Genomic DNA, 72,089 nt, shown 5'->3' with positions numbered 1-72,089 from the left:
TTCCTGCCCGAGAGTGACAACACTCGCTGTATTGTAACCATGGTGGAGGATCTCTACTGTGTCTTTTTAGGATTCCTCGCAGGATCCCTTCTAGGTCTTCCATGATTCCTTAAAGCATCCTTCTTGGGTTATCCATGATTCCTCACAGGATCCCTTGTGGGTTTTCCAGGATTCTTTACAGGATCCCTGCTGGGTCTTTTAGGATTCCTCAAAGGATCCTTTCAGGGTCTTTTCCGGGATTCCCCACAGGATCCCTTCTGGGTCTTCCATGATTCCTCAAAGGATCCTTTCTGGGTCTTTCAGTATCCCTTTTGGGCCTTCCAGGATTTTTCAGAGGATCCCTGCTAGGTTTTACATAGTTACATAGTTAGTCAGGTTGAAAAAAAGACACAAGTCCATCCAGTTTCCAGGATTCCTCACAGGAAACCTGTCTGGGTCTTCCCGGCTTCTTTGCGGGATCCCTTCTGGGTACTTCAGGATTCCTCACAGGATTCCTTCTGGGCAGGGCTGGACTTACCATTGGGCTTGACTGGGCTCAAGCCCATGGGCCTCGCCCAATAGGGGGCCCCGCGGGCCCCACAGAGATGCATAGCTGAGTGTACTCGGCTCGGCTCCACTCACAATCACGCCCAGTCCCGCCCTATGATGAACATAACACAGGGATTGGGTGTGACTGTGAGCCAAGCCGAGTACACTCGGCTACTCTCAGCTCTGCTCAGGACTGCGAGATGGACCCTGGAGCCGCCGAGAGGCCCCCAAAACGCCATTTTTAATCTTCAAGACTGCAATGACAAGGCTGCAAATGACACTGGGGCAAGGCTGAAAATTCCCTCCTAAATTTGGGGTGCGTGTTATACGCGATAAATACGGTAATGTATAGAAGGTAGGGCCCGAAAGCGACTCAAGCCCAGGGGCCCCCACCACCCTAAGTCCTGCCCTGCTTCTAGGCCTTCCAGGATTTTTCAGAGGATCCTTGCTAGGTTTTCCATGATTCCTCACAGGAAACCTGTCCGGGTCTTCCCGGTTTCTTTACAGGATCCCTTCTGGGTTCTTCAGGATTCTTTACAGAATCCTTGCTGGGTCTTTCAGGATTTCTCACAGGATCCCTTCTGGGCCTTCCAGGTTTCCTTACAGGATCCCATCCGGGTCTTCCCAGCTTCTTTACAGGAAGGATCCTTTCTGGGTCTTTCAGGATTCTTTACAGGATCCCTGCTGGGTCTTCAAGGATTCCTCACAGGATCCCTTCTGGGCCTTCCAGGATTCTTTATAGGATTCTTGCTGGGGTTTCCAGGATTTCTCACAGGATCCCTTCTGGGTCATCCAGGATTCTTTACTTGAACTCTTCCAGGTTTCTTTACAGCATCCCAACCAAGATTAACAGGCTTCCTTGGACCTCCACCACCTCCAGGACTTCCATATTTCCCAGTAACAACACTGGGCTTGTCTTGTGTCCAGAAGGGTATTTAAGCACCAGCCTTTAAATTGGCTGGGGCTGTGTCTTATTGCCAGCTACTGGTGAGCTATAATACTTTCCTGCCAGTTGCCTGTTGCTGACTGGGATTGACCTGACTACCCTGTCGCTTGCTGTCTTCCTTGACCCCTGCCTGGACCTGACTACTCTCTGGTCTGCTGCACCATAGCCTTTCTATTCCAGCCACCCTCCTCTTTGTGGGGTGAGCCTGATGGCTGTGACCTGGTACCAGCTGCAGCAAAGAAAACGATGACTATCTTCACCATCCACCAGCTCTGGTGAAGACCAACTGCTTTGGGTGAGCCCATGTCACCTGCTGGAGGCACCATAACACGTAGAGTAGCAGCACTGCCAGAACTACAGCACTACCCCTTCTCATATCACCCATAGTATTTTGTAAATCTGTGAACAATGATAACCATCGGCAGAGGCAAAGGGTACAGATTTCTACCAGGATCAACATGTATTTTTCTTAACTTATAGAACAGATTTAACAATACTTCTGAATAAACTGCTATGACAAGGCATGGGGAGCCTCAAAAGCAGCCTCAGAAATATCACCCCTTTGCTTTGACTTAAGGGCCATATCTACCTATTGATCTCATTGTGTGGGTAGCTGCAGCCTGGTGAGGTGGCAGAAAGCACTCAGAGTCCAAGTGAGGGGGCTTCCAGGTTTCCTTACACTTTTCCTACTCATTTGGAACCTCTCACTGTCGCTAAGCACTCTCCCTGACACATGGGAGAGCTGTCCCTATGCGGAATGCGCGCCAAGCCTGAGAGCCAGAGTCTTAAGTAGACTCTACCTGACCCAAGATGGCCAAAGTCACATGGCAACAGCATCCAATCAGATATCTTCCCCCTGTAACTCAGGAAACCTTTAACTTGGATCCTCTGGACTCTACCGCTGTGATTTAGCGCCACCTGCAGTGGAGAAAATAGACTGCACCTGCCTACAATGGCAATAGTCATGCTGATTGTCATGAACTCTGCAGCCTTACAGCAAACCAAGATGGCCTAACCCATGTTAATCGGTTGACGTATGGCACTTCCCTCATGCACTTTAGACCCCTTTCACACCAGGGTGTTTTTCAGGCGCTATAGCATTAGAAATAGCGCCTGCAATCGGTCCAAAAAAAGCTGCACCATTGTCTGTAGTGTGAAAGCCCGAGGGCTTTCACACTACATCGGTGCGCTGGCAGGACATCAGGGAAAAGTCCTGCCAGCAGCTTCTTTGGAGCGGTGAAGAAGCGGTGTGTTTACCGCTTCTCCCCCGCTGCTCCCCATTGAAATCAATGGGGCAACGCTGTAATACCACCGGAAAACGCCGCTATTGCGGCGTATTGCCTGCGGGTTTTAACCCTTTCTCGGCCGCTAGCGGGGGTAAAAGCGACGCCGCTATGGATGGTGTGGTGTGAAAGGGGTTTTAGCATCACCAATTATAGCTACTAAATTATTGGTTTTGGGCAGCTGAAGTGTGCAGCAGACAGATATGCAATTCTTTAACCTGCAAAGTCACTAAGGAAGGCAAATGTTTCCCGTCACAGGGATAGGAAGTGCACACAATCTCTCTAAGGGGTACACAGACATCAAAAAAAGCAGTTCCTTATCACAAAGTGCAACGCTCGCTATTGTGGCAATTTTCAGTCAATTTCAACCACCTTGGATTCACTTGGGAAATGCAAATAATAGTGCAGAAGCTATCCACCACCCTTGAGTTGTATCATCTACCAGAATTCAGTTGATTCAGTTGTGAAATCAAAACAGGGCAATACATTGGCAGCTTAAAAAAAAAAAAATTGAATTGAAATTAAATAGAAAACAGACAAAAAGGCAAGGGCAATTTTATCAAAAGCAGTCAGATTTTACCACCGCGTTAAATTAAAGCAGTTTTAATCCCATCAATGTTAACAGACTTGCTATCCTGAAGAAGCCACTGATCTAACTAGTTAAATGATCTCAGCCAAAGGGGTTTAGAAATGATGTCCAGTCCACTTGCCCCCCTCTGGCTGGGATCAGCTGACCACATGCCAGTATTTTACATGCTGTGCCAAGACGAAACCAGAAGCGCTTGTACAGCTCTGGGCAGAAGCTTGTGAGTACGGGCCCTTGGCCAGACTGTTTAGATTATGTCTATGTGTTTCTGGCATAGGTTCATTTAAACAAAAGCGGTACCATTAATCCAGCGTTTACAATTACAAATACACTGCTCAAGAAAAATTAAAGTAACACTTTTTAATCGGAGTATAGCATCAAGTCGATTAAACTCTTTGGATATTGATCTGGTCAGTTTAGTAGCAGAAGGGGTTGTTAATTTCATTAACACCAAAGCAGCTGAAACTGATTAACAACAGGTGCACTAGATGGGCAACAACGAGACAACCTCCAAAACAGCAATGGTTTTACAGGTGGAGGCCACTGACATTTTTTTCCCCCTACTCATCTTCTTCTGACTGTTTTTCACTAGTTTTTCATTTGGCTAGGGTCGGTGTCAATACTTGTAGCATGAGGTGATACCTGGACCCTACAGAGGTTGCACAGGCGGTCCAACACCTCCAGGATGTGCCATTGCCAGTAGGTTTCCAGAGCATGGAGGAGATTCCAGGAGACAGGCAGTTACTCTAGGAGAGCTGGACAGGGCCATAGAAGGTCCTCAAGCCATGAGCAGGACTGGTATCTGTTCCTTTTACGCAAGGAGGAACAGGAGGAGCACTGTCAGAGCCCTACAAAATGACCCCCAGCAGGCCGCTGGTGTGAATGTCTGACCAAACAATCAGAAACAGACTTCATGAGGGTGGCCTGAGTGGGCACCGTGGAGCTCGATTGGCATTTTCAATTGAATGCTAGAATTGGCAGGTCCACCACTGGCGCCCTGTGCTTTTCACAGATGAGAGCAGGTTCACCCTGTGCACATGTGACAGACATGAAAGGGTTTGGAGAAGCCGTGGAGAACATTATGCTGCCTGTAACATCATTCAGCATGACCGGTTTGGTGGTAGGTCAATGATGGTTATCCATGGAGGGACGCACAGCCCTATGCAGGCTAGACAAAGACACCCTGACTGCTATTAGGTATCGGGATGAAATCCTTGGACCCATTTTCGGACCTTACGCTGGTGCAGTGGGTCCTGGGTTTCTCCTGGTGCATGACAGTGCCCGGCCTCATGTGGTGAGAGTATGCAGCCAGTACATGGAGAAAGCAAGGAATTTATATCATTGAATGGCCCCTGCACGCTCGCCTGACCTAAATCCAATAGAACACCTCTGGGACATCATGTTTCGGTCCATCCGACGTCGCTGGGTTGCACCTTTGTCTGTTCAGGAGCTCAGTGATGCCTTGGTCCAGATCTGGGAGGAAATACCCCAGGACACCATCCGTTGTCTCATTAGGAGCATGCCCCCACATTGCCAGGCATGCATACAAGCATGTGGGGGCCATACAAACTACTGAGTACCATTTTGTGTTGCTGCAATGAAATTTCAGCAAAATGCACTAGCCTGCTGCATCATTTTTTCACTTTGATTTTTGGGGTGTCTTTGAATTTAGCCCTCTGTATGTGGATAATTTTCATTTCCATCAAACGATGTGCCATCCTTTCGTTCCTAACACATTACCCAGATCAGTATAGATATCCAGCATGAGATTTTTCACCATTGAGATCTGATGTGTTTTCGAATTGTTCCTTTAATTTTTTTGTATATTCTGGAGAAATTTTCCATGTGACACTACTGCAAACAAAATGAGTAATAACTGTCACTCATCCTGAAACATCATTATCTTTTTGAAAGTCTGTTAAAATGATAGGTACGCTCCGAATTTATTTAAGCTTTCTCCGAGAATGCAGCATACCTGCTGAGCAGCAGATAATGTTCATGTTGCCATTCATCTTGTGCAACTGGTTTCCTGTTTGCAAAATTCAAGTGCCAGTTTTGCCGTTTTCAGAATGGTCCTGAATCTGTGAAGATATAGACAAAATGCACCCCCACTGTAACACTAGGTTCACACCAGAGACATGCAGTCAGGGGACACAAGTGAGGCTCTGCCTCACCTGCCATGAACATGAACAAAATAAATTTGCTTTGAGGGTCGTAGCTCGGTGACTTGAGGTCACAGCCTAAGTCCTACCCTGCCACTGGTAAAAGATTGGGGCTCCTACTACCTATGGTCCTGGAGATACGGACAGAGTGGCCAGTTTAAATACAAGCTGGCACACTCTGTTTGCAGCAGACTGAGAGGTTGAGCTCACAGTGCCTCTCCTCACTTCTTGTCAGAGCTACTAAGCTCAATGGACAGCTTGGAGCCTTGGACCAATGGTAAAGTATCATTAGCCCCACCTGTCCAATAAAAATGCTGCAGTGTCATAGAAGGGGCATGTGTCTAAAAGACAAATGCACCCTGCCGGCCCGGCCCTCTTAAAGGGGTTGTAAAGGTTTGTGTTTTTTTAACTTAATGCACCTTATGCATTAAGGTGAAAAAACTCCTGTCAGTGACTGGCCTCCCAGCCCCCCGTTTTACTTACCTGAACCCTCGAACTTGACCCACAGGGACACACTCTCTCTCTGCCCCTGGGTTCTCGGCTCTTGATTGGATAGATTGATAGCAGTGCAGCCATTGGCTCCCGCTGCGGCCTCTATGGACACCGAATGCTGGACTCAGCATTATAATGACTGTCTATGGTTTTTAAAGTTATGTCAATTATTTTTCTTCTATGTTTGAATAAAATTTACTTTTTAATAAACTTCTTGTGATCGTGCCTATAAAGTCCATTTTTTTTTTCTATTCAAAAGTGATGGTTATCCATGGAGGGACGCACAGCCCTATATAGGCTAGACAATGGCACCCTGACTGCCATTAGGTATCGGGATAAAATCCTTGGACCCATTGTCGGGTCCAAGGTAACCCCCCCCGGGAGAGCGCTTCTCCTAGGGGGTTATCTGATGCGGGAAGGAGCCACGAGAGCCGCCAAGGGCCCTAGAAGAGGATGTTCAGGGCCACTCTGTGCAAAACGAGCTGCACAGTGGAGGTAAGTATGATATGTTTGTTATTTTTTTTTAAACAAACCTTTAGTGTCACTTTAACTACAAGGAAAAAACACGGGTTTCTGGGTATAAGATTTATTCAAAATCCCATGTTTTTCTCTTTTCTTTAAGAGGGAGAATGAGAATCTGCTGCTGTTGAAAAGGTACTGTTATAATCAAGCTAAATTATATATTATTATGCTATATGTTATAAGAGAATAACTTATTATTTATCTATTTACTGTGAAATTATTGGTTGGAAGTTATAACTTCAAACTTCAGTAATTTGTCCGTTAAGCCACCTGTTTGAGTACAGTTTTTGAAAATATAGTAATGTACCTTAAAAATATATAATAATTATTTGTATATTACTTACTTATGGTAATTACCGTATTTATCGGCGTATAACACGCGCCCCAAGTTTAGGAGGGAATTTAAAAGTAAAAAACTTTTAGGAGGGAAGTTTAAGGAAAAAAACTTACATTTAAATGCCCATCAATGCAGCCTTATCAGTGTCATTTGCAGCCTTGTATTGCAGCCTTGTCAGTCATTTGCAGCCTTGCATTGCATTGCAGCCTTCCAGCAGCAGCCTTCCATTGCAGTCTTGCATTGCAGCCTTGCAGGCTTGTCTCCTTGCCATTTTAAACATGGCGCCACCGAGATACAGGGCGGATGTCCTGTGTATCTCGACGGCGCTCGTTCTCGGCCGTTCTCGATGGCTTTCTGGTATTTTCGGCCACACTCGGCTGTTCTTGGCTATTTTCGGCCCTTCTCGCCTATTTTTGGCCGCACTCGGCCGCTGTCGGCAGCTTTCAGCTTTCCGAAAGCTGCCGAGAATGGCCGAATGTGGCCGAATGTGGCCGAAAATAGCCGAGAACGGCCGAAAATAGCCGAGAACGGCCAAATATAACCGAGAACGGACGAAAATACCTGAAAGCCGCCGAGAGCGGCAGAAAAGGTTAGGAAGGGCGGGGGATCGGCGTATAACACGCACCCCCGATTTCCCCCTGATTTTAGGGGGAAAAAAGTGCGTGTTATAAGCTGATAAATACGGTAACCCGTATTTTTTTTTTATGTTACATACATTTAAAGTGTTAGTAAACCTTACTATCTGTGCTCTCATCTCCCGGTCTTCCTCCCGGGCTCGTGCTGACAGTCACCAGCTCTCTGCTCACGGAGCACTGAGAACTGAGCGATCAACGATCTTTGATCACTCAGTTCTCAGTCTTAAAACCAGTGGGGACAGATGAGACATCACGCTAAAAACAAAACAAAAAAAAAACAAGAATAAAACATATTTCTCTTTTAAATGTGGTTTATTTCCAATAAGTACAGTGGGAAAAAATTATTTGATCCCCTGCAGACTTACAAAGAAGTTAAGGGTCTATAATTTTTATCATAGGTGATTTTAAATTACAGAGACATCAACCGACAATCCAGAAAAAACACGACACAAATGTTATAAATTGAGTTGCAGTTCAGTGAGTAAAATAAGTAGTTGATCGTTTACAAACCAACAATAATTCTGGCTCCCACAGACTAGCTGCAGTATGTGGTACACAGATTAATCCTGTCAATTTATTAAGGTGCTCCTAATGACAACTCGTTATGTGTATAAAAGACACCTGTCCACAGAATCTCTATCTTCCATTCAAACCCACCATTATCAGCAAGACCAAAGAGCTGTCGAAGGATGTCAGGGACAAGATTGTAGACCAGCACAAGGCTGGAATGGGCTACAAGACCATCAGCAAGAATCTTGGTGAGAAGGAGACAACTGTTGGAGCGATTATTCACAAATGGAAGAAATAAAAAATAACCATCAATCGCCCTCGGTCTGGAGTTTCATGCAAGATTTTGCCTCATGGGGTAAGGATGATCATGAGAAAAAAGAGGGATCAGCCCAGAACTACACGGGAGGAGCTTGTGAATGATCTCAAGGCAGTTGCGCCCACAATCACCAAACAAACCATTGGTAACAAAATATGATGCCATAGATTGAAATCCTGCCGCACCCGCAAGGTCCCCCTCCTCAAGAAAGCACATGTTCAGGCCCACCTGAACTTTGACAATAAACATCTAAATGATTCAGAGAGGGTTTGGAAGAAAGTGCTATGGTCAGATGAGATCAAAATCGAGCCCTTTGGCATTAACTCGACTCGTTGTGATTGGAGGAAGAAAAATGCTGACTATGACCCTAAGAACCCCATCCCTACAGTCAAGCATGGAGGTGGAAACATTACCCTTCGGGGCTGTTTATCTGCTAAAGGTACAAGCCGACTTTGCCGCAATGAGGGGCCAATGGAATGGACCATGTATTGTAAAATCTTGGATGAGAACCTTCTTCCTTCAGCCAGAACACTGAAGATGGGTTGTGGATGGGTCTTTCAGCATTACAATGACCCAAAACATACCGCCAAGGCAACAAAGGAGTGGCTTAAGAAGTAGCACATTAATGTCATGGAGTGGCTTAGCCAGTCTCCAGAACTTAACCCTATAGAAAATTTATGGAGGGAGCTGAAACTTTGAGTTGCCAAGCAACAGCCAAGAAACCTTAAGGATTTAGAGAAGATCTGTAAAGAAGAGTGGACCAAAATCCCTCCTGAGATGTGTGCAAACCTGGTTAACAACTACAAGAGACGTCTTACCTCTGTGCTTGCCAACAAGGGTTTCTCCACCAAGTACTAAGTCATGTTTTGCTTGGGGATCGATCCATGGTAGTTTAAAATGTGGGTGGGGGTCCTCTTTAAACACTCAATTTTTCTGCAACACATTATAGAAAACACAACATGACAAAACTCCTTACTGAGGCTGTGTATAAAGATACCCGACTTTCCCAATAGTAACAAGCATTTTGGATTTTAAAAGGTGGATGGCTGTCAAGTAAGAGATAAGGATTGGGGCAACATCCACTGTTAGATTATTGTTATCAGAGCTTCAACTGCAGAACCAAGCTGAGATGTGGCCATATGATGTAACTTCAATTTTAAAGAAAAAATCATTGTGCAAACATTTTTTATGATGCCTTGCTGAACTAATAAGCATTTGGTTGTTAAAACGTACACAGCGTGATGCTACATACAGATAAAAAAAAAGATACTACTTTTATCAAGGAAAAAACAAAACTGGCGAATCAGTGATGATCCGCCTCGTGGATATCTGCTTGCACAGCAGGGATCGCCGGAGCCATCTCCGCTGAGCAGGCAGAGGACAGGTCCGTCTCTGCACACTGCGCAGGGACGGACCTGTCACAGCGCTGCTCTCCCCTATGGGAGATCGGGTGACAACGGACCGCAGTGTCCGTCATCACCTGATCCGATGACGGATGGAAAAATAGCTTTTTCCTCCGTCACACTTTTTCGGATCGGAGCAGCTCGGATGTCAGCGGACATGTCACCGCTGACATCCGACGCTCCATACAGCTCTATGGAGCATCCGTTCAGGTCCGCCTGAAAAACTGACAGGCGGACCTGAACGGATCGTGCGTGTGAAAGGACCCTTAGGCCGTCCAGCCCAGATGATCTCTGCCTTCGCCTTGGTCAACATCACAGAGACTTTCTCCTGCGCTCCTGTTAAAAACTTGCTGACATTCCTTCTGGCTCCTTGCTGTTCCACTACGCTGATCCCTGGATTCCTGACTTTGTGGCTTGTCTATCTGTTCCGGTTACCGAACTTTGGCTATGTTTTGACTATGTGTGTTCTATTTACTTTTATTATTAAACAAGTGCGATTTAACTGTACTTCTGTCTCGGTCTGATTCATGGTTTTTGACAACAGGTGCAGCTCATAAAATTTGAATATCATCAAAAAGATTAATTTTTTTATTGAATTACTGAAATAAATAAACTCATATATTTTATATAGATGTGTTACACACAGAGTGATATAATTCAAACATTTCTTTCTTTTACTAATTCTGGCTTACAGCTAGTGAAAACCCCAAATTCATTATGTCAGAAAATTAGAATATTACATAAGAGCAATAAAAAAAGGATTTTTAATACAGAAATATTGACTTACTGAAAAGTATGTCCATGTACAATATAGTATGCACTCAATACTTGGTCGGGGCTTCTTTTGCATGAATTACTGCGTCAATGTGGCGTAGCATGGAGGCGATCAGCCTGTGGCACTGCTGAGGTGTTATGGAAGCCCAGGTTGCTTTGATAGCAGCCTTCAGTTTGTCTGCATTGTTGGTTATTTTGTCTCTCTTCTTCCTCTTGACAATACCCCACAGATTCTCTATGGGGTTTAGGTCAGGCAAATTTGCTGGCCAATCAAGCACAGTGATATCATGATCATTAAACCAGGTATTAGTACTTTTGGCAGTGTGGGCAGATGCCAAGTCCTACTTAAAATCCCCCATTAGGATAACACTTCCCATGCTTTCTGCTAATCCAACTTGTGATAGGAGATCCTATTCTCCCTCGGGTTAGGGGGCCTATAGCATACTCCCAGTAATATTTTGCCCTTAGCTTCATCCCTTTGGAGCTCTACCCATAAGGACTCCACCTCCTCCCTAGCTCCCTTAGTAATGTCATCTCTCACATTCACTTGTACATTATTCTTGATATATAGACATACCCTTCCCCCTTTTTTACCCTCTCGATCCCTGCGATAAAGGGTATACCCTTGAATGGTTGCCAGCCAATCATGAGAGCTGTTGAACCAGGTCTCTAAAATTCCCACAAAATCCAAATCCTCCTTGTACAACAGTATCTCTAGTTCACCCATCTTGTCCGCCAGGCTCCTGGCATTGGTGAACATGCCACGTAGTTTAGACTGGTCGCATACTATCCCCTTATTGGGTGTTTCGATATTGCAACTAGGACTTGTTACTATACTTACCTTGGGTTTATGTGCTTTAGTCAACCTACCACTAATGCTCCCAATACTACCCTCTGAAATATGTTCCACGCTGACTATCTCTACCTCTGGGCCCTGTCCTCCGTCGCCTAGTTTAAAAACCCCTCTGAATTTTTGGCCATTTTTACTCCCAGGTGATGTGCACCCTCCTCATTTAGGTGCAGTCCATTCCTTCTATAGTACTGGTGATCGACTGAGAAGCTGGCCCAGTCCTCCAGGAACCCAAACCATTCCTTACTACACCAGCTCTTCAGCCACTTGTTTACTTCCATAATCTCCCTCTGCCTTTCTGGTGTGGCTTGATGTACCAGTAGTATTCCTGAGAATACTACCTTGGAGTTACTTTTACTCAATTTAGCTCCCAAGTCCCTAAAATCCTTCTTTAGGAGACTCCATCTGCCTCTGACTTTGTCATTGGTGCCAACGTGCACCATGCCATGACAGCCGGGTCTTCCCCAGCCCCTCCACCAGATCCGTGACGTGTCGAATCTGAGCGCCCGGTAGACAACATACAGTTCGGCACTTCAGGTCGTTGTTATAGATTTCCCTCTCTGTCCTAAGAATTTAGCCCCCTACCACCAGAATCTGTCTTTCCTTTCCCTTCACTCCCCCCCCCCCCCCCACTCTCACTAGAGGAGATCTTCCCCGGCAGCTAGGAGAGTCCCTCAGCTCCAGCAGTGCTGGTCCCTGACTGGTTTCACCAATGTCACTCAATGGAGCCTACTTATTGGGATGCTCCAGCCCTGGATCGGCACTTCCCCCTCTACCCTTCCTGACTGTCACCCATCTACTCTTTCCTAGTGCCTGCACCTCTTTGTCTCCACCTGCCTCTGTGCTGGCCCCTATCGGCCCCTGCCGGGTACCTTCATCAAGTTCAGAACCTGGGCTTTCAGGGAAACAATGTGCTTACACTTTGCACAGCAGTATTTGCCCTTGATCGGATGATCAAGGAACGCATACATGCTGCAAAATGTACACAGAGTCACATCTCCATACCCACCAGGCATCGTACCTACGGTACTAATTTAATGAGGATTGGTGACTATACCCTGTCCAAATTACCTAACAACTAGCTTCCTGACACTAATACTCAACAAGACAATACACAGGTACTCAACAAGACAATACACAGGTACTCAACAAGACAATACACAAGAAGACAAAACTCAGATACTCGCTGACCAACGTGCACACACACACACACACACACACACACACACACACACACACACACACCAATCCACACACAAACTACTCAGACAACACACAGGTACTCACAATACACAGGTACTACCTGACACTAATACTCAATACAGCCCACGTGCACTCTTGCAGCACTCATGTACTTACAATACACAGATACACACTCACCCTACACAGGTACTTCACTCTCACTGTTACAACCTCTTGTTTTCAGCTCTGTTTTTTTTTTTTTTTATCTCACCACTTTGTCTAGTTCCACTTGGTCTAAGTTCCAGCAAGCTCAAAGATGAGCAGGCTCACAATGAGTTATACAGAAGGTTATATAAGCCTCAAGCACCTGTGACCAATTAACCACTCGCCTTAATTAGTAGGCTGAAGGAAGCAAAGAAAAAGAAAAGCTGTTTAACCACTTGCTTACCGGGCACTTAAACCCCCCTCCTATCCAGACCAATTTTCAGCTTTCAGCGCTGATGCACTTTGAATGACAATTGCGTGGTCATACAACACTGTACCCAAATGAAATTTTTTTCTCCCAAATAGAGATTTCTTTTGCTGGTATTTGATAACCTGTACGATTTTTATTTTTTGTTAAAAAAATGTAAAAAGACGGAATTTTTTTTAAAAAACTTTTTTTTTAAAATTTTGTTATAAAATTTTCAAACGGGTAATTTTTGACCGTCATTGATGTACGCTGATGAGGCTGCAGTGATGGGCACCGATAGGTGTCAGTGATGGGTACTGATGGGTGACAGTGATGGGCACTGATGGGTGGCAGTGATGGGCACTGATCTGTTACACTGATAGGCAGCACTTCTATGTGGCACTGATTGGCATCACTGGTGGGCATTGATAGATGGCACTTGTGTGCACTTTCATGTTGTAATCATGAGGCATAATTGCCTCTTCCTCTTAGGGACCGATGTCCCTTTAAGCTGAGCCGGTGATCGGCTTTTTTTTTCTCCTCTGCTGTCAGCGTGAGAAAAAAAAAAAAATGATCACAAGCTTTTGTTTACATCATGTGATCAGCTGTCATTGGCTGACAGCTGATCACTCAGATCGGTGATCACCCGAGTCTCAGTGACTCTGTGATCACAGCGCTCTCCGTGCGCGCCCTGCAGGGCGTGCGCAGGGAGCCTGCACAGGGGAGGCCATCATATGACGGCCTCCCGGGAATTCACATGATGGCCACAGCACGGATGTCAGATGGTTAAAAAGTGACAGAAAAAAGGTGTTAAAAAGCTACAAGGAAAAGCCCCAAAAAGAACCTAAAAATGCAACCCAGCAATCACCAGCAGTCAAAAAGCAAAACTTGTTTTCCACTCTCCACTCAAGGTCCCCAGTGTTTAGCTTCCAACCAGCAGTCTGGTTGGAAGATTTGTACATTTTACAAAGAAAGAGAGAACGTTTTTTAAATACGCAGGGAGAGACAAAGAGGTATTCTTTTTTCCACAGGATTTCATCAGCAGTTTGCACACTGCATCTCTATATAAAGGGAGACAGTACAGTCACAATACAATTCAATACAAGAGCGTATGGGGGGCCATGCACATAAGAACTTACCAACTAAAATTGAGCAAAAGGTAATACTGTGGGTGGAGGGGGTAGAGGGTGAGCTGATGAGCAAAGTAAAAGTTCAGCTGTTAGGTAGAGGCTAGGTGAGCTTCCCTAAAGCTGGGTATGTACTTATCGAAATCCCTCAGGAATTCAGCAGGAACCAGCCAAATTTTGATCCATGTGTAGCCCTTTCTGTTCAACAGAAGCCGATCATTAGACTAGCTTCTGATGAAAAGCCGGGGGGCAGGCCAAGTCGTGCTTTCTGTGTCAATAGACGCAGAAGCACGACTCGGGAGCGTGCCTGCACAGGTGCCCTGAAGAAAAGCGCTTCTCTGACGGGGCACTTGAGAAGAGGAGGAGCTACTGGTGTCACTGAGGACTCCAGAAGAGGAGGATCAGGGCCACTCTTTGCAAAACCAACTGTGCAGTGGATTGAAGTATGACATGTTTGTTATTAAAAAAAAAAAAAAAAAGGGGAGTTTAGTAACCCTTTAAGGCCCCATACACACCATAGAGCCAATTTAGACAGGAGCCAATTAACCTACCAGCATGTCTTTGGAGTGTGGGAGGAAACCAGAGTTCCCAGAGAAAACCCATGCAAGCACAGGGAGAACATGCAAATTCCATGCACGTAGTGTTGTGGTTGGGTTTCAAACCAACGCCCCTGCTAGGTGGAAGTGCTAACCACTAAGTGCCGGTTCACACAGGGGCGACACGACTTGCAGCGCGACTCACAGACGCGACCTGCACAGGACTTCAGCAGCGACTTGCAAAACGACTTCTGTATAGAAGTCAATGCAAGTCGCCTGAAGTCGTCCCAAAAATAGTACGGCTGTGGCTGTCTCTTAGTAAATATCTCCTAAACCATGTAGGTTTAGGAGATATTTCTTGGACCTACAGGTAAGCCTTAATCTAGGCTTACCTGTAGGTCAAAGTGGTTTGTAAGGGTTTACAACCACGTTAAGCCCCATACACACTATGAGTTTTTCTGCTGAGTTTTTCCTTCAGATTTACCAAAACCATATAATATGAGGTCAAACCTTAGGAGTTTCAATTAGTATGCAATCAGATAGGCCCTTCTACTACATGGTTTTGGTAAATCTGGAAGGAAAAACTCAGCAGAAAAAGTATTATTGTGTATGGGACAAAACACTGACACTTGTGGATCCAGTGCAGCCGAGGCTGCAGAGAAAGGGACTGATGAATCTCTGTCTCAAATGTGTAAATTCTGCATGCTTTGCACGTGGAAGCGGGGCACTTGCAGAGCAGCGCTATTCAATGAATTGGTAATTTATTAATGAAAGTATAATTTCCGCCATGGCTGAGAAGCATAGCATCACAGCCATGGCATTTTAGTGAAAATATTTGATATTTTCAGCGTTAGGGGGACCGTCAGGTAGGCTGTATGGGGCCACGTAATTTTAACAGCAGCCCTTCTCCTGTGACCCATTTTCAGCAGACAGCGGGCCCCATGGTTGCGAGGGTGGCACCTTCTGAGTGGATGTCATATGGCGTCCAAGGACGAAAGGCCCGCCCGCCTGCCTGCCCGTCAATCTGTTATAGTCCAGACTTGAAGGTGTTAATTACAGGTAAATGTTACATGTGTGTTATAGTGTTCCTGTGAACTCTCTTTACACATTTCCAAAAACCCATAAGCCCTTGTACACACGGTCGGAGATTCCGTCGGAATGAGTCCTATCGGAGCGTTTTGTCGGATATTCCAACTGTGTGTGGTCTGCATTGGACTGTTTCCGTCGGAATATCCGACAGACCAACTTTTCCAACTTGCTGGAAATATTTTCCGACAAACTGCTCCGATCGGACATGCTCCGATCGGACATACTCCGATCATGTGTAGAGAATTCCGATTGGACAAAGTACCACGCATGCTCAGATCAAATTCCTACATCAAAGCTATTGGCTACTAGCCTGAACGTAGTCCCATCGTAACGAAATTACGTCATCACGTTCTGCAAGATCGGATTTTCCAACAACTTTGTTCAACCGTGTGTATGCAACAGTTTCGGACAAGATCCGTCGGACAAAATCCGATGGATTTGGTTGTCGGAATCTCCGACCGTGTGTACGGGGGCTAAGACGTAAACTATCACATAACGCGATAAAACACCCGCTAAAGGTCAGAATAATTCTAAGATTTTCAGATCTTACTTATTTCCTATTATACTATATATCTGGGTCCATACTTTAAATCATTAATTATGGAGTACTTTCGAAAAATTAACACCCCCATGGTGCCTTAAGGACAATAGCTGTTATTTATATTGACCTATAAGATAATACCTTAATATTGGCTGATTGCCTTGGTCTCTGTTTGCCTGAATGGGCGTCTCTGGAGCTGGAAAATGTATTTAATGAGCGCCATGGGTGATAATCTCAGCAAGAACCTGTTGTCTGCGGAAACTCCTAATGGTCACCTATCCAAAGCCGCAAACGCAAAGAAATTCTACTCCTTAATTTTGCATATCATTCAGCTGGAAATAACAGTAAAAAATAGTCCCTATGAATAGCCTTGTGCGCGTCCTATTGTCAACACATCTCTACTAAGTACTACGTACCCCAGCCTGACATTTTCCTATGGGACACAGAACACTATCATTAGCCGTATAGCTGTGAAAACAAGCTCCTCTATGTTTGCAATTATCAGGAAACACTACCATGTTTTGTCACCTTTGCAATGGAAACATTTACGATCATTCAAAGTGCAGAGCGCTGCAGCGTGTTTTTGCTCATAGGCATACATTACAAAAAACGCCGTACACAGCTATACACATGTAATCGGGGCACTTGTGTTTCCACACACACAGGTTTATTTTGTAAAGTTTTATATTTTGAAAAATACGCCTGTACACTCGTGTGTAGTAATGTGAGTGCTGGTGATGTGTCGAATACTGTCCCCCATCAGATAGCATCCGCCCTGTACTGCGCTTGCGCAGTACGGAAGACAAGGAGATGCTGAAAGTCTCAGAAGAGGAACGGCGCCTGCGCACTGAGTCCAGGTTCAAGACCCACCATCCAAGTGGACATAGAGTTAGATTAAAAAATTGCCAAGCGAAGCGAGGCTATGCCTGAAGCATAGTGAACAAAGCGAGCCTGTAAGGGGCCGTCTTACTAACTGCTACCGTATGTCAACTTGGATGGTGGGGTTTCAACCCTCAATGCGCTGGCGCCATTCATCTTTGGAGACTTTTGGAGTCTCCTTGTTCTCTGTACTACGCAAACGCTGCACCTGCGCAGCACGTGGCAGACACTATCCGATGGGGGGACAGTTTTTGACAGAACACCGGCATTAACTTGTGCATTGCTGTCTATGGCAATTTTGTAATGCATGTCCAGAAGCAGCGGTGGCTGCTGGACGCTAGGACAACTGCTGCTTTTCTACGCACACTTATACACACACACCGGTCATTTTATTAGGTACACCTTGCTAGAACCGGGTTGGACCCCCTTTTGCCTTCAGAACTGCCTTCATTCTTGGTGGCATAGACCCAACAAGGTGTTGGGAACATTCCTCAGAGGTTTTTCTCCATAGTGACATGATGACACCACGCAGTTGCTGCAGATTTTACGGCTCCACATCCACGATCCATGATGATCCGCCACATCCCATAGGTGCTCTATTGGGTGAGATGTGGTGAGTGAGGAGGCCATTGGAGTACAGGGACCTCATTGTCATGTACAAGAAACCAGTGGTGAGATGATTGGAGCTTTGTGACATGGTGCATTATCCTGCTGGAAGGAGCCATCAGAAGATGGGGACACTATAGTCATAAAGGGATGGACATGGTCAGCAACAATACTCAGGTAGGCTTTGAGCGCCTCTATAGCCTTGGAGGACCGGAGTGACATCATGATGTCACTTCCGGGCCAGGGTGGAAATAAACAATTTTTTTTCCCTCTAAAGCAAGAGGCCAAAATAGTTTTTTTAATGATTTTTTGCTTTTAAAGGTAAAGGAGAGATTTAGGGTCTTGGTCTTGTTGAACCATAAAGACCTGTTATCCTTATTTCTATTACAAGGGGCGTTTAATTTCCTTGTTATAGGAATAAAAATGATACAAGAAAAATAATAATAAAGGGACAGTGTAAATATGAAAAATAAATAAGATTTTTTTTTTTTTTTTAATCGCCCCACGCCTCTGTAATTGTGTGCAGAAGTGAATGCATATGTAAGTCATAAATGCATATGCATATCGCACCACACATGTGAGGTATCGCTGTGAACATTAGGGCGAGAGCAACCATTCTAGCACTAGACCTCCTCTGTAACTCTAAACAGATAACCTGTAAAAAATGTGAAAGCATCGCCTATGGAGATTGTTAAGTACCGTAGTTTGTCGCCAATCCATGGGCGTGCACAATTTTAACTCAACCTTTTGAGATGGGAACGAGGGACAACTATTAGCAAAAGTATGTAGGCATGGGACACGCCCCCCATGCCATGCCCTCTTAAAGGAGAATTTAAAAAAAGTTAGTTCGTTTTTTTACCACTACTATTCCTTTATACTGGCTTTTGACATTTATCAATGCAGAAATTGAGAAATTGGATGAAAGGTTTATCACTGGGAAACACTTTTTGAAAGATAAATAGTTCCTTTTATATACAGCTTTATAGATCAGACCAAAATGAGGGACAAAGGAGGAGGGATGAGGGACAGAGGGACATTGCTCCAAATCAGGGACAGTCCCTCAAAATCAGGGACAGTTGAGAGCTATGCAAATATTGCCAGAACCAAAACTTTGTTCTTATTCTATGTATCTCTACAAAACATACACCTTTGAATCCGCTTCCAAAGGTCTTCTCTACTTTCCACTTCAAGCTTAAAAAAAGCATTCTCCAGATACTTGACCATTCTGTTATGAAAAGGTGAAAGCCCTTTGTTAAACTGACCGTGGTAGAACTGGTAAAACTCCTCCAGCTGGACATGCATTACTTTAGGTCTTATGCCCAAGGGTGTCCTGCATTTTAGGAAAAGCGGGTATGGTAAGTAAAAACAAACTATATTTCCCAGATGGATTTTTCTTGCGTTTAAGGATTTGTTCAGATGGGGCTTATCAATGAGTACCCCATGTAGGGCCGTGTTTACCCGCACGGGGATGCACTCATCTTCCATGCATTCCCGTGCAGGTAGCACCATCAATGTCTATTGGGAGGCAGCGGCTGCACGGGCACAACCGTTGCTCCCGATTTAACCTTGATTACACACAGTCTGTGTCGTGGACCATGTACCCACGTGGCAGTCAAATTGGGAGCAGCAGTTGAGTCTGTGCAGGTAGACACGGCCCTCGCACAGGTACGCATTGATGCGCTCCATGTGAATGAGGCCCAAATGTACTTGCGTTTACATAGCTACATAAAACCAGGCTATATGATCCTTGGGCACACGTTTCCTGTTTATGTAAACCCAGCTAGACTGAATGCATGTACTCGCTGCTGAACGTTTAGGTGTGCATTACATGCTTCCAGATTTGTTTAGAAACGAGCTCCAAACATAAGGTGACCAGATTTTTAAAATGAAATCCGGGGACATTTTTTTTTTACTGGTAATGGCGCCAATCAGCCACTCTCTGCCCATCGCCGCCGCCCGCCTCACAGAGTGTCAAGTCTTAATCTCCAGGCCCCGGCTACTACTGGGTGGGGAGCGGAGGAAGATCACTCCGCCGCGGAAGGCAAGGAGGTAAGCAGGCAGGAGGTTGACCGGGACTTGAGCCAAGGCAGAAGAACATGCGAGCGGAGCTGGATGGGCATGCGCCCGAAACTGAAGAAATATTCCCTCTGCTCCGACCAGCACATGATCATCAGAAAGGGGCACAGATAATGGAAAAAAATACACCCCCTAAGCTAGTAGGAGTGGCGGTGCGGAGGTGTGTAATTCAGATTTTTTATTTTTTGTTCTGCACTGACTGTCTTTGAAATTGCCCCAGTCCCTGTTCAGATCCAATCCGGGGACAAAACCAGGGACAGACTTGTGTTTGAAAGTGTTGGATGGGGTTTAGTTCCTCAAAAATATGGTATCCCAATTTTTTGAAAAATCCTGAAAGAAGTTTGGAGATATGGGATTTTAAGGATACCAGAATACAAAAATCGCATAATACCAAATTAAAATGACAATTAAATGTTTATTGAAACAATTTTAAAATAAAACATATATGATACCTGCAAATGATTGCAGGTATCATATATGTTTTCTTTTAAAATTTGGTCCAGGGACAGTGTCCTCAATCTGGGGACTGTCCCCGGAAACCGGGGATGTCTGATCACCCTATCCAAACACATCTGCATAGCTCCCAACTGTCCCTGATTTGGAGCAATGTCCCTCTGTTCCTCTTTGCCCCTCATTTGTCCCTCATTTTGGTCTGATCTATATAGTTATATATAAAATGCACTTTTTATCTTTCAAAAAGTATTTCCCAGTGCTAAACCTTTCATCCAAATTCTAAATTGCTGCATTTGTAAATTTTAAAAGCCAATATAAAGGAATAGTAGTGGTAAAAAATAAAAAAAGTCCCTTGTGGATTTAAAGCGGAGGTCCACAAAAATGATTAACCTAATCTTAACCCCATCAGCTCTATGAACAGATGTTCAAATGAACAAAAAAATTATTTTTGGTGCTGTATTTACCTTTGTATTGGTATTTATAGTGGCACTTCCTGTTTGTCACTCCCGCGGGAGTGGGCGTGTACAATCTTTTTCCCCTGCAGCGCACTGTCTCCTGGGAGCTAAGTGTCAGGCTGCCCAGGAGTCAGTGCAGAACGCCGCCGCGAGAGATTGTAAAAGAGTTTGTTTTGTATTGGTTTTGTTGCCATCACAATGGAGCGGGAACTTCCGACGGCGCCGCCCGTTGTGATGGCAACCTGGAACGTTAATACTGAGCATGCGCAGGAACGAGCGGTGAATGCTGGGAGCTCAGCATTCACCGCATCCAGGAAATGAATGCTTGTGAGCTTCACATGCCCACAAGCAAGATGGAACCGGCCATCATCAATTGTTATAACTTCATTTTCAATTCGAAACCCGACATCGGGGGAAATATTACACCTAAAAGGTGAGTGTTATATTGTCATTATGCAAGTGTCTTAATGGCTGAAAGTAAAAAAATAATGAATGGTCGGCGGACCTTCGCTTTAATTAACTTTTTTTTTAGTTAATTCTTCTTTAAGGGGGTGTGTTGGGGGCGTGTCCTATGCCTACATACATTTGCTAGTAGGTGTCCCTCAAAATGTTGGGAGGTATGCATCTGGATGCATGTATTTTGATGCCCATGTGCATGAGGCCTTGATTGCACATCCCCTCTATTCAGGTACTGATAAAAATCAGAAGAAGAAACATCACATAATGTAAAACCCTTGTTCATGTAAAAAAAAAAATTAGCATGTATCATGTTTATAGAATTCACCAAAGTACCATTTTTACCATATTTGTATTAAAAAAAAAAAATAGCCAGGCCATTTTTTGCAATACGGCACTGCTTCGCTTTAACTGGCAATTGCACGGTCGCAAACAAAATTCACATTCTTTTTTTCGCACAAATATAGCTTTCTTTTTGGTGATATTTGATCACTCCTGCGTGTTTTTTTTTGCGCTATAAACAATAAAAAAAAATTCTTTACTTTTTGCTATAATAAATATCCCCCCCCAATTAAAAAAAAAAAACGAATTTCTTCATCAGTTTAGGCCGACATGTATTCTTCTACATATTTTTGGTAAAATAAAATTGCAATAAGCGTATATTGATTAGTTTTCACAAAAGTTATAGCGTCTACAATCTATGGGATAGATTTATGGCATTTTTATTATAATTTTTTTTTTTTACTAGTAATAGCGGTGATCAGCGATTTTTAGCGGGACTGCGACATTGTGGCAGACTATTCAGAAAAAAATGGAAAAAATAGGGATTTTTTCCAGGAAAGGGTTAGGGACTTTTAGGAAGCCAATGCCGGGTAAGGTCATGTATTTCCATCCCTGGGGACTTACAATGATATCATGATTTGGTAAAGTCATAAATATCCATCCCATATACATTTGAACAAAAGGGTGTATCTAAAAAAAGATAAGGAAGGTGGGACTTTATATGAAGCACCGGACAGCAAAAGGGTACTAGGATGAATGTACGGAATTTTATTGAAAAACTCAGTTAAAATTTTATACATACATAGTATCGATAAACAGTTACATGCATAATAATTGGGTCATTTACATACAATCCATACAAATTGATGGTGATAACAATAATGAGCAATAAAAATGATAGCAATACAGTTAATAGTAGTAATACATAAATATAGATACATAAAATTCCACAATTCATCTCAAGGGAAATAGATAAAAATAGTATTCAAATGGTATTGCCTGCAGGACCTATGGCCTCACTGAACCCGAGAGGATAAATTAATAATCATTTGAAAAATCTTGGTAAGTGGATAAGTACACGGCAACCGGTAGCTCTACGCGTTTCGTGGCTTTCACGCCACTCGTCAGGAGCAAGCGCGTGTAAGGTCTGCAAAACATTACTAATGTAAAATGAGAAAAAAATTAACACAGGTGCAGAAGACAAGGTTGGGGGTAAAATGTAAAACCCCAATAACCAAGGCATACTTGCTGAGGTTGAATGAGTTGCTGATATGGTGGCAGGGCCCCATAGAAAGTCCGATAGTAACTCCCACCGGGAGCTGTGGTGGAACCCGACAGGCTGGAAAAGGGGCAACACCCAGGGCAGGCGCGGCAAGCGAGGACGCTCTATAAGGGGAGAACCCAGTGTGATTAAAACCATAGGGGAAGGGGGTAAATGGAAAGGGGAGGGATGGGGAGGAAGGGGAGAGGAAAAGAGGAGGAGGAAGAAAAAAGAAGAAAGAAGAAGGGAAGAAGGGAGGGGGAGGAATAGTGAGGGTATGAGGAGAGATGAGAGGGAATAAAAGTGTGTGCACATGGTGAGGTGTGATAGGGGTGATGGAAGATGGACAAGGGTAAGTGGTGGAAGAATGGGGGCCAAAAATAATAATAATAATAAGAAGTGCAGGGGGACAAATTTACCTTGTGGGGGACGAGAAACCCCATGAGGGGGAGCCAAGGGGATCAGGAGTAGTCAAATTAAACTGGTATGTGTAGAGAGGGCCTCGCATGCCGGGACCGCCCGGGATCGCCCCTAAATAGACCAGGTGAGGGAGGTCCACCAATGGCACGCCGTGCACTGGAGGGCGGAGCCCCATGCGGCGTCTTGCCGGAACTCCAGCATCGGCGCACAGTCACCTCCTCCATTGTACACGTGCATAGTAAACACAGCCTGCACGTAGCGGCGTCACAAAGACGCCGCACGTACAGTGTGAAGTGCGTGACATCGACGTGCAGTAACGGTGCATCACTCCTGCGTGTTTTTTTTTGCGCTATAAACAATAAAAAAAAATTCTTTACTTTTTGCTATAATAAATATCCCCCCCCAATTAAAAAAAAAAAAACGAATTTCTTCATCAGTTTAGGCCGACATGTATTCTTCTACATATTTTTGGTAAAATAAAATTGCAATAAGCGTATATTGATTAGTTTTCACAAAAGTTATAGCGTCTACAATCTATGGGATAGATTTATGGCATTTTTATTATAATTTTTTTTTTTTACTAGTAATAGCGGTGATCAGCGATTTTTAGCGGGACTGCGACATTGTGGCAGACTAGTCGGACACTTTTTTGGGATCATTGATAATTTATACAGTGATCAGCGCTATAAAAATGCACTAATTACTATATAAGTGACAATGGCAGGGAAGGGGTTAACACTAGGAGGCGATCAAGGGCTTAAATGTGTTCCCTGGGAGGTGTTTCTAACTGTGGGGGGAGGGGGCTGACTGGGAGTACAGATAGATCACTGATCCTAATCACTAAGAACAGATGATCTCTCTCTACTCCCCTGTCAGAACGGGGATCTGTTTGCTTACATTGACAGATCCCCATTCTGGCTCTCTGTGAAAAGATCGTGGGTGGCCAGCAGATGCCGCAGCCGTCGGCCACCCGCATCAACTTCCCCACCATGCAGTGGGCGTGTGCGCCATAGCTCTTAAAGAAACCGATGTACTGGTACGGTATTTCGCGGGAACGAGCCGTTTTGATAATGACAGTGGCTGGTCGGCAAACGGTTAAACTGACTTCATCTGCAAATCAAGTTCATCCCTTTGATCTGTAGATGAGTAAACAGAAAGATACAAAAAGTAACAATGTTTCTTTTTATCTTTCTGTTTCAGTGGCTGAGCAATGTTTTTTTATAAACGACTTCTTTAATTTTCCAGTTCCAGTTGCCGGTGTTCTGTCAAAATAGCCAATGCATTAAGAATGGCAATAACATCACTTCCGGTTACTTTAAACCATCTGTAATTGGAGATTTCGATGACTTGCTGTTTTCATACGACACCGGCAAGTGTGTACACTTCAGTAAACAAAGTGTTTACTGTTTCGACAGAACAGCGTCTCAGGAGGAAAAAATTGTCGCCGCCTCGGCGGAGTCCATTTTGTTGGTTAGTATCGGAGCGGGCTTACAATGTCCACTCATAAAATTGTGTACCGGAAAGTATATGGTTGCCGGTGTTGTGTCAAAACAGCAAGTCGTCAAAGTCTCCAATTACTGATGGTTTACAGTAACCGGAAGTGACGTGATTGGAGATCTTGATGAATTGGCTATTTTGACAGAACACCGAGACTTTGTTTACACTTCAGCTGTCAACAGGGCAACCCCACTGACAGCTGAATGAGTCATCGGTTGTTAAGGATGTGATGGTCCTGCTCCTTAACAACCGATGATTTCCAGCTTTTGTTTTACATTTCATCTGTCACTGGGGGAATCCCACTGACAGCTGAAAGAACCGAGCCTGAAAGTATTGGTTTAGGTTTCGGAGCATTTGCATGAGTACAGGTGCAAATGCTTAGTATGGGCACTGACACCGGTTTTGGTGCAGCCCTACTTAAAACAGTCTAGCCAGCATCTCCCTTCACTCTTATAGTTGTCTGCCAAACAAGATCCCGTTGGGCCTTTCCAAGGCTTTGCCCCTCTAAGTCGCTGCTAGGCTCCGACCCAACACGTTTCGCCATTGAGGACGTTGCCCAGTCCTGTTTCATAGTGCTGTGGTGCAAAGTGAGTTGATACCTAACATTTTTCTGAGTTAGGGCCCTTTCACACATGTAGACCGTTCAGATCCGCCTGTCAGTTTTTTCAGGCGGACCTGAGCAGTCGCTCCAAACACCTCTATGGAGTAACGGATGTCAGTGGTGACATGTCCGCTGACATCCGATCTGCCCCGATCCGCTCCGCTAAATCCAGATGGATGGAAACCATATTTTCCATCCGCCTGGTGGATCAGATGAAAACGGACAGGTGGTCTGTTTTCATCCGATCCTCCCATAGAGCACAGCGAACGTCTGACAGGTCAGTTTCTGCACAGTGTGCAGAGATGGACTTGTCATCCGCCGGCTCAACGGGGATCAACGGATCGATCCCTGCTGAGCAGGCGGATGTCTGAAAACGGATCCGAAAGGAGCTTAAATTAGAATTTCCCACTGTGGGGGTTGATTTACTAAAGGAAGATAGACTCTGCACTTTGCAAGGAGTTAGACTCATTTTCCCTGGTAAATGTAATGTGGTAAAGCTTCATTTTGTAAAGAATACCCAGTCAGGTGATTGTACATGATTGGATAATAGAAATCATCAGAGCTTTACCGCATTTACTAAGCTCTGGGGAAAATGAGTGCAACTGCACTATTGTTTTGATTTATTTGATTGCATTTTTGTATCAGAGGGCAGGGCAGCAGCTAAGGGAGTACCACTGGTCCTCCTGTATGGGGCCCGGGCAGCAGTGTGAATCAGATGTGGGCAGGGTGGGTGATTGGGCTTTTCCGTATTCTTCGCAGGTTTAACCCAGTGGCTTACGCATTAGACCTTCCTTCTAATATGCGTATCTCAAATGTATTTCATGTCTCCTTATTAAAACCTTTGGTCTGCAACCGCTTAACCACATCGGTGCCACGTCCTCGCCATGTACAGGTGGAGAACCATGAGGAGTATGAAGTACAGTCCATTGTTGACTCCGTGGGCGCATACAGTACCTGGCACATTGCAAAGGGTACGGTCCGGAGGAACGCTCTTGGGTCTCATCCTTGGACATACATGCTCCTGTCCTCCTCTGTGATTTCCATAGACCTTTTCCCCTCAAGCCTGGTGGTCCTCCGAGGGGGAGGGGTCATTCAGGAAGGGGTACTGTTGGGGCTGGGCTCAGCCCTTACTTCTCTAAGCTGGCCGCTCAGCTGTCGGCTAATTGCCAGCTCTATCTCTCCACAGTGACTCACTCGTCAGTCCTGCCTACTTAGGCTGTCCCGCCCAGATGATCTCTGCCTTCGCCTTGGTCAACATCACAGAGACTATCTCCTACGTTCCTGTTAAAGACTTGCATGGCTGTCATTCCTTCTGGCTCCAGATCCTGCTTGCTGTTCCACTACGCTGATTCCTGACTTTCTGGCTTGTCTGACTATCCGTTCCAGTTACCAAACTTTGGCTATGTTTTGACTACGTTTGTTCTATTTACTTTTTTTATTAAACAAGTGTGATTTAACTGTACTTCTGTCTTGGTCTGATTCATGGTTTCTGACGGGGGGGGGGGGAGGGGCAAATACTGGAGCCGATCCCCTGTACAGCTCTCTCTGCAGCTGCTGAAAGCTGGCTTCTTCTCTTCTCCCTCCAGGGGATCACTTTCACCATTAATAGATCCCCTGCAGTAACAATAAATCCCACACCAGCAAGAATACACCCCACACAACAATAGACCCCACCCCAGCAATAATAGATCCCCACACAAAAATAGACCCCCCCCCCCACACAGCAACAATGGACCACACACAACAAAATTCCACCCCAGAAACAAAATATCCTCCCCAGCAACAAAAGATCCCCCACACATCAACAATGGACCACCCATAACAAAATACCACACCCAGCAACAAAAGATCAACCACAGCAACAATAGACCTCTCACACAGCAACAATGGACCGCACAACAAAATTCCACCTCCAGCAACATAAGATCCTCCCCGGCAACAAAAGATCCCCCCACACAACAACAATGGATCACCCACAACAAAATACCACACCCAGCAACAAAAGATCAACCACAGCAACAATAGACCCCTCACACAGCAACAATGGACCGCACCCAATAAAATTCCACCCCCAGCAACAAAAGATCCCCCACACAACAATAGACCCCCAACACAGCAACAATGGACCTCCCACAACAAAATACCACCCCCAGCAACAAAAGATCCACCCCAGCAACAAAAGAGCCCCACATAAAATTATACCCCCCACACAGCAACAATGGACTGCCCACAACAAAATACCACACCCAGCAATAAACAATCAACCCCAGCAACATTAGACCCCCCCCTCCCCGAGCAGCAACAACAGATCTCACAACATCCAGCATCAATAGACCCTCCATCAGCCAGCAACAATAGACCTCTCCTTCAACAGTAGATCCCTACCAGCAACCTAAGACCCCTCAGCAACAATAGATCCCCCACCAGCAACAAGAGACCCTCACACAAACACAAATCTCCACCAGTGACAATAAATCCCCCAGCAGCCAGCATCCATAGACCCTCCAGCACACCCCACACCCCTTGCTAATACACAGTCCTGGAACTGCATTCCCCGCTGAAAAAAAACCACCCTGGTTTTATATCACTGTCACAAAAGCAGGGAAGGTGAGATAATTTATTAGTGGAGATCTACCACTCTTGGTAAATAGTTACATACATCTTATTTCTCAGGACGGGGAACCTGTTCTTCTTGATTTATATAACCACGGGCAGTGCTGGCGTTGGCCATTTCCCTGGCAGGTAAGAGTCACTATAAAGGAAAGGAAAGGCTCCTCCATGTTCTCACATAAGAAACTAAACACTTCATTGGCTTCGTTAGCCGCAGAAACTATTTGCACTTTCTATCACTCCCGAAACAGAGACAGCTGTAAATCAACTGAAAGTGCAGCAGAGCAGAACCATACACAAATACTGAGGTTTTAAATGAAATCTGTAATAAAAATAGATATTTAGACTCTTAAGGCAGGAGGCAGTTTCTACTACACCTCTGAAAAGCAATCTGGGGTGAATCTCTTTTCAGAGGGCAGTAGAGCAGGCGTTGGGAGACTAATGCCTAAATGCCTGTTTGTTTGTTTTTTCTATAAATTCTGTGTTGCAACGAAAAGCTACGACTCTGGCTTGCGGTTGAAGGCCCTGTCCCATTGACTTCAACAGGTGAGTTTGACAGGCGGTGCTGTGGGGCCACCTGACAGTAGACATGTGCGATTTGTTTCGTACGAATCTCAAATTCATACGAATTTCCCAAAATTCGCACGTTCGGGAGGATCCGAAATACGAATTGCCGTGCGTCCGAATTCTGTACGCAATACGAACTTTTGTTTACGGATTTCGGATCAGTTGTCGTCATTATGCTTATGTCAGCACAGGGATGGTGGGAGCCCCTCATAATATGCACAGCAGAGGTACAGCACCCAGAGGAAGTCAGCATAGCACAGGGATGGTGGGAGCCCCTCATAATATGCACAGCAGAGGTACAGCACCCGGAGGAAGTCAGCATAGCACAGGGATGGTGGGAGCCCCTCATAATAAGCAGCCCCAGGAGGAAGTCAGCATAGCACAGGGATGGTGGGAGCCCCTCATAATAAGCAGCCCCAGGAGGAGCAGGCGCAAACTGGACCAGCGGTGCATGGCAGACAATCCGCTTCTCTCTTTCTCATCTAATGAAACTTCGTATTTCGGATAGGAAATTCTTCAACGGAATTTCGTATTTCGGATAAAAACCAAACTTCCATCAGCATCGACTGTCATATTGAGGTATATTTTTGCCTTTAAATTCATCGTAAAAAACGTTTGTACACGTTAACGAACCTAACGACAATTCGTATTTCGTACGAAACGGAACGGAATTTCGGACACGAAATACGAAGTACGAATTAATTTTAATACGAATCGAAACGGAACAGAACGAAACGAATTTATTGACGGCGCCCATGTCTACCTGACAGCCAGCACCTGCCGCTGTCAGAAAACTTTAACAGTGTCTGCTTCTGATTGGATGCAGTCACTGTTCAGCTGACGGTTTTCCACCCGGCTCTGACAGGGGCAACTACGGGCGAAAAATTTCATAAGATTTGGCGAGAATGGCCTGAAATCCTGACCGTATATGGCTGTCTTTAGTTATTGACCTGAAGCAAGCATGCAGATGGGGGTTCTGACTTTGCTTGCTGCACACCTTTTTAATGTCAGGAAGTCCCCTGTCATACCTCTTTTCTGCCACGAGATGTCCTCAGTCTTCCAGAATGAATGATATCCTGAAAGACTGAGGACACACGGTGAGTGCAGGGGGGTCGTGCCTCTACACACTCAGCTTTGCTGAAGCTTACAGGAATGATGAAGAGCTCTGACAATGTGTTAGATGACCATAAATATTTGTCTTGGTTTGGCTTTGCTAGCATGTTGGTAATAATTCTCTTCTTGTGCTAAAAATCTTCCTAAAGTGGTTGTACACCAGGGGTAGGCAGCCTGGGGCCCCTCCAGCTGTTGTGGAACTACATTTCCCATGAGGCATTGCAAGGCTGGCAGTTACTATTACTCCCAGAGGCATGATGGGACTTGTAGTTCTGCAACAGCTGGATGGCCCCAGGTTGCCTACCCCTGTATGTACAACCTTCCATATACCTAGTGAAGTTACTGGCCTCAGGTGATACACAGAAATGAAACAAATCCTCCTACATAAGTTGTACCTGTTTATCTGCAGTCTTCCCTTCTCTACATCCATTCAAAGTACAACATTTATAAAACTTGTCTGAACTTTCAGAAAACAAGGAGCGGAGAGCTGAAGTTACACTCTGCAGAGCTCAGTGAGAAGAGCTCTGAGAGCTGATTGGAGAGAAGGGACAGGATGCAGGATGCGTGGATTTCAATGGGGAGGGGGAGGGGGTTTGATGCACCTGATTAGAGCCGGAGGCTCTAACAGGCTTCAAAATAGGATGGGCTTGGGGCACAGAGCACTGCTAACCGAACACACCTAGCGAATTAATTTTTGCTATTGTAACATTGATCCTCCTCCCGGGCCAATCAAGAAGCGGGTCTTGAGACCCGTCAGCTGATTGGCTGAAAGGACAGACGATCCAATTGGAAGCCTAGGAGAAGGGGAGGAAACGCACGGCAGAAGCTGTCATTATGGAGCAAAGGACACGGGAGCCACTGCCCCGATGACTGCCACCTAGATGGGGTAAGCGCCAGACCGGCCGGCAGATAGCGAGCGGGCTGGGTGGGGGGAGGTGCCACCCAGCTGCCCATCAGTGCTGCCTCATCAGTGCAGCCTATCAGTGCCTATTAGGCATATGCGATTAGTTTCGTACGAAACTGAAAATTCATACGAAGTTTCGGGAAATTCGTACATTCGTGAGGATCCGAAATACAAATTTTTATACATACGAATTTTGTACGAAATTCGAAATTTCGTTTACGAATTTCAGATACTTTTATCATAACGAACTTTCGTTATTGTTACGAAAAATTAAAAAAACTAAAAGTTAAAAACCCAGGAAGTCAGCACAGCACAGGGATGGTGGGAGCCCCTCATAATGAGCACAGCACAGGGATGGTGGGAGCTAGAGGTCGACCGATATATCGGCCGATATTTGCAGTTTTTTAAATAATCGGCATCGGCCGATTTGTTCTGATAAAAAGCCGATTTAGAACTACAGCTGGACTTTGAAATGACTTCTGTATAGAAGTCAGTGTGAGTTGCCTGAGTCGTCATAGCAACCCTTTCCTCCTCTCTGGGCAGGCTGCCAAGAAAAGAACAAAATGATACAATGTTTACACTTGAATGAATGAAGTCATCTCTGTGTGTAGAAGTTCTCAGTTTAACCATTTAACCACTTTCAGACCGGACCATTTTGCTGGTAAATGACCAGAGGTCTTTTTACACTTTGGCACTGCGCTGCTTTAACTGGTAATTGCGCGGTCATGCAATGTTGTACCCAAACAAAATTTGCGTCCTTTTCTTCCCACAAATAGAGCTTTCTTTTGATGGTATTTGATTGCCTCTGCGATTTTTATTATTTGCGATATAAACGTAAAAAGACCGCAAATTTTGAAAAAAAATGATATTTTCTACTTTTTGTTATTAGAAAAATCCAATAAACTCAATTTTAGTCATACATTTAGGCCAAAATGTATTCAGCCACATGTCTTTGGTAAAAAAAAAGTCAATAATTGTATATTTATTGGTTTGCGCAAAAGTTGTCACATCTACAAACTAAGGTACGTTTTCTGGAATTTACGCAGCTTTTAGTTTACGACTGCCTATCTCATTTCTTGAGGTGCTAAAATGGCAGGGCAGTACAAAACCCCCCCAAATGACCCCATTTTGGAAAGTAGACCCCCTAAGGAAATTGATAAGAGGCATGTTGAGCCCATTGAATATTTTATTTTTTTGCCTCAAGCGATTGAATAATGACAAAAAAAAAATTTTTTTTTTTTTTTTTACACAAAGTTGTCACTAAATGATATATTGCTCACACATGCTATGGGCGTATGTGAAATGACACCCCAAAATAAATTCTGCTGCTTCTCCTGAGTACGGGGATACCACATATGTGGGACTTTTTGGGAGCCTAGCCGCGTACGGGGCCCCGAAAACCAAGCACCGCCTTCAGGCTTTCTAAGGGCGTAAATTTTTGAGTTCACTTCTCACTACCTATTACAGTTTTGAAGGCCATAAAATGCCAAGATGGCACAAAACCCCCACAAATGACCCCATTTTAGAAAGTAGACACCCCAAGCTATTTGCTGAGAGGCATGTTGAGTTCATGGAATATTTTATATTTTGCCACAAGTTGCGGGAAAATTACAAACTTTTTTTTTTTTTTTTTTTTTTCACAAAGTTGTCACTAAATGATATATTGCTCACACATGCCATGGGCATATGTGAAATGACACCCCAAAATAAATTCTGCTGCTTCTCCTGAGTACGGGGATACCACATATGTGGGACTTTTTGGGAGCCTAGCCGCGTACGGGGCCCCGAAAACCAAGCACCGCCTTCAGGCTTTCTAAGGGCGTAAATTTTTGAGTTCACTTCTCACTACCTATTACAGTTTTGAAGGCCATAAAATGCCAAGATGGCACAAAACCCCCACAAATGACCCCATTTTAGAAAGTAGACACCCCAAGCTATTTGCTGAGAGGCATGTTGAGTCCATGGAATATTTTATATTTTGCCACAAGTTGCGGGAAAATTACAAACTTTTTTTTTTTTTTTTCACAAAGTTGTCACTAAATGATATATTGCTCACGCATGCCATGGGCATATGTGAAATGACACCCCAAAATAAATTCTGCTGCTTCTCCTGAGTACGGGGATACCACATATGTGGGACTTTTTGGGAGCCTAGCCGCGTACGGGGCCCCGAAAACCAAGCACCGCCTTCAGGCTTTCTAAGGGCGTTACAGTTTTGAAGGCCATAAAATGCCAAGATGGCACAAACCCCCCCCAAATGACCCCATTTTGGAAAGTAGACACCCCTAAATTTAGGGGTACACTAGTGAGACTAGGTAATAAATGGCGGGTGCCCTGAAACTATAAAAAAATAACTAACCAACCAGCGTCACCTGTAACAGTTATATGGTGATCACTGGTGAAAGGGTTAACTAGGGGGCAATCAGGGGGCTTTATGCGGTAGTATATGGGGGTCCCTGGCGCTATAAAAAGCTGCAGCGAACCTAAATACCTACCTGCCTAACTAGCGTCACCTGTGACACTAATACAGCGATCAGAAAAACGATCGCTTATTAGGCTGGGTTCACACTGGAGCGATGCGGGAACGCCACGAATGCGCGGCGGGTTCCCGCATCGCATGCCTCCCGGCGGCAGTTCACACTGCCCTATGCGAACTGCTGGGAGTGTCAGTGAAATGTTACTGACACCCCCAGATCAGTTCGCATATCGCAGTGCGATCTGCAAACTCGGATCGCATGGTGTGAACACCCATGCGATCCGATTCTGCTGCGGGCCAAAAAAAGGGTCCCGTGCGAATTTGCGGCGGGTGCGGCGGGTGTGGCGGGTGCGGCGAATGGCTGAACTCGAATCGCACAGAGATCGGATGTGATTTGCACTGCAGTGCGGTGCGAATCACATCCGTTCTCAAACCGCTGCAATGTGAACCCAGCCTTAGTGACACTGGCGACGGGGGGTGATCACGGGGTTAAACCTTTATTGGGGGGGTTAGGGGGGTACCTTAGAACTAAAGGGGGCTAACCCTAACTGCCCTAACAGTTATTAGTCACAAATGACACCTGCCGGGTGATCAGGGGGTTAAACCTTTATTAGGTAATAAATGGCGGGTGCCCTGAAACTATAAAAAAATAACTAACCAACCAGCGTCACCTGTAACAGTTATATGGTGATCACAGGTGAAAGGGTTAACTAGGGGGCAATCAGGGGGCTTTATGCGGTAGTATATGGGGGTCCCTGGCGCTATAAAAAGCTGCGGCGAACCTAAATACCTACCTGCCTAACTAGCGTCACCTGTGACACTAATACGGCGATCAGAAAAATGATCGCTTATTAGGCTGGGTTCACACTGGAGCGATGCGGAAACGCCACGAATCCGCGGCGGGTTCCCGCATCGCATGCCTCCCGGCGGCAGTTCACACTGCCCTATGCGAACTGCTGGGAGTGTCAGTGAAATGTTAATGACACCCCCAGATCAGTTCGCATATCGCAGTGCGATCTGCAAACTCGGATCGCATGGTGTGAACACCCATGCGATCCGATTCTGCTGCGGGCCAAAAAAAGGGTCCCGTGCGAATTTGCGGCGGGTGTGGCGGGTGCGGCGGGTGCGGCGAATGGCTGAACTCGAATCGCACAGAGATCGGATGTGATTTGCACTGCAGTGCGGTGCGAATCACATTCGTTCTCATAAACCGCTGCAATGTGAACCCAGCCTTAGTGACACTGGCGACGGGGGGTGATCACGGGGTTAAACCTTTATTGGGGGGGGTTAGGGGGGCACATTAGAACTAAAGGGGGCTAACTCTAACTGCCCTAACAGTTATTACAGTCACAAATGACACCAATGCAAAAAAAAAAAAAATGACATTGGTGTCACTGTGACTGGGGGGCAGGGGTAATTGGGGGGGTGATCGGGGGGTAAAGGGGGGGTGTGAGTGTGCCTGGCATGTTCTACTGTGTGTGTAGAGTGTTGGTGCAACTCACCGATCCGCTCTCCTCCGTGTCGGAACGAAAAATACCGACACGGAGGAGAGAATACATCACTTCCTCTCCTGTGTTTACATTACAGGAGAGGAAGTGATGTCACCGGGGATTTCCATTCGTCGAGAGCGATCGCGAGGGGGTGGCCATGAATGAATGGCCGCCCCCTCATCCCGGATCGCTCTCGAAGGAATGCCGACCGCCGCAGGCACCGGGGGGGGGCCCGATCGGGCCCCCCACCCGCGGGCAGGCAGGGACTTATATATACGCCCATATGCCTGCCCGTGCCATTCTGCCGACGTATATCGTCGTGCGGCGGTCGGCAAGTGGTTAAAGACTAAATCTTTTCTGACACTTGTTGCTTACAAGAAAAAATCCTGTATTTTCTGCCAAAAAATCACTTAGACCCCCCAAAAATTATATATATTTTTTTAGCAGAGATCCTAGGGAATAAAATAGCGGTTGTTGCAATATTTTATGTCACACGGCATTTGCACAGAGGTCTTTCAAATGCATTTTTTTGGGAAAAAAATACACTATTTAAAAATAAAATAAAAACAGTAAAGTTAGCCCATTTTTTTTTTTCGTCCAAAAGTTTTGACTACCTGTTTTTATTTAATACATAGGTTTTTTTTTTTTTTTTATCTAAATCATACATACAAGTAAACTGATTGGAGGTTTGTTTTGTTTAATAAATGTTTAAATGTAAGAAATTTTCTGTATCAATTATGAAGGCCGCTTTCACACTGGAGCGTTGATGGTAAAACGCAAGTTTTAGCGGCTCTTTACCATCATTTTAGCGGTGCTATTTGGCTGCTAGTGGGGCACATATAACCCAGCTAGCGGCCAAGGAAGAGGTTAAATGCGCCCATGAAGCACTGCTGCCAAATCGCATTGCATGCGCTTCGGCAGTGGTGCCCATTCATATCAATGGGCAGGAGTGGTGGAGGAGCGGTATACACCACTCCAAACGTGCTGCTTGCAGGACTTTTTTTTAAGATCCTGCCAGCGCATCGCCTCAGTGTGAAAGCACTCTGTCTTTCACACAGACTGCAGGGGAGCCATTTTGCAGGCACTTTACAGGCGCTATTTTTAGCCCAAAAGCGCCTGAAAACGCCCCAATGGGAAAGATGTGTTAGATCAAGGGGGATTAAAAAATAAATAAATAAATAAATAAAAAAGGAAAAAAATAAATAAATAAAATAAAATCGGCCTAACATATCGGCCCAAAAAAATCGGCATCATATATTGGCTATCGGCCGCCATGATTTCTAAATATCGGCATCGGCATCGGCCAGAGAAAAACCCATATCGGTCGACCTCTAGTGGGAGCCCCTCATAATGAGCACAGCACAGGGATGATGGGAGCCCCTCATAATGAGCACAGCACAGGGATGGTGGGAGCCCCTCATAATGAGCACAGGGATGGTGGGAGCCCCTCATAATGAGCACAGCACAGGGATGGTGGGAGCCCCTCATAATGAGCACAGGGATGGTGGGAGCCCCTCATAATGAGCACAGGGATGGTGGGAGCCCCTCATAATGAGCACAGCACAGGGATGGTGGGAGCCCCTCATAATGAGCACAGCACAGGGATGGTGGGAGCCCCTCATAATGATAAATTCATCATAGCGAACTTTCGTTATTGTTACGAAAAGTTTATGAACCTAAAGAAAATTCATATTTTGTACGAATCCAAATTGAATTTTGGACATGAATTGCAAATTAATTTTAATACAAAACGGAATGGAACAAAATGAAACAAATTTATTGATGGCGCACATGCCTAGTGCCTATCAGTGCTCCCTCATCAGTGCTGCCTATCAATGCTCCCTCATCAGTGCCTATCAGTGCTCCCTCATGAGTGACTATCAGTGCCGCCTATCAGTGCTCCCTCATCAGTGCCGCCTATCAGTGCTCCCTCATCAATGCACATCAGTATAGGAGAAAATCGATTTATTTAGAAACTATTATAACCAAAATGAAATTGTCTTTTTTCATTTTTTGAGCAAAAAATAAAAAATAAAACAGCAGTGATTAAATACCAGCAAATGAAATCTCTATTTGTCTAAAGAAAAAAAAAATTATAAAAATGTAATTTGAGTACATTGTTGCATGACCGCGCAATTGTCATTCAAAGTGTGATATCGCTGAAAGCTGAAAATTGGCCTGGGCAGAAAAAGGGGTGGAAGTGCCCGGTGGGCAAGTAGTTAAAATAGTTCATTTGGACCAAGCTGGCCCAAACTATTTCCTTCAATAACACTGTACATGTGCCCACTGACAGAGGGAGTTAAGCTGCCCATAGATGGATCGAAAATTCGCTGGTTTCGGCGGAGGCCAGAAGAATTTCGATCCGTCTTTGGCTATTTCTGCTCAAAAAAGAAGTTGATCTAATGACTGACTTCTGTTGAACATGACTGTTGAAAAACTTTTGTGGATCGGTGACATGCAGCCAATCAGCTAACAGCAGAGGTGATCAAATACCACCAAAGGGAAGCTCTATTTGTGGGGAAAAAAAAGGACATAAATTGTATTTGGGTGCAGTGTCGCACGACCGCGCAATTGTCAGTTAGAACAACTCAGTGCCGTATCACACAAAATGGCCTGGTCATGAAGGGGGGTAAACCTTCCAGAGATGAAGTGGTTAAAAACGTTTTTTCTTTTTTTACATATCCCTGGAGGCTGCAGGAGCAGAGAAAAAAAAATCAGCTGGGGAGACCTGGCAGCACATCAATTGGGTGCCGGATACAAGAACCCGGATGAGCCAGTCAGCTCCAGAAGACGTAGTAAGGGAAGATGGCAGCGCTGGATCTGATGTGTGGCGATGGATCACAGCGGGGCGATGCCACGTTCTGGTATAAGGGCTCAGTTAGGGAAGGGGAAATCCTCCAATGGGGACACTAGTTCTGGTGATAAGGAGGTAAGAGGACACCTTGTAGGGACTCTTCCAGGAGTAGGCAGGGAGGAGGAGCTGGGCCAGCACACTCTTCCTGGTGTTGTTACATAAGTTTATTTCAAGTCAATAAAATATAATATGTGGAAGAAAATCCCCTCCATGTGGAAGAGAGGATTTCTCTGAGCTTTTACCTGCAGTGTTAGGCCGGTGAAAGGCTCCCTGTGTGAAGAGACAGGTACAGGGTCTCTGGAGGCTGACTGGTAACCATGAGGAGGCTGAGTAGTTCCTATGGGGAAGCTGACTGGTTGCTATGGAGAAGCTGACAGGTTGCTATGAGGAAGCTGACTGGTTACTATGAGGAAACTGACTGGTTGCTATGAGGAACCTGACTGGTTACTATGAGAAAGATGAATAGTTGCTATGGGGAAGCTGACTGGTTGCTAAGGAGAAGCTGACTGGTTGCTATGAGGAAGCTGACTGGTTGCTATGAGGAAACTGAGTAGTTGCTATGGGGAAGCTGACTGGTTGCTCTGGAGAACCTGACTGGTTGCTATGAGGAAACTGACTGGTTACCATGAGGAAGCTGAGGAGTTGCTATGGGGAAGCTGACTGGCTGCTATGAGGAAGCTGACTGTTTGCTATGAAGAAGCTGACTGGTTGCTATGAGGAACCTGACTGGTTACTATGAAGAAACTGACTGGTTACTATGAGGAAGCTGAGTAGTTGCTATGGTGAAGCTGACTGGTTGCTATGAGGAAACTGAGTAGTTGCTATGGGCAAGCTGACTGGTTACTATGAGGAAGCTGAGTAGTTGCTATGGGGAAGCTGACTGGTTACTATGAGGAAGCTGAGTAGTTGCTATGGGGAAGCTCACTGGTTGCTATGAGGAAGCTGACTGGTTGCTATAAAGAAGCTGACTGGTTGCTATGGGGAACCTGACTGGTTACTATGAGGAAGCTGACTGGTTGATATGGAGACGCTGACTGGTTGCTATGAAGAACCTGACAGGTTGCTATGAGGAAGCTGACCGGTTGCTATGAAGCGAACTAGTTGCTATTGGGAAGCTGACTGGTTGATATTGGCAACCCCCTTTTCTCAGGACAGACAGTGGGCAAGCTGACTGGTTGCTATGAAGCTAAATGGTTGTTATTTTGAAGCTATCTGGTTGCTATGGGGAATCCCCTTCTCTCAGGACACACAGCAAGCAAGCTGACTGGTTGCTATGAGGAAGCTGACTGGTTGCTTTGAGGAAGCTGAATGGTTGCTATGAGGTATCTGACTGGTTGCTTTCTCTCCGGACAAACAGTGGGCAAGCTGACTTTGAGGAAACTGACTGGTTGCTATAGGCAACCCCCTTCTCTCAGGACAGTAGGCAAGCTGACTGGTTGCTATGAGGAAAGCTGTCTGGTTGCTATAGGGAAGCTAACTGGTTGCTATGAGAAGCTGAGTAGTTGCTATGGGTAACCTCCTCCTTCTCTTAGGACAGTTGGGGGATGTGCTCAGACATGGTGGCAGGGTGGGGGGGGAGGGGATCTCGGTGGGGTGTCTATGCTCCCCCAGTCACGTCCATACATATAGAAGGAGGGTCCTGTCAGGAACTCCGGGCAAGCGAGTGGGCGGGGAGCATCTCCTGACAGAGCATCCCCACCAGCCACTCAGCGCCCCTCCCGCCCCCTTCCCTGGCTCCTCGTCCTATCAGAGCCCGGGAGCGGAGCGCGACCCAGTCACAGCTCAACACGAGCCGCTGTCCCGCCGATATAAAGCGCATGCGCACAGAGCGGGCCTCCTTCAACCCAGCGCCACGTCCCGTACACCCCGGAGAGTCTTCAGTCATGCTGCGTTCCGCTCTCGCCGTGCTGGCCGCCGTCCTCCTCCTGGTCCAGGCCGACATCCAGGAGGAGAACCACGTACTGGTGTTGAAGAAGGACACGTTCGATGAGGCGCTGAAGAACGACTATCTGCTGGTGGAGTTCTGTGAGTAAGGAGACGGGGGGGTGGGGCACCGGGGTGACTTCTAGTCATTGTGATAAAGCCGGGGGAGTGCGGTAATCTCTGCACCCCCCCCCCCCTCCTTTGCCTTCAATCCGGGCACACCTGGGCGTGGTCACCTGTGCTGAGTGACTGGGGGAGCAAGCCAATGAGCGGGCACGCACGGACACGTCAGCCAATCGGGGAGCGCTGACTCTACCAGTGGGCGGGGCTTTTAAGTTTGGTTGACGTGTACTTAGTTGTGTAGACATGTCACCCCCTTCCCTTCCGGGCGTGACGTCTGGGCCAAAGAACTGACACTCTAATCTCCTCCACCGAACCGACCCTCATCCCTACAGGCCGAGACTTCCCTAATGTTAGGCCTCAGCCTGTCATAGGCTTGCCATAGACTGATTGTACAGGAGAGGCCACACACTGCAATCTGATTTGCTCATGGAGGTTGTAGTCTGTGTAGACACTGATCCAGCCTTTTAAATTTGCATTCAATCAGATTATTCTTCTTATATTTATTCTAACATTTTTATATTCCATTTTTATTCTTACTCTTCCATTTGTATTTTTATTCCCTTTTTTTTATTCAGTTTATACAGTGCTTTACAACTTGGGGTAGACAGTATACATACAATACACTTTAATACAATAGGAATCAGAGGGCTCTGCTTCTTTAGAGCTTGCAATCTAAGAGGAAGGTCTTATCTAAAGGAGATTGTACAACCCGCCTTAAGCTGCTCATCTGATTGTACAATCGCCTTTCGATTTCCCATTAATGCAATGTAAGGGCTGTCCTGATCAATAATCTAGGGATGGATTGTTTGGCTGGATTGGTGCAGTAGTGGGACTAGTTACTGGGGGGATACTAGGAGAGTGGGGGGTATTCTACCCCAGGCCCAACCCCCACCTCCCCCATGCATCAGAAAACACAGCACTTTTTTTTTTTTTTTCATAGACCGTGTTTCTTAAAAAATACTTTCCCTGCAGGTACAGCAAACCAGCTGCTGAACGCAGTACAGGGTGTGTAGGCTTGTCCTTGCAAAACACCGTAAGGCTCATCCATACACATTTTAATCTATATACAATCAAATCTAGACTTGACTAAAGTGTGTAAAATGAGAACCTACCTAATCTTGCCATTGCACTACATGAACCCTTTTTTGTTAAATCTAAAGGAGATTGATGTGTTGCTGAGATCTTTTATCGTAGCTACAGCACTAAATAGAGCGCCTGCAAAACGCCCTGAAAGAGCCGCTGCTGTGTCTCCAATGTGAGAGCCCCGAGGACTTTCACACTGGAGCGATGCGCTGGCAGGACACTAAAAAGTCCTGTTAGCAGCATTTTGGAGCGGTGTGTACACTGCTCCTGCCTATTGAAATCAATGGGCGAGCGCAGCTATACCACCGCTAGCATGGGGGGGGTAAAAGCACCCTGCTAGCAGCCAACTAGCGCATTGAAATTGGTGGTTTAGTGCCACAAAAAAATGGCTAGGTTGTTAGAAAAAAAGTTTGGGGGTTCGAAGTAATTTTCTATTAAAATAAATCCTGTTTAATTTGTAAACACCAAATCTTCTCGGTATCGTTGCTGTGGAGGAGTGCGGGGTGTAGCAAGATGGTGGCGGCGAATATTGCTTGTTAGCAATTCTGACACGTCACCTAATCTAGAAAATCGGCATGGGTGCCCAACCTGTGGCCCTCCAGGGGCAGGACTACAAGTCCCATCATGCAACAGCAGGAGGCCCACAGGTTGAGCACCCGTTGGGGTAATGGCAATGATCCCTGCTAGGCTCATACATGTTCCCAGATAAGAATTGTTGTCTTGCAGCATATCCCAACCACAATGTAGTGTCCACTCTGACCCTCATTTCCTTTATTAGCTCTGCCAGTGCTTTCAAGTATTGCATATAATGAGCATTGGTGCCCCCTGGTGTAGATGTGCCCCCTTAAAATTGTCTGATTTTGGTAAAATGGGCACCAGATGCATCATTTGTGTAACATATCCAATATAGTAAATTGATGGCATACTAAGATGGTAGTCATGGTCACAGTAGTTGGGCTGACAAGACATCTGAAAAACATCTGGGGGGGTAATAAACCTCCAGATCGGTTTCTGGTGTGCTCACCTGCCTTCTGCGGCCATGACTTTACCATCTTGGTATGCTACAAATGTATATATTTGGATTGGACACATTGTATATGGTCTCGGGTTACCTTCTCAACCTTAACTTGAAGGAACCCTTGACATGACTTTCATGTCTTGGGAACGGCTGATATCTACAGCTCATGGGCTATTAGAGAGAGCAGCACATTGTGGATGAGAGAATTAGCAATGTGGGGTACATGGGGGGTATTTGACACCCAGGGCTGCTTTATAATCAGTAATGAGAAAACAATGGTCAGAAGAAATGCAAACCATGGAAACTAGCAAGCCCACCCTTGTTGGTTGGCAGTGGGAAGAATGTTCCCCTGCACTACTGGTGGTCCATAGGAGTTCCCTCTTTAGAGATGGCTTAAAGCAGAGCTCCACGACAAAAGGAAAGCTCTGCTTGTTTACACCCCCCCACCACATGACATTTTTTGGGGGGGCAGGCAGGTACTTTGTTTTGACAGGTACTTGCATCCTACATAAGTTGTACATGTTTATCTGCAGTCTTTACATCCATTCAAAGTGCTGAATTTATAAAGCTTGGCGGAGTTCAGAAAAAGGGGTAGGCAGCTGAAAAACTCTGCAGAGCTCAGTGAGGAAAGAGCTGATTGGAGGGGAGAGACTCCACCCCCCCAGCACAGGAACAGAGCCGAGGCTGTCAATCAGCTGGAGATCCCTCCTCTGTCACCTTTCTCTCTGTGTCAGTAAAACTTATCAGACGTGATTCATGCCGAGGAACAAAGCAGCAGAATTAAATGGCCTTGTGCTCTTAATTGAGACAAGTACTCACTATAGAGGGGATATGCTTTGCTCATATTTCATGTCTGAGGTTTACAATCCCTTTAAAGGATCGGTGGTCACTTGTCTGAGGCAGGAATTGCTCATTGATGGAGACTCCTTGGTTGACACCATGTTGCACCATATTTGTGTCTGAGATCCATTACATTCTAGTCTTGACTTTTCTGCAATTCTAATAAAATCTTCTTTTGCATTATAGCGTGGGAATGGGACTTTCTGTACAATTCTTCTTTCTTTGAAGCTTCAATATGCAAACCTTGCCCAAGGAGTACATAAACTGCTAGAAGGGAAACAGTTCTGAGTAAATATTAAAGTAAGGGCTTATTGTATCTGAAGCCAAAACTTTTTTAGTTGGATGGTGAACAGTTAAAACCCTGTTTGGGTGTAGGTTGCTGTCTGACTACATGGGGGGGGGGTTGACCTAGTCATAACCACTGTCACCGGGAGTGGTAAAGGAACAGCCACAATCTGGAGTTGTCACCAGAGCCAGGATAGAAGGGGAATATTCCTGTTTTGGTGTCATGGAGTATTTTGCTGCTTCCTATCTACAGGACAAGAAAATCTCTCCGATGGGATGGTTTACACACCCTCACACTTGGTGTATAATATACACTATTGTCAAAAGTATTGGGATGCCTGCCTTTGCAACCAGATTAACATTAATGGCGTCTTTGTCCGTAGGGTTCAATATGGAGTTGGCCCACCTTCTGCAGCTATAACCACTTCATCTCTTCTGGGAAGGCCATCCACAAGGTTTAGGAGTGTCTGTGGGAATGTTTGAGGGTTTTTTCTTCTAGAAACTTATTTCTGAGGTCAGACATTGTTGGAGGCGAAGGCCCGGTTTGCAGTCTCTGCTCTAATTCATCCCAAAGGTGTTCTATTGGGTTGAGGACAGGACTTTGTGTGCAGGCCAGTCACGTTCCTCCACCCCAAACCAGCTCATCCATGACTTTATGGACCTTGCTTTGCGCACTGGTGCGCAGTTGTTGGAACAGGAAGGGTGTACCCCCAAACTGTTCCCACAGAGTTGGAAGCATGAAATTATCCGAAATGTCTTGGTATGCTGATGCCTTGAGCATTCCCTTCACAAACTAAATGGCCAAGCACAACCCCTACACCATAATGATATGATAAAATGATTTGGACCAGTGCACAAAGCAAGGTCCATAAAGACACGGATGAGTGAGTTTGGGGTGGAGACGCTTGACTGGTCCTGACCTCCACCTGATAGAACACCTTTGGGATGAATTAGAAAGGAGACTGGGAGCCGGGTCTTCTCGCCCAACATCGGTGCCTGACCTTACAAATGCACTTCTGGAAGAATGGTCAAACATTCCCATAGACACACTCCTAAACCTCGTGGACGGCCTTTCCAGAAGAGGTGAAGCTGTTATAGCTGCATAGGGTGGACCAACTCAATACTGAACCCTCTGGACTAATGCCCTTTACACACTGGGACAATGTGGCTGCCAGTGGTAAAACTGCACTATTTTTAGCGGCAGTATGCGGCCACTAGCGGGGCAGTTTTAAAACCACCACAAAGTGCTGCTGCAGTGTTATAACCGTGATGCCCCATTCACTTCAATGGGCAGGAGCGGTATACACACTGCTCCAAAGATGCTGCTAGCAGGACTTTTTTTTACTGTCCTGCCAACGCAGTGAGGGGTGGCTTTCAGGGCGCTTTGCAAGTGCTATTAGCTCTAGTGCCTGCAAAGCACCCCAGTGTGAAAGGGGTCTAAGACTGGGATGCCATTAAAGGGTCTGTCCCAATATCATTGACAATATAGTGTATAGAACAACGGAACATTTGCCCATAACCTTTCCTGGCTTCATCCAACCCACAGATGCTGCTAAAATTGTTCACTATTCCAGATTGTTTGCTTAAAACGCATTGGGCCACACGTTCAGCCCATACATGTTATACAGAGCTCTGGCTTTCTTAGACCCCTTTCACACCACACCGCCCATAGCGTGGGCGGTAAAACGCCGCTATTTTTAGCAGCGTTTTACCACCGGATTTGCAGCACATTTCGGCTGCTAGCGGGGCGCTTTTACCCCCGCTAGCAGCCAAAAAAGGGTTAAAACCGCTGGCAATACGCTGCAATAGCGGCGTTTTGCCAGCGGTATTACAGCGCTGCCCCATTGACTTCAATGGGGAGCAGCGGTGGAGGAGCAGTAACCACACCACTCCTTCACCGCTCCAAAGAAGCTGCTGGCAGGACTTTTCCCTCGGGGCTTTCACACTACAGATAATGGTGCAGGTGCTATTTCTAACACTATAGCGCCTGCAAAACGCCCTTGTGTGAAAGGGGTCTTAGGGCCGTGCAATGCATTTACAATACACCACTTAGATTTTAGTTCAATGGTGCCTAAAGTCCAGTGAAATTTAACGCAATTACATAAATTATGTAGCAAAGTACACCTACTGCATTTCTATGTCACACATGTGGTGTGAGCAGAGCACATGGAGATCTGTTTTCTAGTGCGTACAGTGAAGGGGCCCTTGAATCCAGCAAGCTGGAAAAGTGGACCTGTCCCCCATTGGCCGTTTCTTAGAATCTGCTTTCTTAAAATGAAAATCTAAGCAAATGGCCTCACATTTTGCTCCAATTGTTTTCAGTTGTGCCCTGGTGACTTGACAAGCAGTGCAATCTCTTTAGACTTGGGTATATTAGAAGCTCAGCTGTGAGTAGTGTGTGTTTTGTGTTGACACCATTTTTTTAGTCCACTAAAATGCAACTAAAACTGCCTTTTCATCAAGACTGACAAAAGCTAAATTGAAATTTGATGTCAAACTTAACACGGCTAGCTTTGAAGAGAAGGTTTCAGGTTTGGGAAAGGTCTTCAATGTTCCATCGGGAAAATGGAGACCTAAAGTCAGACTAAAGTGTGGGCACCCTTATCTGATCTGTGTTGAAATGGATCTGCCAGTTAGTGGTGACGTTGGGTCCAGTGTGGTGCAATCATTGAACAGTCGGATTATGATCTGATTGCAACATCAGGAGCCGTGTTCATGCAATGGCGCCTCAGCTGCATGTATCACACGTGTCTTATCCAGTTGAACTTTAACCTGTGCTGGAAATTTGGCTGCAATGTGTGCAAGTTAAAGTGTTCCCTTGCTTGGTTTTTGGACTTTTTAAGTGGTAAAATTTTTCACTTGTACCTACAGGTAAGGCTTGGCTGTGGATATCTCCTAAACTTGCACTGTTTATGAGATTATTCACACTGCATGCAGCCGCTGATGTCACGGTGCTTGTGCTCTTAAGGGACAGCATAGCCGTGCCACCGTCCATGGCCCCTGTGTGCATGCATGGGAGTAGGGGTGCAACGGATCAAACTAGATCGGATCATATTTGAGATCAGCAAATTTGCAAAAACCTGTAGATTCCACCACCATATAGTCCCCACTGTAATATCCACGTCATCTCCCTCACTGTAATATTGGCTGAGCATGGCTGGGTATTGGCAGAGTATGGAGGGATGGCTGTGCCTGCAATTGTCAGAGCAGCGCTGTGGGCGCTACAGATCTAGCCCACAGCACTGCTGCCATCCGATCTCTCCTCCACTGTACAGATCAGTACAGAGGGGAACCGGTGTCGTCACGACGCCGGTTTGTTTACAAGTGATCGTTCTGTCATTTGATGGAACGATCACATTGTAAACGGCCGACGGGTGCACCAAGGTGGCCGCCACTCCAAAGCTAGGCCTAAGCCGTGGCCTTTCTTAAGGCTGAGGCCATGGAGCCTTCCGTGGATTGTGGCATGTGCTGATCCAAACAGGGTGACCTGTTCGGCTCACGGATTGGTGGCGATCTGTTGCACCCCCTACATGGGAGTGACTTCATTGCAGCTCGGGCCAATTGGACAGCCGAGCACATGAACCTGGAAAGGAAGACCACTGGGTGAAGATGGAAGCCCTGTCAGCATTGACGGTGCTCCTCTTGAGGCCGCCAATGCATTCAAGCACATTATGCCATTGTCTTGCAGTGGTTTTTAAACACAAAACCTGTTTACATCTTTAATGCATTCCCTTCATTAAGGCAACATCCCACCATTTCCCTTCCCTCCAATCTAAACACTTGCCTGAGCCTGTCGGCACTTCAGCACTGCCTGGCTGCTGTCCTCTCTCTCCCTTCCTCTTCTCATTGGGACTTGGCCAATCAAATGCTGTGAAGAGCGGGGGATGTGGTTGAGCTGCATTGCACTGTTTATGGACACAGGCTGTGTGGCTCAGGAGCAAGCTCGCAGGTGTGCCTCCATAGCAAGAGGCTTGCTATGGGGACAGACTAGGACCTGGGAGCACAGGAAAGGAGTATCAGGGCTGCTCTGTGCAAAAGCATTGCAAAGCGGGCAAGTAAAATGTTAAGCCAGTCCAACTGAGAACTGACCAACCAGCATAATCAAACTTTGTTTAACTTGAAGTATTGTACTACATATGCAGCCCTCACAAATTACACTTGTATTTTGCAGATAATTTGAGGGCTGGTGAGCTATGGCTGCCTGGGAGGGTTGTGGGCACCACTGGGAGGGTTGTGGGCACCACTGGGAGGGTTGTGGGCACCACTGGGAGGGTTGTGGGCACCACTGGGAGGGTTGTGGGCACCACTGGGAGGGTTGTGGGCACCACTGGGAGGGTTGTGGGCACCACTGGGAGGGTTGTGGGCACCACTGGGAGGGTTGTATGGGAGCCGTTCTCCCAGTGATCATGGGGGAGAGCAAGTGGCCAGATCAGTGCTGAGGAGCATCACGGCTTTCATTTCAATTGCTGTATGTTTCCTGCATGTGCTGTCACATACAGCCCCTCCCCCTTGTCCAGGGACTTTGATAGACAGATCACCTGTCCAATCCTGGGATGTATATCAAAGTTTTCCCAGTCAGGGGGTGTGGCTGTATGTGCCAGCAAGTGTCAGGAACATATTGAAATGAAAGCCGTGATGTACCTCTGTGCTGATTGGCCAGCAATTCCTTTCTTCCCCTGCCTACGTGGGCTGCAGTTAAATGTTTTATGCAGAAGTTAAAAAAAAAATTCATAGAATTTGAGGGTGTGATTAGGGGCGGGGCAACTAGTGGCAAGTAACCCTTGAGGCCTGGCTAGTAGCTCAGGACTTAACGTTTTGAGCCCTGACACGTGGACAATGATACAAATGGCCTTTCAATGACTACTTGACACCTTTTGTAGAATTGGTGGGTGAAGCAGATGTGGCAAGTCTGGTACTATGGATAAGGGGATCTGTTAAAGTGGTTGTAAACTGCAGATGTTCAAAAGAGAACCCAGCAAGGCAATAGCATAATGTGCTAGTATGCATTGCATACTAGCACATTATGAAATGCTCACCTTGGAGTGAAGCCCTCCAGTGCTGTTAAGTCACCACTGAGAGCTGATATGTTCCCCCTGGCTTCTGGATTTGCAAGCTCAAACTGATTGGCTGGAACCGCAATGACTTCACTCGGGACCTTGGATCTGGCATGGTATGCTGGACCTTCACAGCTCCTGCAAGGTGAATATCTCCTAAATGGCACTTGTGTTGGGAGATTCGTTTAGGTAAAGATGACTGAGCGGGGTTCACAACAGCTTTAAAGTGGTTGTAAACCCTTTGTTGACTTTTACCTCTAGGTAGGCCTAGAATAAGGCTTGCCTATAGGTAGGGCTGGGGAAAAAAAATTGCTTTAAATCTTGAGTCGAGAGGTCAAATCGATTCATAATTTAAGCAAATCATTTTGTGTTTTTTTTTTTATTTATTATTTTTTCACCACCGCGCTGGTCCTGAGGTGCTGTGGGCAGGAGTTTTTAGCCAAAGCCTCGGGCCAGTCCGCAAGGCTAGATGCTGTGGACTAGGCCGAAGCCTCGCCTAAAAACTCCTGCCCGCAGCTCCTCAGGACCAGCGCGGTGTCCATAAAAAAAAAAACTCTTCAAATCGTGTGTTTTTTTTTTTTTTTTTTTTTTTTTTTAATCACCCAGCTCTAATTATAGGTGGTAGAAATATCTCAAAGCTGGCCGTTTAGGAGATTTTACTTTGGTGCTGATATCATCATAAGAAACAACCGTGCCGTTTCTTCCCCCAGTATGTGTCATGACTGACGGCTCCCGCGCATGTATGGGAGTGACATCACGTGACTCCAGGTCAGTCAGAGCCAGAGTCCGCAGCCCTGGAAGGAAGAGGGTAAAGATGGACGTGGCCCACACAGGGGACAGCACGGGCTTTGTTTGCAGATAACTGTCGTATAATGTACTAGCCCATTATGCTTTTCATTTGCAGACCTTGCAGGGAGCAAAAGAGGATGTAAAACCAATCGGGGTTTACTTCCTCTTTAGACCCCTTTCACACAGTGCCTGTAAAGCGCTTGAAAGAAGCCTCATCTACAGTCCCAATGTGAACCTGAGTGCTTTAAGAGCCCTTTCACAATGTCAGCGCCCGAAAAATGCTCGTAAAGCGCCGCTTAAACTAGCAGCACTTTACCAGCATTTTTCGAGTGCTACTGGGGCGCTTTTAACCCCTGCTAGTGGCCAAATAAAGGGTTAAAAGCACCCACAAAGCGCTGCTGCCAAAAGCGCTTTTCAGGGGTTTTGCAGGCACTTCCCATTGATTTCAATGGGAAAAGGCGCTTTAGGAGTGTTGTATTCACCGCTGCAAAGAAGCTGCTTGCAGGACTTTTTTTGATGCCCTGCCAGTGCAGCGCCTCAGTGTGAAAGCACTTGGACTTTTACATTGGGATTGCAGTTGCGGCTTCTTTCAGGCGCTTTACAGGTGCCTTTTTAAAGCTAAAGCGCCTGAAAAACGCCCCAGTGTGAAAGGGATCTCAGTGTGAAAGCACTCAGGCTTTTACACTGGGATTGCAGATGAGGCTTCTTTCAAGTGCTTTTTTTAACGCTAAAGCACCTGAAAAACGCCCCAGTGTGAAAGGGGTGTTAAGACTGTCCATACATCAAGATTTTTGGACCAATACCACAAAGTTAAAACCTCGCTCATATCCCTTATTCTCAGCTTGGCAAATGAAGGATGGTCCTTGTATGGCTACCTTATTGCACGCCGTTCAGCACAGTGATATACCAGGTTTATACTTTCTATGGTAAGGGCACAGGTTGGTGAGGCCAAAGACCTCACTGTATGAAACGGTCTTCATTTTTCTATATTGTCCCTGCTTGGTTGTGCTTTCATTTGGCTATTCATATTTCTGTTCAGCCTCGGGGCCATGTCGTGACAACTGACAAATGGCGGCTCATAAAATCAAATGAGAAGCCATATAATACAGAGATTGTGTGCAGAAGTTCATTTTATTTTCTGCATGTCACATTTACGACCGTCTAGGAACATGGGGGATATATGGATGTAAACTCTATTTGCAGCTAATGACCCGTGGAGGTTTTAAAAGGAGAATTTTAAGTGTATCTAAAGAAACATGCAGGATGTAGATTGTAGAACATTTATCAGTTTATTTTATTGCAGTTTGTCCCCAAAATTGAGATTGAAGTGCCATCTATCCATGACCATGCTCATCAAAACTGATAGGAACAGGGAACGGTTGGAATAGGAGAGAAATCTTTAAATGAGGACTTGTGTTTGGGTGACAAGTGCTTAACCCCTTGAGCCCTGGAGACTTTACCCCCTTTATGACCTGGCTGTTTTTGCTGTTTAGCTCTGTGCTACTTTAACTGGCAATTGCAGTCATGCAGCACCATACCCAAATGAGATTTATTTTTTCACTATTTTGTTGCTATAGTGCAGTGATGGCGAACCTTGGCACCCCAGATGTTTTGGAACTACATTTCCCATGATGCTCTATTGCAGTGCAGAGTGCATGAGCATCATGGGAAATGTAGTTCCAAAACATCTGGGGTGCCAAGGCTTGCCATCACTGCTATAGTGTATCAAATGTGGTCCTATGTATTCTGATACATGTCTTTGGTTAAAAAAAAATCCCAATAGTGTATGGGTTTGCGTGAACTTGTAGCATCTACAAACTATGGTATGTGTTCTAGTGCATTGGTTCTCAACCTCAGGCCTCAAGTACTCCCAATGGGTCATGTTTTGGGAACGTCCCTCAGCCATTTTATCAATACTTTTATTTTTTTTTTAGCAGTCCCTGCACTACTTTGATCCCACTTTAATGCCACTTTCGGTACATAGACCTCAAGATTGCACAGGCATTGCTTTAAAGTGGTTGTAAACCCTTACAAACCACTTTGACCTACAGGTAAGCCTAGATTAAGGCTTACCTGTAGGTCCAAGAAATATCTCCTGAACCTACACGGTTTAGATTTGCCAAAAGGCAGGCACCGCTGTCTATGGCACATGCGCCATAGACAGCAGCGCACTGAGCGTGCCGCAGTCAACGGTGATATGCCACGGGTGTCGGCTCCCATGTGCATGCGTGGGAGTGACGTCATCGCGGCTTCGTCGAATGACAGCGGCGGAGCAGTGAGACCCACCGAGAAGATGGATGCTCTGGACTACAGGGGACAGCGGTGACATCGCTGGCTCCTGTGTCAGGTAAGTGACACATAATGGACTACTATGCGATGCATAGTAGTCCATTATGCTTTGCCTTTGCAGGGAATCAAAGAGGAAGTAAACTCATCAGTTTACTTCCTCTTTAAGTCATGTGACTTTCAAGTTGCATAATTGTGAAGGGGCCTAATGCAGTACACTGACCCTGTACTATTAACTGGTTGGGAAGGGGTTAACATCTAAGAGCAACTTGCTGTGCCCAACAAATGTAATGTGCTGCTTTTTACTTGCTAATCTGGCTCTCTTCTCCCTGCTTTTCAGGGAGGAGAAACAGACAGATCACTATTCCCTGTACAAAGTTCTGTGTTTGTAACCACAGAACTCTGATTGGACACAGCTGATCAGCTTGAAATCTGCTGCCAAACGTGTAGTTTCCCAATTGCTGCATGGTTTGTTGCAGAGCGCACATATGCATGCCCCAAACCCAGGAGGCCAATGACTTGTGTAACCATGCCTGTACTGGCCACTTGCAGTTTTTTGTGAGCAGTCAAGTGGTTAAAGGGGATTTCCATTACTTTAGATCAGGGGTAGGGAACCTATGGCTCTCGAGCCAGATGTGGCTCTTTTGATGGCTGCATCTGGCTCTCACCTCTCAAATCGCGAATTGCATGGTGTGCTGATCCATGGATTGAGCCCATAGGAAAGGCAGCAGCTTCGGCCTAGCTCTAAAGCTGCGGCCATCTTTGTACACCCTGCGGCGGTCTAGGTGAGCAGCACGTGACGTCATCATCACCTGCCTCAACTGCTCGTGGATCTGCCTGCCTGTGTAGTGGTAAGCAAGCAATCGTAGGGGAGATGTGGATATTACAGTGGGGGAGATGACGTGGATATTAGTTATAATTGAAATTAGTCAATTAATCAATAAAAAAAAAAATTGGTTTTAAACATTGTATGGGTCTCGCGGAATTGCATTTTAAAATGTGGCGTTCATGGCTCTCTCAGCCAAAAAAGGTTCCCTACCCCTGCTTTAGATGTTCTGTCTGCAGTACAGAGTGAATGGGGGCGTGACATGACAACAGTACCATCTGATAGATCTAACCTTCCCTATCCTGAAGATCTGCTAGATGTTGGGGAGGGGCAGATGGTGCAGGGGGCTTTAGAAAAGACAATTTGCCCCTGAATGGGCATGTCTCGTGTGAAGGACCATGACAGATTTTGTTCAGCTTGGGTTATACTGAGCAGCCTGCTGCACTATTGTGGTGGTTTGCAGTAAGCCCCTTCCCATGAGAATACTCGGTTGAGCACAGCTGCCTTGGCTTTTTTTAGGGTCCGCTATTAAAATAAAGCCGTCTCAGGCAAGGCCTGCTTTCTGTAATGCTTTTTAATGAGTATTAAATGCAAGGCTGTCTGCCTGGACTTTGCTCTCTAGGTCCCCTTCCATTCCCGCATCCAAGTTTAGCTAAATGCCGCCATAGATCAAGTTCATCTTTTTAAGACTGGGGTTTTATCTGCCCAACATGCAACCAACCTATTCTCTCAAAGCTGGCATTTGAACTTTTTAACCAGTTTGGCATGTTGTATGACTTGTGAATGTTTGCTTTCTAGATGCCCCGTGGTGTGGACATTGCAAAGCCCTTGCTCCTGAATATGACAAAGCTGCAAAGATTCTGCACGATGAAGGTTCAAATATCCGGCTGGCAAAGGTAGACGCAACAGAAGACTCGGAGCTTGCTCAGCAATTTGGTGTTCGTGGATACCCTACAATAAAGTTGTTTAAGAATGGAGACAAATCTTCCCCAAAAGAATACTCGGGTAACTCATCTTCATTATATCCTGTGCCTTAAAGTAATTGTGCATAATATAATCTGCTGAGCACTTTTCAGAAACCTGTGCCTTTCTGTAACAAATTCATTTTTTCAATGTCTTGTCAAAGTGCATTGATTGACAGCAATAGTTTTTGATTTTGAGGGTCTGAGCAAGCTGGATTCCCCCCCCTCCCGAGAAGTCTTCAAGTATTGGATCACAAACTATTTTGTGCCACAAGGGGCCTTTATTTTAAAGCGGGACTCCGTGTTTTTTTTTTTTTTTTTTTTTAAAGCCAGCAGCTACAAATACTGCAGCTGCTGACTTTTAAAATGACACTTACCCGCCCAGCGCGCCTGCGATGTCGGCACCCAAAGCCGATCTCTCGGGTGCTTCCGCCGCCATCTTGGGTATGGGAATCAGGAAGTGGAGCCTTTCGGCTTCATTTCCCGGTTCCCTACTGCGTATGGGTGAGTCGAGCTGCACAATAAGGATGGTCCCCTCTGTCTCTGGGATCCGTGTGTTTCCCAGCAGGCAGCGGGGGACCTTCGGAAAGGGGCGTAGATTCTGCAGAATCTACGCCGGAAGTGGGTGCAGGTACCTGCACCCCCCTGAAAGGTGCCAATTGTGGCGCCGGAGGGGGGGAGGGTTCCAATGAGCGGAAGGTCCACTTTAGGGTAGACCTCTGCTTTAAGTAACATAGATTTCCAAATTTCCCCAGTGAGATACAAGAGACATCAGTAGGCACTTTGAATGTCTGCTTTAGATTCAAGTGTTCATAGGCAGCCATTTTTGTTTTTGGTAACCATTCCTCCAATCTCAGAGCCAATACTGGCCTTTTATGATCTGCAACTGGCATGTTTTGGGGCAGGGGGAATTGCGCCACAAGTTGATGCATGTTCAGAGGATCCAGGTGCTCTGATTACCAGATGTATATTAGCAAATTTAAAGCCAAGCGCTGAGATGGCCCAAAAATTGGCATATGCAGGATAGAAGCTTGTTCTATTTGAGGGGGCAGATCTTTTAGTTCATAACTACAAAGTATTATACCTTCACGCACCCAGGGGTGAGAACCATTTTATAGAGGATAAGGCCTCAAACAATTGAATATGTGCAGCTTGCAAGATCACAGCAACATTACTTGGGAAGAGTTGAGTGGTAATCTTATTGCAGATGGGGGAGCACCAATCCACCATGGGTTGGAAGTTGTAGAGCAAGGGTGTCTGAACTGCAGCCACATGTAGCCCTACACTGAGCGGCCCAACATTTATTTATTTTTTTTTCATAAAAAGCATTCATTTGGCACTCATGTAGCCAAAGATTTGACTGGACTTTTTGTTTTACCTTCTCAAAGAAACATCTCCCACTCTTGAATTGCTCCTTATGTCTGTTTTCAGCAGCACTTATATTGGTCAACTATTTTCAAGGGTGAAGCAAAATAACAAATATCTGAGCTTGTGAATTGAGAATGGCTGCTACATCCATCTTGCCTGATATTGATTTGTCTATTTTACTTTAATATTACCAAAATTACACTTTTTTAATTGGATCCTTTTTCATTCATTAACTTTCTACTCGTCCCCTGTTCTTGTAGTTTACATGCTGCCCAAGACGATTCCTCTTCCAACGTGAACAAAAGTTGGACACCCCCTGTTCTAGAGTTTTCAGACTTATTCTAGGGTTGGGTCCTCAGAGGATGTTCCTGCATTTCAGAAAATATCATATGGGGCATTCAGTAAAGTGTGGCAAGAATATAATTTGGGTAGATTCACACTGTTCACTAGGGGTAATTTTAACCACATACCTTCTTTTGAGAAGTGTCCCCCCCCCCCCCCTTTTATACTTGGCTGGATGCAGCATCGGTCTAATGCTGCATCTGTCCCTTGGCGCCTCTACACAGAGAACCGAACGATTGAGTACCACTGCTCGCTTGGTTCTGACAACTGAGCTGCTGACTGTCAATCAGCAGCTCTCTGCCCCTCTTTGGTCACTGAAGGGCTGGGTAGGGAGGTAAAGTGGCCAGCTCAGTGGCTTGCTGGGTGTCGGTCCAGGCACCTGGCGGATCCTGACTTCCATTGTCATGACGCAGTGCCTACAAAACTAACTGCACTCCTGTGATCCATAGAAGTACAGCCAAACAAGCTTTGGCTATACTGCTCTAATCTGTAAGAGGGTCAATATTGTGTGTGTACAGGATGTAAACAGAGCTTTGCCAAGCGCATGCACTCCCAGCACCTAAAGGTAAGCTTCCAATCTGAGATCAGGAGCTCTTCTGATCATGTGATCACCAATCATGGTGGGCACATGATCAGAAATTCCAGCATCAGAAACCTCAAAGGGCTGGGAGGCTTCAACATGAAGAGGTAAAATATATAAATTCCTAAATGGCAAAATGTTGAGACTTGAAAATAGCAGTGGTGTATACATAGAATCAAGTAATGCTGGATTTATGCCAGTTGACTTTAAAACCAGAGGAACCACTAAACTTGACAATGACTGATCTTTGATCAACAAGCCAGGGACTTTGCAAGAGCAACAGAAAATCTGCTTAAAGCGTTTTTTTTATTTATTTTTTTCCTCCCCCCCCCCCCCCCCCCATGGATCCAGCCATGAGTGCAAAATGTTTAAGGGAACAGGTCAAAAGTACATCAAAAGCCAAAACCTGTATTTTGACCGTGTTTTTTTTTTTTTTTTTTTTTTTTTTTTTTTTTTTTTTTTTTTGTTTGTTTGTTTTTTTTTGCACCTTCTGTTTGAGACTTATTTCTGTGTGAACACCACATGAAGCAAAGGAATCTCTCCAGTATGGTTATCTTTAGTTGCCAGTGGGACCATTTTCCCAAGTGGAGGCTTCCCTTCCTCCCTTACTAGCACTAGTAGAAAATGGCTGTAAATCACTCATATGGTCATTGCCTTCTGTCCCCATTTGAGAAATTCTAACTCCTTACCACTGTTTACAAACTGGAAAAATTGTGTTGGCTTATATCAATATTACTGAATGTAAAGTTTTTCTGATCTACTTGCAGCTGGCAGGGATGCCGCAGACATTGTCAACTGGCTGAAGAAGCGCACCGGCCCAGCCGCAGCCACCCTGAGCGATGAGGAAGCCGTAACTGCTTTCATTGAAGGCAACGATGTTGCCGTTGTTGGTTTCTTTAAGGTAAGGGGAAAGGAGTGCGAATGACCTTGTACTTCAGTGACCAGTAACTATTTCCCAGTTTGGAGAAGATAATCCTTTGAGATTGCATACTGCTCTAGCACACGAGTAGGCATCTTCAGAACTTCATCTGTTGTGGCATGAAGTCCATGAAGCATTGCAAGACTGATTCCAAAGCGTAACTCCCAGGGACTGAAGCTTGATGGGACTTGTAGTTTCACCTCAGTGCTGATGTTGCCCCCCTGTTCTAGCACATGTATTTCCTAAAAGTGTGGGGGCTTGTAGGGAAAAAACATCAGTTTGTGAAAGTTTGCTGTACATGCTGAACATGCCCTTAAACTCTTCAAAGCTGCAGTAATCTTGCTGAAAGCCTTGCAGTGCTTTGTAGCAAAGCAGACTGTTGGGTTAATGCAATGTTAAGCTTGTGCATGGTTAGGGAAGCCTATTTGTTTTGAGTGAGCTGGCATGCTATCTTGACATATCAATACTTTGCACCACAGTGTATGGATGGTTCACATTTTATCTTACAGAAGTGATCTGGCGTTAAAACATTCAGATTTTAGTTTAGAGATGTCAAACCTTTAAATGTAGGTGACTCTTAAAACGAGCTGCTAGCAGGCTTCAGTAAGCTGTGGTACTTGGAGAAACCTAGCAGTTGCATTTAAATTGACCACTATTACTCCATATTGTATCAGTTGCTATACTTTAAAACTCTCCATCCTCTGCTTGGCCTAAATGTACAAGGTTTTGGCATACTGCAGCCTGTAGTGAACAAGGAATTCCTTTTCACACACTTCCTGTTTGCTAGTGAATGTGCTTAAGGGGATTTGTCAAAGTTGCCATTAGCTCACTTGTACTGTATTTTCAGCCAGTGGTTTTGACTACTGCAGAGACTAAAGGTGTTGGGGAGAGGGAATATTCAATGTTTTGCAAGGGACGCTGTTTTCTGAAAACTAATGCTTTAAAAGGTGAACAATACTGTACACCCTCATCCATGGACTGCTGCCTGGGCACTGACAGCTCATAACCCTCAGAAGCTAGAACTGGGGGTTGAAGGCGACTGGTCACTTTTTTGTGGTGGGTATGTACAGAACTTTGTTCTTGCTTTACATCTCGGAATGTAATTGCCTTCACCTGCAAGGTTTTTTGAGAACAAATGTGCAGGGTCTGTATATGAACACTGGTTACACCTCTAAAAAATGTGTTGTCTTCCAACAGGATTCTGAATCTGAGCTGGCAAAGGCTTTCCTGCAGGCTGCAGATGCAGTAGATGATCTTCAGTTTGCTGTCACTTCCAGTGATGCTGCCTTCTCCAAATATGAAGTTGGGAAGGATGGCATTGTTCTCTTTAAGAAGGTAAGGACAGTTCTTATGGTGATAGAAACCATTTTTGTTGCTACTTAAAGTGGAGGGCCACCCTGAAAAAATACATTAAAAATTAAAAATCTAAAAAATTTTTTTTTTACTTACCAGAAATGCCTGTTGCTAGGCACATAATCCTAATCTGCCTCTTCCTCCTCTGCGGAGATCTTCCTTCTCTCCGTCGCGTTGTGTTCTGGGAACTGTGTCCCAGAACACAGTGCGTCCCATTCACAAAGCGCTGCGCGACTCGCGCATGTGCAGTAGGAAATGGGCAGTGAAGCTGCAAGGCTCCACTGCCGGTTTCCCTTAGAAAGAATGGTGGTGCCGGGACCCGAGGGACGGGTCGGCCTCGGGCGGGCAACATCGTGGGCGCCCTGGACAGGTAAGTCAGCAGCTGCAGTGTTTGCAGCTGCTGACTTTTACTTTTTTTTTATTTTATTTTTTTTTTTTTTAGGCCCTCTTTAACGATGCAAAAGATAAACTGGTCATGTGTGGCTTTTGGGACCTGTGCCATTGAGTCGAGCATTCCAAATTGATGGCGTGCCTTTGGCCAACAATTGACTCATGGACTTGTATGGAAATGCAAAAGCCAGTTGACCCTTGGTAGAAAAATTGCCTATTTCATAAAGACACCACAATTATCTAATGGCTTCTAATATCCTGGTTAACCACTTAAGGACCAGAAGGGTGAAAGGCCCTTTTTAAAAAAAAAAAATGCAGCACTGCATTACTTTAACTGACAATTGCACATGCAATGCTGTACCGAAATTAAAAGTTTGTGCCTGTAAATATAAAGAGCTGCTGTGATCTTCACATGATGCACAGATCTTGGTTTGTGTGAAAAGGTTATATGTAAGGACCAGTGGTAAATCTGCACAGTGCTGAAAGCACCAATAAAACAGTGGCAAGAGTCGGTGACATTGTGTGCCTTCAGATTTATTTTTTATTTTTTACCGTACTGATCATCCTTCCCTTTTGCTACTTATGTGTTTAAAGTAAGCCATTGAGCTATTTAAATCTTGAAAGGTTTTTTTTTTTTTTATAGCTTACTGGACAAGCTAGTTGCTTGTTACTGGCCCTTAATTTTGTCAGCGGTAGCCCTATTAAATGGCATGGCTGCAGCTGGTCAGCATTGGGGGTGCAGTTCCCACTTTTTGGCAACAGAACAAACTATTCTCCAGTACTTTCTGATTCTTTATCAGCTTTAACCACTTTCAGACCGGACCATTTTCCTGGCTTAAGACCAGACCACTTTTTGAGATTCTGCACTGCGTCGCTTTAACTGACAATTGCAGTCGTGTGATGTGGCTCCCAAACAAAATTGACGTTTTTTTTTTTTTTTTTCCCCACTAATAGAGCTTTCTTTTGGTGGTATTTGATCACCCCTGCGTATTTTATGCGCATTTATTTTTTTGCTATAATATCCCCCAAAAATATATAAACCTTTTTTCTTCAGTTTAGGCCGATACATATTCGTCTACATATTTTTGGTAAAAAAATTGCAATAAGCGATTGATTGGTTTGTGCAAAATTTATAGCGTTTACAAAATAGGGGATAGTTTTATGGCATTTTTATAATTTTTTTTTCTAGTAGCCCCCGTTACTAGTAGAGGAAAAATTATAAAAATGCTATAACTATCCCCTATTTTGTAAACGCTATAAATTTTGCGCAAACCAATCAATAATCGCTTATTGCGATTTTGGTAAAAAAAAAATGTAGACTAATGTATCGGGAATTTTTTTTTTATTGTGCATGCGAAATTATGGTGGACACATCAGACATTTCTAACACTTTTGGGACCATTGTCATTTATACAGCAATCGGTGTTATACAAATGCACTGATTCCTGTGTAAATGACACTGGCAGTGAAGGGGTTAACCAGGGGGTGGCATTGTAGGGGTCAAGTGTGTCCTAGGGGCTTGTTACTAACTGGGGGGGGGGGGGGCTGGGCTGTTTGTGAACACTGATCTCTGCTCCAATCACGGAGCGGAGATCAGTGTCCCTTGTTGCTAGGCAGAACGGGGAGATGCTGTTTACTTCATCTCCCTGTTCAGGCTCCCTGTGAGATTATCGTGGATATCCCCACGGCGATTGAGTCCGCAGGACCCGCAACCAGACTCACAGGGGGGGGTCCCGATCAGCGCCAGGGCAGTAAATACAAATGGACATACCTGTACGCCAATTTGCCTGCCCGTGCCAGTCTGCCGATGTACATCGCCGTGCGCCGGTCGGGAAGTGGTTAAAGTGGTGAACTGCTTCAGAAAAGACTAAGACAGTGGCATGGTGTGCAAAGCATACTAACACATTAAATACTTGGCTTGGAACCTAAGACCTTTCAGTGGTGTGCAACCACAGCCTTTCCTCTAGGTTCACTGGTTCCGGTGCTGTAAGGGGCCAGAACCATGATATCTGTACATTTAGGAGATATTCATTATACCTACAGGTATGACTTGCCTGTAAATAACAGATCTGGATTTACTTGCTGCTTTAAGTAAATAAAATTGCATGTGTTCTACTGGTGGCTTTTACTGATGGACTTCTAGGAACCTTCTGGGAAATCCAGTCTGGTTGCTTTCAGAATGTCCTGATCTAAAGAATGTGGCTGTTTACCTAATGGGAGGATTATTTCTGCTACTGTTTACAGAAAACTGAACCAATTTAATACAGCTTTTAAAAGCTGCATATGATCCCAGTCATGCTTGTGCTCTCCAGGGCAAATTAACATGCAATTACCTTAGCTAAACAAAGCTTAATCCCACGTTGCATCTTGTAATTGCTGAGCTTTGCCTTGCTAAAGCGGCATTGGATCACTTTCATTACAGCTTAAAGGGACTGGAGTTTATCTTATAGGTGTCTACAAATTCCCTCTGTAGCACATCATGCATCCAGAGCTGCTGTATTGTACCCCAATATAGATCTTGGACTTTTAATCTGTAAGCTTTCCCTGAGGCCTCATGTACACTGCTGCTAAACGGATGTTTAGGAGCGGTTAACCATTTTGTAGCTGCTCCTGAGTGCTCCTGTTAGGTTGATACGTGTACAGTCTAAGTGTTTCTAGGCAGTTGACTTTAGAGGCTTTTTTTGAATGCAAAAAAGTTCAGAAGCTGTATTTAGAAGCATTTTGAGTGCTAAATGCAGTAACTTTCAGTTTTTATTTTTTGCTTGTTTTGATTTATTTATTTTTAAAGCAGAGCTCCACCCTAAAGTGGAGCTTCCGCTCATTGGAACCCCCATCCGGCACCACAATTGGCACCTTTCAGGGGGGAGGGGGGTGCAGGTACATGTACAGGTATCTGCACCCACTTCCGGCATAGATATCCGCAGAATCTACTCCCCTTTCCGCAGGTCCCCCGCTGTCTGCTGGGAAACACGCTGATCCCAGAGACAGCGGGGACCATCCTTATTGCCCAGCGTGACTCACGCATGCGCAGTAGGGAACCAGGAAATGAAGCCGCAAGGCTCCACTTCCTGGTTCCCATAGCCAAGATAGTCTCGGGTGCTGCCGCCACCATCGACAGATAGGCTTCGGGTGCCGACATCGCGGGCACGCTGGCCAGGTAAGTGTCCTTATTTTAAGTCAGCAGCTGCAGTATTTGTAGCTGCTGGCTTTTAAACATAACAGCGGAACTCCCGCTTTAACTCTTCAAAACGCAGCATGTAAACGCAGCAAAACGATGTCTTAAACATTGTTTACTATCAAGTTAAATCGTTCAGGAGAGGTTGTAAAACCCATGTATATGAAGCCTAAAAGCCAGGAGCAAACTAGTCACTAGTATTGTCTGTAGCTGATATTTTCCCTGTTGGGGATTTACAATGCCGTGTTCTGCATTGTGGGGGTGACCAGCTTGGTAGAAACGGCATTGACAAACTTCACTAACAGCCAGAGGTAGCAGTGTCTGGGGTCTCATGCTGCAGATAAATACGGCTGTGAGGCTATGGGAGGGTAGACAGCCACGTCGAGCACTGTTTTTAGGAGGAATAAAAAAAAGCCAGGCTCCCCCAAAATTCAGCAGCTACAAATGTAGCTGCTGACTTTTAGTTAACAATTTGTCTTGGGATCCAGCGATGTCCTCAATCGAGCTGATTCTTCAATTGACTGCAGGTGCCGGCATCGGAGTAAAGCCTAGTAGACACAATCCCAAAAAATCTGACAAATGGCACTTTTGAAGCAATCGTACAATAATCCGTTTGTAAAGTTTCTGAGAGCCAATCACAACAGGTTATCTGAAGGGACAAAGTCAAACCTTTTTTTCCTCATATAACCATGTAAAACATTAATCGGTACAGTTTTTGTTCAGAACAAACGGAAGAGTAAGACTGTGCATGCCCAAACGCAAGAATAGCTTACATCGCCTGTGTTCTGTCCAACAATTTATTAGGGAAGGGGAGTGAACTTCTGGCTTAAATTGCCGTAAGTGCAGCGGTACCGGTCAACCAAGTACCCCCAAAAGTGCCATGTGTGGCAGGAGAAGGTGCAAACAAGCAGATCTTCCCTTTTTGGGTTGAGCTGTGCTTGTGGACAAGTATCTGTATGCTACTGCTAGAATGTCAATTGTCCAAGATGCTTTTATTAGATGCAGATCTCAAGTCAGGTTCTCTAACCCTTAAACAGATGTGAATGTAATCTAACTGTTTTTTTTTTTGTTTTTTTAGTTTGATGAAGGCAAGAATGTGTTTGAAGGGGAAGCAACAAAGGAAGAAGTGCTTAACTTTGTTAAATCCAATCAGCTGCCTTTGGTCGTTGAATTCACTGAGCAGGTAAGTCTTGGTGTGTTCATATTGCAACATTTTTTTGCACATTGGATCTGACTCTTCAAGTACCCTGCTAATAGATCTGAAAGTCCATGTGCTTGATGGCTGGATTTAAGCTTTGCAGTTGCCATTCAGACACCCTGATATGCAGTCTTTTGACAGCAAGTGCCCCTGATTGTGCATCCTAGTGAACCCCCTCCTACAAAAATGGACTGAAAGTTTGAAGACATTGATTCCCAATGTTGGCATTTTCTTCCAAAGAAGTTCAGTGTATGGGCTCTTTCACATATGTTCAGATCTGCTGAAAACAGGTAGATCTGATCAGTTGCTCCATACATCCCTATGGAGCGACTGATGTCAGCGATGACATGTCCGCTGACATATCCGATCCATTCGGCAAAATCCATATGGATGGAAACCGGCAGTCTGTAATCAATCCCCCCCCCCCCATAGAGCAGAGATCTGACAGGTTCATCCCTACAGAGTGTGCAGAGACAGACTTGTCTGCCAGCTCAGCAGGGTTCAACGGATCGATTGCTCCTGAGCAAATGGCTGGATATGTATCCACACACGTGAAAGCAGACTTGGGCTGGCCTAAATTTTTTATTTTCCTCCCCCTAGCATTTGCTTTTACCCCCAAAAATGTACATGCCCTCTGAAAGCAGATGCACTATACAATGCCATTGCAAATGTACCAGTTGCCTGGATAAAATTGCATGTGTTCAGGTAAATACACGCATTTTAGATGCAAACACAATACCCACATTTTGGTAAATGTAAAAGGGCAAGTTGCATAGCATATCAAGGCTTATAGTAAACTTCTCAATTTGTATATAATAGGTAAGCCTCATAGGCTTACCTATAGGCACTGCAAATATCTCCTAAAATTGCACTGTTTAGAAGTTTTACTGTATACTGCGCCAATGTCATTGCTGCATGTGCTTTGAAGGAATGGCTGCCTGTGCCATTACCGGCAGCTACCGCATGCACAGGAGTGATGTCACGTGGACCCAGAAGCAAGACGGGTGAAGATGGCTGCGGGGATAATTAGGGCAGCTTTTGCAGGCACAAGTCACATAATGTGCTAATATGTGATGCGTACTAGCACATAATGCCTTTACTTTACAGGTAAAAAGGGGGAATTGCTTTCTAAAGTGAGTAAACCCTGTTTTTTTTCTACCTACAGGTAAGCCTATGAGGCTTGCCTATAGCTACAGTAAATGATTCTAAGTGTGCTGTTTGGGGATATTTACTTTAGATGCAGCAGGTGACATCAGCTGGGTATTTGTCGTTCCTAGCTGTGCCATAAACTGGGAGTGATGTCCTTGTCAGCTCAGCCAATCGGGTAAGACCAGGTGAAGATGAAAGCTCCTAAAGCAGTGACAGCTCACTGCTTTGAGTGCTTCATTTTTTTTTTTTTGTTATCCAAGTGTCAATGTGCTAGTATGTGAGTCATAGTAGTACATTATGAGAAATTGCCTGGGGCCCCATTTAATTTTTTTCTACTGTTTTAACATTGCATGCACTGGTGAAATTACAAAATCTTTATACTGATTAATGGCTGTAAACTATACCAAGCTCAAATCTTGCATTTATAAATGTACCTTGGTAGACTAGTGAGTTGGGGTGGTGTTTGTTCTTCATTGATGGGCCTTGTCTACCTCTTTGCTTTTTCCAGACTGCACCAAAGATCTTTGGTGGGGAGATGAAGACGCACATTCTTTTATTCCTGCCAAAAAGTGCCTCTGACTTCAAAGAAAAGCTGGATAACTTCAAGAAAGCAGCCTCTGGCTTCAAGGGAAAGGTGAGTGGTCACTGTGTGGAAGGAGGAAATTGGTCTTCATGAGTGCTGAGAACGTTCTTTTGGCTGGTGTGCTGGCACTCTGTCTGTAATAAACAAACTAATTTACTGAAGATTTCAGAAGTTGTGCTTCTAAAATTCTAACTCCTTCTGTCCTGATGCTTCACAGGAAGTGGAGAACATGTTATATGGATGTAGATGCTGCTTTCTTTACAAATAGAGCTCTGCCCACTGTTTAACATGGCAACTAAGGAGTGAGATTGAGGTAATTGGTTTGCATAGTAAGCTTATGAAAATCCAGACTTGGTTTATATTCAGGGAACAATTCTGTTCAAGTGTCTGCCTTTGTTTTTGCAGAACTTCCCATTCCAATTGGCAGTGGGGTGTGCAGGAAGGCTATGGCATGGGGGTGGGAGTATGATGAGTATGCAAAGCACTCAAACTAGGTCAGCCAGAGCTCCGGGTTACAAGGTGTAAGTGGGTATAAGAATGACTGTGGCATAGCAGAGGTGCACATTAATCATGGGTAGGAAGACAGGGTCTTGTAGGTTTGCTAAATATTGGTTTTCTTAGTCGTTTTTTTTTTTTTTTTTTTTGCACAAGTTGTGACACTCTACAAATCTTACCTATTCTAAATCTTCCTTCCTAGATTCTGTTCATCTTCATTGACAGCGACCACGCAGACAACCAGCGTATCTTGGAGTTCTTTGGTCTGAAGAAGGAAGAATGCCCATCTGTCAGACTGATTACCTTGGAGGAGGAAATGACCAAATACAAACCACAAAGTGATGATCTGTCTGCTGAGAAGATCACTGAGTTCTGTGAAAGTTTCCTGGATGGCAAAGTGAAGGTAAGGAATTGCCTTTCATTGTTGCTGTTAGTCATTACTTGGTCCAGAAGTGCTGTATAAGGTTTGTGGAGAAGTTTTTGGTCAATTGAAACTTTTTTTTTATTATTTTAAAAGCCCATGCTCCATGATTTTGGCAGTTGTGTGCTGTGTGGACTGTTAATCATTCAAGTGGTTAAGGCTGAAGGTTTTTACCTTGATGCATTAAGGGAAACCACCTGTGCCAGAGGAGGATCTCCCCCCCCCCCCCTCAAAATCGCACCACAGATGTGTGAACACCCTTAACAAACTGCATTTTCAGATGACATGCAATACTGACTTTTGGATTGCATCAGTGTGAACCACATAATGCCACTTTTAACTGTCAGTAAGGCTGCATTGATGTCACTGTTATGCCCCATACACACGATGAGATTATCGGACAAATGATCGTCCGTTTTTTTTTTATTGCATGCTAATCTCCGATCTAATCTGAGTTTACTAAAGTCACGAATTCCCGCACGACAGAAAAAATCAGAAGTGATGCCATGTGTTGTAATGCATTTTCAAACGATGGCTGTACTGATTAAACGAAAATCGTACGATCTGGCATCGTACGAAAAAAAATTCCGTGCACGTCCGATAGAATAACATCGTATGAACTGTCCTAATCGGCTCTCAAAAGCTCTGTACTAACGATCCAATTATCGTACGATCGCTTTGAAAGCAGTATTTTCCGTACGATTTTCGGATCGTGTACGGGGCATTAGTCTGAAACTCGTTGCATTTTTTTTTTTTTCCATGAATTAAATTTGTCCTGATCTTACAACTAATTTTTTTTTTATTTTTAATTAGCCTCACCTGATGAGCCAAGATGTGCCTGAAGACTGGGACAAGAACCCAGTTAAAGTACTTGTAGGAAAGAACTTTGAGGAAGTGGCCTTTGATGAGAGCAAAGATGTGTTTATTGAGTTCTGTAAGTAAATTTTGGTCTCTTACTGCTTGTATGACTTGGTCTACAGTGTCTGCTTATGAATTCTTGTTGTATTGTGTGTTTTTAGATGCTCCATGGTGTTTTCACTGCAAGCAGCTGGCACCAATCTGGGACCAACTGGCGGAGAAGTATAAGGACCATGAAAGCATTGTCATTGCCAAGATGGACTCCACGGCAAATGAAATTGAAACTGTAAAGATTCACAGCTTCCCTACCTTGAAATTCTTCCCAGCTGGAGCAGAGAAAAAGGTGGGTTTAAGGTTTTAATTAACCAGATGCTTATCTCTGCACTAGTTTCTTTTCACTTACAAATTAGATGACCTAGTTCCTACCTATTAAGTGTTGCTTATCTCTAGTTCTCGGGTATGTTGCAGGTTCTTTTGAGAAACTGTAACCAAAAGACTTTCAAAGTCTCCAGCTTGCTTAAGCTTCTATACTTCTGGAACATATCCACTTTGACAACTAGGTCAGCCTGTAACATCTACAACCCTTTCAAAGCAATCTTGGCCTTTTTTTTTGTTCTGCTTTTTGTATTCAATACCTCTTCGTAAATTGCACTATTGCCTCCAGCCTCTATACTTTAGTCTAAAACCTAACTTTTTTCAGGTTGTCATTTTTTACTGTATACAGTTTTTAAGCACTTTCATCTATTCCCAGATTTCTTGCTGTGATATTTGCCCCCTAACACTTCTGTTGCAGGCTGCCAATGGTGACTATGGCATTGGCAGCCTGCCATACTACTTTGACCTTTAGGTTGCCAGTCTGGTCTAAGTGTGCTTCCCTGTAATGGTGGGCAGCCCAACATCCTAAAATATCATGCAGTGGTTTGCAGTTATTCTGAAATAGGAAGTGACATTACTGGCAGGATCTCTAGGTGGGAAGTTTGCATTGGATTCACAAATGATTTGCTTAATGTAGAACTAAATTCTGCTGTGTGCTTTTGCCATGTGCGCCATATTTTCATTGTGACTCTGCCAAAGGCCCTCTCAGCCATGTGGACGTCTCTCTGTCTCTCTGTCTCTCTGTCTCTCTGTCTCTCTGTCTCTCTGTCTCTCTGTCTCTCTGTCTCTCTGTCTCTCTGTCTCTCTGTCTCTCTGTCTCTCTGTCTCTCTGTCTCTCTGTCTCTCTGTCTCTCTGTCTCTCTGTCTCTCTGTCTCTACAGGTTGGCAGTTGCTTATTATATATAAGCCTACAGAAACAATTTTTTTTTTCTACAAGGTTATATTTGCACTTTGGTAACTATATGATAAAAGTTGGTTTACTTGCCTTTCAGCAACTTGGTCTTGACATCTTGTAGATGCTAATACTGTTTTCTTTTCTTAGGTGGTTGATTATAATGGAGAGCGAACACTAGATGGATTCACAAAGTTCTTGGAAAGCGGAGGACAGGAAGGAGCAGCTGATGAGGTGAGACAACCTTAACCACTTGCTTACCATGGCAATTTTGTGTACACCAAAGCCCCATATACACTATCAGATTTTCTGCTGATTTTTGTCTTCAGAAAACCATGTAGTGCAAGGGCCTGCCTGATTTCAATACAAATTGAAACTCCTAAGGTTTGACTTCATATGATTTTGGTAAATCTGAAGGAAAAATCTGATGGTGTATGGGGCTTAAGGCCACTTTCACTGACATTTTGAACTAAAAATAGTACCTTTTTTAAACTGCCTCTTCTGCAGTCCCACTGTGAAAGCTTGAGTGCTCTCACACTGGGGCGGTGCGCTTGCAGGACAGGAAAGTCCTGCAAGCAGCGTTTTTGGGGCTATTTAAGTGCAGTGACTACAGTGCTCCCAAAATGCCCCTGGCTTGAAATCAATGGCCAAAGCGCTTTGGTGCTTATCCATTTTTCAGCCACTGCTAACACAGCTGCCACTTCATTGGGAAAGTGGTGTAATTTCTAGCAAAAATGCACATTAACTATAAACTGTCCCTTACTAACATGTAAGGCTGCTGGATGTGCTGTTAACTGTATGTAGCTGAGGCTACATGCAGCATACTGCGCTGTGTTCTGGGTGTGAGCCAAGATCTTCTCTCATACCTGGAACACAGTATAGCTCAATGTTGACTTCAGTCAAGTACCCCCAACAGGCCATGTTTTCACTTCAAATCTACTTGAGGACTGGAGTTGAGAAACATTGGTCTATCTGATCTGTGCTCAGCCATTCAGAGAAAGCAATGTACTATCCATGTAGACAAAGATTCCTGTGGCTGAATCGGTTTGACATCAACTCACCTCTGACTTGGCTGATTGGGAAACTTGTGTCCTATATTGAATAGCTGCATTGGAGGGTTTAAGACGCTTCAGTGCAGCGATTCAAACACCGATCATATTTAAATGGCTGCATCCTCTGCTACAGTAGATAAGCAATGACAGATGTGACTTAATGTCACTTCTGGGGTCACTTGCCGCAGGAGGTATTATAACTCAGAAGTTCCCAGAGTACATGGAACATATTAACTCCAAAACCAGAAAAGCAGGGGAGGGTGGGGAAGTAGGGCATTTGCTGAAGCTGACTGTACAAATTGTTCCCACCCAAATGGTTATGGTGGACTATCTCAGTACTGCTCGACGTAGAGTGTATATATTTATATTTTCATTCAAATTTTTTTAAAAGCAAGATTGAAATGATCAAATCGGGGTTCCCCCCAAGAGGTCTCTAAAGTGTCTCAAAGATTGACCTTTCCTCTAGTTTTGTGGCTTCCTCAGGAGGAATAATCTATGACAAATAGTTGAATAAAGCACAAATCAAATGAGCTACTGTTGAGAAACTTGTACAATTATGGTTCAGCAAAAAATAAACAAGTTTTCTCACCTGACGGCTCAATGGCAAAATGTGGAACCAGGAGGCTCAAGGCTCCCCCTCTCAAACCACATGGCCCCAATGTAAAATTTGGGTTTGGATCCATAAAAAAAAACGTACAAATGGGCAAGTGCTGAATTAAGAGGAAGAAGGTTTGCAATTAAAGCACTTCTACCTCCTAATAAACATCCATCGCTGGTGCTCAGGCACAGATTGCAGTCTGCTGAACGGAAAGATCATTGACATCACCATCAAGTGCTGCAAGACCTTGGTGTATACAGCGCAAGCAGTCAATGTTTCCACCATAACGGCCTTACGCATGACTCGTGAGTAAGTCCATTATGGTGGAAATGCGTTGAATGCTGATGTCTTGCTGCACTTGACCGCAATGTTTGCAGTTGATTCTGATAATGGGTATTAAACATTAAAGCCCAGTTCAAACGGCTGCAACTTCAAAGTTGACATTCCAGTGCAACTTTAACAGATGCCAGTGCAAGTTGTGCTGAAGTCAGACCAATAGTGCTAAATCTGATGGCCTCAAGTTTCTCCTATTAGAACAGTTCCATTGCCCTGAATGAGGCCAGACTTGTCATGTGCTTTCAAAGTCAGGATCAGTTCACAGGTGTGACATGAGCTCTAAGGGCAACATTCACACAGGTGATTGGCGTACACTGAAAATTTCAGCAGAAAAGCTAGATTCTGGTGTATGGAACAGGTGTCAATGGCTGCTGTTTTCCTTGTACAACAGGTTCCCAGTGGCTGCAACTGTTTGACTAAACTGCTGTCTATTATGACTGGATGCACACAATGCATCCACCAATGACTGCAGGTACCTGCTGGCTGTGCCTGCTGTGTTTTTTTATTTTAAATGGGCATAGCAGTCGCAGCAATTCACGCATGCCATTCCAGATGCAGTATTTTATACTCGCTGCTGAAAATGGCAGGCTCGTGTGAAATATATAGATGAATGCATTTAAAATTATAGATGGTGCTTTGTAGTAATGCAGCTTCTAGGGAGAATGCTAGTTTGTATCTCTGGGGGGGGGAGAAAGGTTACAGCTCTTGCATACAAATTGTAATAGAGTGCTTGGATTTAGTTATGCCATACAGTTCTAATAGTCATGCAGGGCCATGGCAAGAATAAATTGTATGCAGTTTGGGTCTATTACTGTTCATGTAGGATCAGAGCAGGATATAAAATCTTAGGTGAGTTTTTTTAACTACCTTTTTATGAGTGAACATGTAACAAATTCTCAAATTGACTCTGCCCCATAGGATTTGGAGGACTTAGAAGAAGCCGATGAGCCTGAATTGGAAGATGAAGATGATGACCAACACAAAAAAGATGAATTATAAAAGATGGATATTAAACTGCAACAGCCAGAAGACACTAAGAGTGGAGGGGGAGGAATGATGTCTGGGAATGTATTACATTGCAAGAGCTCTGAAAAGCAGCCAGGGAAAATGCCATCAGTCTGTACACTTTTTTTTGTTTTGGGTAAAGGGAGCTTGGTTTTTTTTTTTTTTTTATATGGTTGTCCATTTTTTTTTTTTCTCCACTGTGATGCGTTATTTTTTTAACACTTTCAGTAATCTGCCCTAATGTAAAGTTTGACACTTGTTGCTGCTTCCTGTATTGTGTTTTGTCTTTTATGTTTTTATTGTGAATGACTTTAGATGGAAAGAATCATTGCATGGCTGGTGTCCTTAAGGGCTGTCATCTCCTCCTGGTCTTGGCCACTCTTAGATTAGATGTAATTGCAGTAATGGGTCTTGAACAGCAACTTTCCAGCATCATTCTTCATGTTGCCCTCCAGTGGCTTTCAGTATTTCATGCAGTGTACAGTCTCCCTGGACTGATAACTCCAATGGACAGCAGTCCCTCCAGTGACACACAGCCCTGTATTGCAGTTTGTTCTGTTCTGCCTGTCAGGACCCAGCCTCTGAGATTGCAACATATGACACTTTTTTTTTTTTTTTTTTTTGTTTTGTCACGTCATGAGAATGGGCAATTTTGAACATTAAATTCTGAAAGCATTCCATCATATTTAATTTGGGACGTGTTGGCCAAATAAAATAATTTTAATAAAGTGTGTGTGGTTTCTTTTTCTCTTCCTAAAATTTGTCAGTCCCCCGTATCTAGTTTTGTATTATAAGCTGCCTTTGCTGGAGAACACTTGATCCATTCAGGGCATAGATTTCTTCAATAAACCATAAGGCTCCCCTCTGAAATTTTTTTAATTGGACCCCACTTAGGGCTGGGGAGAAAATCTATTTAAATCTTGAGTTGAGAGGTCAAATAGATAAAAAATTTCAGCAAATCGCTTTTTTTTTTTGACACAACTCCTGCCCTCAGGACCGGCGCGTTTAGGCACGGACTAGGCCGAAGCCATGGTGTCAAACTAATCGAAACAGGTTTTTTTTATATAGATTTCCCAGCTCTAACCCAATTAGACTTCAGCTGAATGTAGCTATACAAATCTGCTGCGGCTTGATCTTTGGGTTAAGACATCTTAAATTCTAGCCAAGGAAATTCTGGCATTCCTCCTACTACATGTAAAAATTTTTGCTAGAAAATTACTCTGAACCCCAAATATTACATTAATATTTAGCAGAGACCCCAGTTCAGAGATGTCCTGTTGTAAAACAAAGTCCTATCATGCCTCGGTGTCATACTTCTGGCTGACAATCTTGCTATGCCTCATGGGACTTGTAGTTCTGGAACAGCTGGAGGTCTGCTAATTGCATTTCACTGCCCTAGACTGTAAAATGGTGGCTGTTGCAATATTTTTGTTTTGTGGTATTTGCACGGCCATTCACTTTAGTTAAACATTTATATTCATAAAATTTACTATTTGAAATCTTATGCCCTGTAAATAGATACCCAACATGCTTTAAAATTGTGGACACTTGTCAAATACTGGTACTTTGCCTCCATAGGCAATGCTTTAAAAAAAAAAAACATTTTTTTAGGTCTAGTGTTAAAATTGCTGTTTGTGGCAATACCTCACGTGTGGTTTGAACGCCCTTTACGTATGCAGGCACTACCCATGTAGTTTCTTCTGCATGCAAGAACAAAGGAATAGGACGTTTACATTTTTTGCTTTTAACTTTTGATATTATTCACTTTTATTCCTATTACAAGAAATGTAAACAATAGGGCATGACATGTCTTTACCTGTGTTAATTTCATCCACATATTTTTGTCACCTACATAAAGTATTAAAATACCACAAACAATTCAAATGACTAAAATTACATTTTAGCCAGACTAACTAAAACAAAAGTAATTTTAGATCAAATCTCTCCAGAGCAGTGGTCATCAACCCCGTCCTCGGGATCCACTAACAGGCAAGGTTTGCAAGATAACTGAAATACATCACAGGTGATATCATTTGCTGCTCAGTGATTGCAGTATTCTAGTCTGCATCTCCTCCAAGGTAATACATAAAACCTGGCCTGTTGGTGGGCCCTGAGGACAAGAGTTGATGACCACTGCTCTAGAGCAGTGATGGCAAACCTTGGCACCCCAGATGTTTTAGAACTACATTTCCCATGATGCTCATGCACTCTGCAGTGTAACTGAGCATCATGGGAAATGTAGTTCCAAAACATCTGGGGTGCCAAGGTTCGCCATCACTGCTCTAGAGCATGTTCAAACCTTAATAGCATAAATGTTAGAGTTTTTTTTATTTACTCCAGGAGCATGTTTGGCAGTTAGACTGAGATTTGTGTGTGGATTGAGATCTCAATTGCCAATTATAACTAAAATTTTAAAAGGAAAGGATCCGCACAAATTCATAAGTGTTAACTATAGTGATCAACTTTGACTCCAGAAAACATCCACATGTGCCTAAAATATGGAATCTTGCGCTCCAGACTTTTGTGCACTGTATATAAAAT

At 44.7% G+C, this 72,089-nt stretch overlaps 1 protein-coding gene across 1 annotated transcript; it reads left to right on the top strand.

Moving 5' to 3' along the window:
* Window positions 1–39,089: 39,089 nt before the first annotated feature.
* Window positions 39,090–70,276, top strand: P4HB (prolyl 4-hydroxylase subunit beta). The gene is made up of 11 exons (XM_077458850.1): window positions 39,090–39,295; window positions 52,296–52,502; window positions 55,517–55,650; window positions 56,866–57,003; window positions 61,665–61,769; window positions 63,442–63,567; window positions 64,214–64,414; window positions 65,246–65,366; window positions 65,452–65,633; window positions 66,708–66,791; window positions 69,462–70,276. The coding sequence occupies exons 1-11, from the start codon at window positions 39,154–39,156 to the stop codon at window positions 69,540–69,542; spliced, it is 1,521 nt and encodes a 506-aa protein (XP_077314976.1). The 5' UTR covers window positions 39,090–39,153; the 3' UTR covers window positions 69,543–70,276.
* Window positions 70,277–72,089: the final 1,813 nt, after the last annotated feature.

This window comes from Lithobates pipiens, unplaced genomic scaffold, assembly GCF_037356315.1.
Source record: "Lithobates pipiens isolate NorthernLeopardFrog02 unplaced genomic scaffold, aLitPip1_a1.2 Scaffold_28, whole genome shotgun sequence".
In the NCBI taxonomy this organism is placed as follows: domain Eukaryota; kingdom Metazoa; phylum Chordata; class Amphibia; order Anura; family Ranidae; genus Lithobates; species Lithobates pipiens.
The sequence above is the reverse complement of the archived record's forward strand: the minus strand, read 5'-3'. Positions and strand labels throughout refer to the sequence as shown.

Coding starts and splice junctions, on each gene's coding strand:
- P4HB (XM_077458850.1), top strand. CDS start 39,154: ATGCTGCGTTCCGCTCTCGCCGTGCTGGCCGCCGTCCTCCTCCTGGTC. Junction 57,004..61,664: donor GCATTGTTCTCTTTAAGAAG/GTAAGGACAGTT, acceptor TTGTTTTTTTAG/TTTGATGAAGGCAAGAATGT. Junction 66,792..69,461: donor AGGAAGGAGCAGCTGATGAG/GTGAGACAACCT, acceptor TCTGCCCCATAG/GATTTGGAGGACTTAGAAGA.